The sequence below is a fragment of the Sander lucioperca genome, chromosome 19 (genome assembly GCF_008315115.2).
Source record: "Sander lucioperca isolate FBNREF2018 chromosome 19, SLUC_FBN_1.2, whole genome shotgun sequence".
NCBI classification, from domain to species: Eukaryota; Metazoa; Chordata; class Actinopteri; order Perciformes; family Percidae; genus Sander; species Sander lucioperca.
Window position 1 is genome coordinate 15,712,837 of NC_050191.1, and position 63,994 is coordinate 15,776,830.

Genomic DNA, 63,994 nt, shown 5'->3' on the forward strand with positions numbered 1-63,994 from the left:
AACAGTTTTTTCCCCTCCGCCACTAGCCTTCTAAACAAGGCTCGGAATCCATCCTGACTCTCTCCACACCCCACCTCTGGCTCCTCATGCCACTGTACCTACTCTGCTGTAGCGTCCCTTTTCACTACTGTTATTAATTTTTATTATTTAAATTTATTTTATCGTTATTAATACGTACTGTGTGTATATGTTTATACTTATATTGTTTATATCTTTTTATCCTTCTTATATTTGTATGTGTGACATGCTCCAACAACACCATGACAAATTCCTCGTATGTGCAACGTACTTGGCAATAAAGCCCTTTCTGATTCTGATTCTGATTCTGATAAAAAAAAAATAAAAAAAAATAAAAATTAGGCAGCAGTCTGTCCAATTTCTTTCTATGAGTCATATGTTTCTTTTAAACTAATATCTGATGCCTAACATATTGAGTAGCTTACTTATTCTGAGCTTCCCACTGCCACTGGGTGCTACCCATTGGCGTCAGTTTGGTTTGAAATGTGCTGGGGACAGAGACGCATTCAGAAGTGCATTTTCAGAAGTGATGGGTACAATGACGCATTCATTTTTTTTTCCTCTTTCGCGCAGATTTTGTTTGGAAAGACGCTGTCTTGTAGCTTACTAATTTAAATGAATAAAAATGTATACAAAAATGTGATGATGTCCGACACGTTAATATTTTGATTTAATTCCCAGTACAATTGACCATATCTACACACAACACAACTTCTGCAAGTTCTGCATTACAAATTTCGCCAAGATTGAAAAAGCTAAAATATGTGTCGCACAGATGAAAGCTATATCACACCATGAGCTGACTGCTCTCAATTCACAACCATATGCATCCATCCAATCTACATCAGGCATTCTGACCAAAACTTGAAAGCATGCAATCCCCATCATCATCATCACATCATCACAATCAAAATTCAGCAATAGATTCAAGCAATAATTAAACAAGATACTGACTACTCCACGATCATCTCCACTATACCAGTGCTTGCTGTACGAACGCACACCGTAACTAAGTAAGTTGGTGGCTAAGGCTAACATTAATTACAAGAGAAGAGTTAAAACAGCCGATCACTTGTTGTGAACAGAGAAGCGTGTAGCCAGCACAGCAGCAGAACCACTGTGTCTGTGCCTGCTCTGTGGGGAGAGATTTTTGTGGATTTGTTGGAATCTGTCGCTCAAGAATTATGTGTTATGAACTGTATTTTTTTTAACTAAATTGAGCTCAAGGTTTTAAAAAACAAAAGTGGTGGGTACAAAATGACTCATGATGAAATCTGATAGGTATGCGTACCCACCGACCCCACCGAAATCAGTGCCTATGGTGCTACCCTGCTCTTTTTTCTATTCCTTTACTGTTAGCCATTAGCATTCAAGTCACTAAAATTAAGTTTGTTGACCATTCAGTGTTTCACTCCCATCATAAAATAAGCAAGTTTTTTCCAGGGAGGGTCAGGCATTTCAAAGTAATTATATTATTTGATTTAGGCGTTATGGGCTTTCCTCATCTTGTGTCAGTTTAACAATTCCAAAATCTGTAGGCATGGTTCACCAGTGCTGATCGGCATTTCCTCCAGCAAGAGTACTGGGTTCCAGTCAATTTGTATTTATGCTTAAGAGTTTTAAATATTGGATTCACAAAAATTCCCTCTATTTCAGTGAATTTGTAGAAGTGTACTGAGTTTCCTAGGCTTGTTAATCTAGGTTTTAATTAAAGTTTACAGAGTGAGAGTGGTACAGCACAGATAGGGGCTCATATTCTACATGTCTGAAAATGTTAACTCTGTATTGACTCTGTGATATTATGAGATAAATATGGCCCTCAGTGGACAGTACCGATGATCGACCATTACTTAAGCTTCACAATTGCCACATCAATGGTGTCTTGGCATGAAATGCCTGGTGTCATAATTGTTTGTATTCACCGTAGTGCACAAGCTGGTGTCCTCTTATTAAAATGGGAGAGATGTGGTGCGTCTACTGCCAATAGGGCTGTCTATTATTCAGCAGTATCTAACATCAATTCCTGGAACATATTCAGAATGTTCACTGATTTCCTTCCTGGAAACCATGCAATATGATTTCCCATGTCTATTTTTTCTCTGCCACCCTGGTCGCTGCAGAACATGATTGAATATTTAAGGAGTCTGGGGATAAACAACAGGCTTCACAAAGACATTAGAAATATGCATTTCTGCAGAAGTCTGACTGATAGGATGCACCAACGGGGGAGATTTGTCGAGGATCCCAAGATTAGGACAGGGTCCCAAAACATTTTTTTTTCATATCATTTAATGGATTGTAAATTTTAAAATTCTGAAACAATGAAGTCCAATGCAAATTTTAACATTTAAACAGTGCATCTACTTACTTATCTTTTGGTCTTTGAAGGCCAATGCAAGACTTCCATCGGACACTGCATAACGTGTTGTTAATTTTGAGTTCAAATTGTCTGAAGGATTTTGGACTAAGAATTCTTAGCAATTTCTTTGTTTTTTCACAAAGTAGTACTTCACTTCTTTCCTAAAGACTTTATCTGAATATCTCTGACTCTGACTCAAATGTCATCCTCCATTCACAGTCAATCATGAGCTATGGCTATGACTTCGTCAAAGGTGTGGACCAGATTGAAAAAAAAGACAGCTTTGTGTGTTGTGGTATTTTTCTCTTTGTCATTACCAAGAGAGCTTTGTTTTTCTCCAATCTCGTTTTTTTCTCTCATTTTCTACAATATTTAATTGAATATCCTTTTTGGATTCACATAGCAGCTTAGGAGTTTATGGGGTTGTTGGGTTGCTTTTGACCTGTGTAGCACTTATACGAGCCAACTTTAACAAGTAACAGCAGAGAGGAAATAAAGTTTCGATTCTTAACAAAACAGTCAATGCTAGCACTATCCAACGGGCCTATATATGTGTTTCTTAATGAAAATCCCCAACTCTGATGACTGCTTGTGTGTGTATGTGTGTAATTAGGAAGCACCCAACTTTAAGCAGCTAGGTGTAATGATTTTTTTAAATCCAAAGCCAATTGTGTGTGTGTCAATCAGAAAGAGAGAGGAAGAGAAGTTGAGTATTATATATATATATATATATTATATATCATATTCTTGCTTAAACAAAAACACACAACAAACAATCACACGCTGTATCCATCTCCATCTGAGCGTGTGTAGTACTATGCTGATGACCTTCCTTGAACCGAACAGAGAAGGTGAAGAATTATAGAATGGATTTATACTTTACCACTGCACTTTCTCCTGGTTTGAAAACACTTGGTTTGGAATTATTATAACAAGCATTGCCCAAAACAAACAATATTTTAAATCTCAGAATATTCTGAAAGTTTTATATACAGTATTGATTAAACAGTGTGTTTATATGAAGTACAAAACAACAACAATTCCCTGTTCTCTCCTTTCTGTCAAGTCTTTTATTCCAATGTATAGTTTTATTACTGCATTATTAGTTTAATTATGCAAATCAGCTGATGGAATTTCATTTAGGGGGTCTCAACAGACCACCCTCTTTTTTTCTGTACTTACTTTTTGAAGTAATTTGCTCTGACAGTGAAAGTAAGTGGGATATGCATGTTTAACAATCGTGCTATTTAGTGGCAGACAAATTGTGCAGTATTTAAAAAAAATGGGGATCTTAGTTTACATACACAACTCATTAAGCAATAAGTAATCGTAATATGGCACATATACACACACACACACACACACACACACATATACGCTTATACACATGCACACAAACAAGCAGTCATCAGAGTTGGGGATTTTCATTAAGAAACACATATAGGCCTGTTGGATAGTGCTAGCATTGACTGTTTTGTTAAGAATCGTTCCAACTTTATTTATTTTATTTCTCTGCTGTTACTTGTTAAAGTTGGCTCGTATAAGTGCTACATAGGTCAAAAGCAACCCAACAACCCCATAAACTCCTAAGCTGCTATGTGAGTCCAAAAAGGATATTCGGTCGGTTCTCATAAAAACAGAGCTATACATTCTGTGTGTATGTATTCTGCTTGCACTCAGGTTCGTCGATTTGTGGTAGTTCATCAAGATTTCATTTTGGATTGATGTTTTCCATCCCAGAGAGAGACCATTAATTACCAGTAACCATTCTGGGAAAACACACACACACACACACACACACACACACACACACACACTCTGCTACATGCTCTGGGGACTTCCCAGATATGCCACTGCTGTAGCAGGAACAAGCTACAATAGAACTGGTAGACCATGGAGGGAGTATTGAAAATTGGCTTTAGGCTGCACTGAGAGAATGAACAACCTCAGTCTGGACTGTAGCTATTTTCTTATATATCAGTAGTGTGGACCTGCAGGCAGGTAATCTTTATTTGAAAACACTGTGATATAGTAGTAATATACATCATTTTATTTCATACTACACTGTTTGTTCCAGCTGTTTATTATGTTATTTTATTGTTTGTAATTGTGAGTTATTGAGACTTAAGATAAAACCAACACCAATAAATATAACACCGCTTGCATGCTAAAAAGGAAAAAAAAACAATCTTCTAAAGTCATCTATCACTCCAAATATTTCATTAAGCACAATTTCCTTTTGTCCACACTAAAAGGCTTTATTTGGTTCTTGTCAGGATCATAAGCTGCTGAAGCCTAACAACCAAATTTCAGGCCATTTATCGCTTGATGAACACATTATCAGGAAGAACATTTTACTATTGCTGCTCACGCTTGCTCTGATGTATCCCCTCTAAAAGGCATAATCCTCTAGCAGACATCATGAAGCATACTTTCAGCTAATTAGTCACTCCATAGTCTGAGTAAGACACTTCTTTATGTTTTAAAGTTTCTTTTTTTTTTTTTTTTTTTAATCTTTTTTCTATATCCCAGCATGCATTGGGCAGACACCTTGGACATAGGGCTAACAGCAGTAGACAGACAATCACACTCACAATGTAAAGTCCAATATTTCTGACTTAAATGTCTTTGGATGGTAGAAGGAAACAAAGCAGCTGTTCTTGCAACTAATTAATACAGTCAGGTCCTGAACAACAGCAACTACAATGTTAACCTCAGCAGCAGATTGTTAGCAGCATTATGTAGGCATCGTATTACATTAGCATGCGTCATTCTGTGAAATGTTGACATATTGAATTCTTTGAGCGTGTGTGCAATGTGCTGCGTTAGTTACGGGAACTGTGTGCTGATATATTGGTGGCAAATGGGGCAGATGCTTCCTTTCTCAGAGCATTCAATATCCTCCTTCTCTCACTCATTTTGTTCTGTCCATAAAAACAACCACCAGACAGATATTAAAACCTGATGCAATCACAGAGAGCCTCGGCCATCGCACCCTCAGAGAGCTGAAAACAGAATGAGACAGATGGAAAGGATAATAAAATACTGGCAAAAAGAGCAACATAACAGCTGTGCAGTTGTTACTTATGAATCTTATTGGCATTAGCTTGCTTGTCAATGAAAGAGACTCATTGAAGTAGGCCTCCTCTGGCGGTGCATCGTATCTAATTGCATGTGGGCAATGTGGGACCCACATCCCCATCATATCAAGTCAGTTTGTTTATTTATTACCTAGTTTCAAAAATTGTATTTACTTAAAAAAAAAAAAACAATAAAAAGAAGAATGAAAGATAATTTCTCCAGTTTCTGATAAATCAGCCTTTTTGTGATACAAGCACAGTGATCTGCCTTATCATGTCCCATATTGATGCTCATTTCTAGAAAAAAAACTACAGTGAAGTGAACACTTTACACCCATTTGGAAAAACAAACATGAAGGCTAATTTTGTGACTAAATAACTTGTGTTATTTAAAAGTAACAATTCACCAGTTCAACAGGAATTTGTTATCAAATATCAGACTTCAGAATTCCTCTACTGGCAATAAAATGTGGTATTTAAATATGTCTTTTTCATAGTAAAATCTTGCCAGTTTTGTTGACTCTTATATGCTAAACAAGAAGTATTTTGTTTATAGTGAGCAGAAATCATGAAAAAAACTGGTTAGTGCACTGAATGTGTTTATAGTTTTGCATCATTTAAAGTGCACCAGACTATTGTTGCAAATTCTGACCTTCTGTTCATTGTGCCAAGGTACACATGGTGGTTGAACAAGTGTAACTATAACAAACAACTCAAGCACACAGCATTGGTGTCATATGTGGTACAGATTGTAAAGCCCTCTGAGAAATATATGACTAAAACTGACTTGACATTAACACAGTGGCACACAAAAAGCTGCGTCAGCATGCCAAATGGTCTTTTTCATGGCACATATGAAAGTTTGTTTAACAGATCACTTAAGTCAGTTTGAATAGCACTGCCATTGCATTCAATGGTTTCTTCTGAGTAGTTTCTAACTCCCTCTGTCATCATGTCCTCACTCGTAGCCTTTGCTACCCAAATTTATTTTCCTTTTTTCATTTTAAAACTTCTGCTCATCAGTCAGTCATTAGTAATCTTCGCTTAGATGAAATTGGCCGACAGCCCCGGGACCGAACCCAATCACTTGTACAAAATCAGCCCTTGTTTTTCTGTCTCTTCACTTCCTCCCCTCGCTCTTTTGTCTCCTACCTCCTGGCAATCAGAGCCTAACATCGTCTCTGCCCCCAAATTACAGAACTCAATCAGGGGCACTTTTCTGTTGAACTCCTGGATGGATCTCTTTTCAAGCACCATGCAAATGGATGAAACACTTCACACTCATCACCAAAGTACAACGTTGTTGATTCTCCATTTCATCCATGTAGTGACTGTGATATCCTAATCACTCTTTGAAGTGCATTGTGTCCATGAAATATGCCTGATAGTTGTCCCTCTCTGAGATCATCCAGCCCAGTTTGCCTCTTGTTTTTTTTCTCTTCTCAGGTCATTCATGCCAAAGTTGGGGTTCATGAATGTTGATGATTGATTTACGAATCTAGATTTACATCAATTTTTGCCCAATTTCCTCTGCAGAAAGATTACATTTTCCAGTCTCTTCATTTTATGTAGTCATGATTTTTCTTTAATCACTCTGAAGTACTTTCAGAGTTTGAGTTCCCATTCTGTTAGTCAGTAAAGAATATGTGTGCAATTTTCCTGTGGCAACTGTTTTCTCCACACCCTCAAATAATTAGCATTACTTAACCATTAATCACCTCGTTCAAATTAAACTCCAGTAGGGACTCAAAAATAGCAGAGTCCAAAAAGGGCTGTTGTTCTTTAAATGCATTCTCAACTGAAACCTACAGTTATTTATGGTGACAAAAGAAAATATCCAACTAAAAAAATCGGGTTTATGTTCTTAGGTAAAGTGAGATGTTTTTCACAGTAGCAAACATGCAAAACGTATGAATAGTTGGACAACAGCATCCTCTATGCAACAGGGAGCAAAAGAGGTTATTGAAATGCACGTCCTATTTTGTTCTAACACCAGCAATATCCATAACACAGAAATGGGGGAACCAATCAGATCTTGTAAACCCTCCTCCCATTGCAACTACAGAGATGACTCGAGATTGTGTGAATTAATTTAGATTCATCGAACATCTTATTATCCATTCCAACATGTTTGATATTCAGTCTTGTTTTTATTTTCCTTAAAGTGCCAAAGGATGTTCAGTTGTGATTAATGACCACCCTCATTACCCAAAACAGCTCTCTGTTGTTCTTTAAGGAATACAAGAACTACATCTACTTAGGGAAAATTCAGTCTATTAAGTACTATATTGCCTGCAGGATATTTTCAGCGCTGCCACACAAGACGATTTATGAAAAGAAGCACAGGGCTGTTGAGAATTGTTACATTAACGGCTTGTAGCTTTGGAGCTGTTGTTGAAACTGTGATCAAATACAGCATCTCATAGTGGTGTAAGTGTGACATTGCCCTGCAAATGCATCTCACTTTTGCTGCCTCCTGGTTCTCACCAAGGGGGTAAGCAAGCGTCTACAAAGTGTAGCTCCTATGGAGCCATTTTGTTGCTATCAAGCCATCACCCACCGTTAGCATCCTATTGACTGCCATTCATTTTGGTGCCACTTTGACAGCGAATAACTTTACATCTGAAGCGTTTAAATACTCTATTTGAGAGAGAAACACGACAATGTATAAAAGGCTCCATTACCTTGTATCTCACGTTATGCCTCCGTAGCAGATGTTTTTGTAAAAATAGGCTAACGATTGTGTCATAACCACGCGACTTACTGTCGCATAGTAGAGGAATTACCGTATAGTACAGGAGAAGCTCGCAGGCAGTTTCGACTTACATTAGCTGTTTAAGTTTAATTACTAATGTTAACTAGCATTTTAGTTAGCAATAATTAACCTGTGCCTATATTATCTCCTAACATATACCTACGCTCTCTGTCTCTGCAAGATTGGGAATGATTGAGATTTCTCTTGGCACAGCTACCAGAAGACTTACAACTTTCAGACAGGTTGCTCACGTCACATCTACGTAGTCAAGCTCAGTTTGAGGCTGTGCAGTAACGCTCAGCCATCACCGGAAAAGTGCTTCTAATTCACTTCACTGGTCTCCGCAGAAAACAACCGCGTCACTTTGTCCACTTCTTTAACTGTCTATGGTTATCCCAACTGACAGCAGGGAATTGAACAGGACTGCAGTGCATTGCAGTGGGTGGACATGTCAGAACAGCATGACTGCTGAAGTAGCAACGCCACCATTCACAGTGGGCCAAGGAAATGGCTGTTAGTGAGAGTGAGTGCCCGGGCCAAGTGTCCAGACAGCTCAGTGCATGGGCTGGAGTTTATAGTGGGCTTTTAAAGTGGACCCACCGAACAAGATCCCCTGGAGTTTATCAGCACTGGTAGTTGTATAGAATTCTCACCTGTTCTGTTTTTTAAAGAGGGATACATCATAAAAATAAGGCTGAGGATGTTTTATTTATTGTGTGCAAATGAAAGAGTGTACGTGAATACAACTGTTGAAAGACAAGCGCTTTGGGAGGATGTTTTGTTTTATGCCTCGAAAGTTGGAAATACAGTATACCATAGTAGTGCGTGACAAATCTTCTGAGACAAGACAACCATGCCTAAAATAAATACTGTGTATTTGTTTTTTCTTGTCAAAGAGTATTAAAATGATGTGGTTGGTTTCCAAAACACAGGCCAGGGTTTTGTTGAGAGAAGTAAAATGTAACCATAAATCTGGTATTCACTCACTCAGAGTGATTTGCTGTGTGATTTTTTTTCTGACTCCATTGTGTATTGATACTGTAGTATAGGGGGGAAATATGTAGTATATGACCATTCTATAACTTTCTATAAACTTTGCTTAAAGGTTTTTTATAAGGGAATCCTATGAACTTTACTCTACATTCACTGAGAACATCTGGAAATTGTTAACATGAGTAGGGGTTCCCCCAAGACAGAAGATACCTTTTTTGGAGTTGTGCCAGATAACAGGCATCGATTGGTCAGTTACCCATCCAATGGTATACTTACAAAATTACGTCCTATGTTGATACAATGCATAGGATATATATGTTGCTCACACAAAGAAAAGTCGGAACGACTTTTTGGAAGAATTTGGGTTGGACGTTCTCCAAGCTCTCTACAGGAGTTTGTAAAATTGATGCTGAATCTTTGTTTGTAATAAACCTTTTTATAATCAAGAACAGTGTCGGCGGATTCCTCTTCATACAGCATCACAGCATTACTATTTAAGACACCACAATTTCATATTTCAACACACACTGGAATGCTTATTTTTAGTCCCACAAATGTAAACTGTACTGCATTTGCCTTTCTCATTCTTTTTTTTAGCATGGGAATACCCTTGTAAGTTTAAGCCATTTTTTTTAAGGCATTTAACCTAGACCTAATAATATATTCGTTTTGGCTCAAACTTGATCATTTTCTTCTTAACACCAGTAAGCAAGTGAAAAACATTTCCGATTTTCTGGCAAAATGAAATTGTGAATGCCATGGCTACCTTCATGCCAAAGAATAAAATGTTTGAATGTTGTGTGCAAATAATCGTTTGTGTGTTAGATAGTGGTAGGGGTTTAAGGAAGGGGTGGTGAGGTTCATGTTAGGGCTGGGTCTTTTAACCCTGAGAGACCTGCAGGGCCGCTGGTCATCTCGGCCAACACTATTGTCTTAGAGGCTGTAGCTGGCTTCGTTTTAAAGTTCCTTGTATAATTTAAAGCATTAGTTCTCTGAGAATCTCTTTCATATCCACGCACAATTGGTATTGTAACTGAAATATCCCTAATCTAATTGATATTGAATCGGATATCTTATCAAATCACCTTGTGAATCAGAATTGAATCGATAGGGGAAAACATTGGTGATACCCATCCCTAGTTCATGTTGACCGCATCTGCTTGTGTGTGAGGATGCATTATTTATTGTGTCCACTTAAGCACAGACACAACGTTTTTCCAATTTTCTACCCGGGAAGACGCCAAACTAAATTAACAGCAGACACAAAACAATGAGACAGTGTTGTTAGCCCTGGCAGTCAATGAAGCACCCACTAGTCTTGTATCTTGAGTCTTACTGTCTTCTCACTAATAGACATTATAATTAAAAATACAGCTTTTTAAAGGACATGTTATCAGCAAGGCAATGCAGTGGTATGATGTCTACTAAAAATAAAAGAAAACAAGAGGGAAAACATGAGACGTGTGAGGAAAAAAGTGTATATACAGGATGAGGGAAAAGAATGATGAGACTTAAAAATGTAATATAGTAATGTCAGAGTAGGGGGGTAAAGGTGCAGGGTGAGAGGGAATGTGAGGGTTGTAGAATAGAGAATGAGGTTCATTGTCAGGCAGTAGAGGGCCCAGATTAGATCACAAACTCTACTGTTTTACGAGTGCAAGACCAAAGAAAGAGACTGAGAACAAGAAAAGGGAGCAGGGTGTATACAGTAGGTGGATGGTGGAAACTAAAAATAAGTTTTGTGCAGAGACCAAAGGGCAAGACAGGAGTTGAGAAAATGGTTAAGGAGGATGCAACCTCGTTTCCTACGATTTACATTTATATGCAGCTATTTTATTTTATTTTTCTGTGTGTGGTTTCTTATTTCATCCAGCACTGAATAATGTAAAACATCTGCTGCTGCTCTAATGAAACAGAAACATATTAGGCATACTCCATAATAAATTTCTCATTTGGGCGTGTTACTTTTATACATATTGAGTTGCAATTGGTTTAATAGGCAACAAAGGAAATTATTACAGCGTAAGTGGGCCTATGGCTGGGCATCGTTCAAAATCTTTCGATCCGGTGCCAATTTCGATATTTCAGTTTTCGATGCCGGTTCCTTAACGATACTTTTTTCGATACCATATGTTTTAAAATCCATTTTAACATCAACAAAAATACATTAAACATAAAACTTTTTATTTTCCACCTTAATTGTGAATCAAAACAGTTATTAATTAAAAGAATTCTGGTAACACTGCTCATAACATTAATAAAACTGGTTGTGCTTTTGGATAGGGATGTGCCAGTCAGATACTCAGTATTGGTATCAATCCAAACTTGGCCAAAATTAACAAAAAAATGGAAACCTTTTTGTCACAACATGAACATATTATGAATAATAAATAAATAAAGAAATTACATTGTGTACAGGCTAATATTGAACTAACTAAAATGCAAAGGAATGTAAACAACAAAGACTTTTTAGGAATTTTATGTTCTAGGAACTGCAAAAATCCCTCCGGTCGGAAAGCGGCTATTGAACTAATGGAGAACTAACTTAAAGGAGAGTTCCGGCCAATTTTTACGTTAATCTTGATCGCTATAAATATGCGTGTACTTTCGATTGAAAAAACCCGACCCGAATCGGTGCAGGCAACACGGAGTAGCTGCAGCTACGTGTACAAGCTTCCACTGAGCTAAAACGGCAGTTGTCGGGGCAAGTTTTAGAGTGCCTTTGTGCCTCTTAACAGACACAAAATGCAATTAATATGTCTTTGCTACATGAACAGGGCCCTTACGTGACAACAAGATAAGTTTTCAACTCAGACATTGTTTAAAATCACCTACCCTGGTCCCTGTCTCGATCCTGCCGGTAGCTGCTAGCTGCTAGCTGCCGTCCGATGACTGTGTTCAGCCATTCTTCTGTGATAATCATCCCGACAACAATCCACGGAGCGGTGGTGGTCTGGCTATTTTTTTTCGGTGCCATAAAAGTATCGATGTTCGGTGCCCAGCCCTAAGTGGGCCCATTTCCTTATTTTTGAAATGGTGTACTGAGTGCAGGTAATATGTATATATTTGTCTGGAGGCTGATGGCTCTGTGGTGAGCTGAAATTATTTTATGGATCTCAAATAAAGTGATATTAAACTTTGATAAGGTTCATGATATCAGCAGCTGAGATGGCTGGCTTTGCACATAGCACCACTGCTCTTTCTGCAAGCACATACCACTGTCCACCACAGCTTCGGAACTACTCCTTGCTTTGGTTGGGGCTGTGAGTTGATTGATAATGTACTGGCTTTAGTGTTGTATGCTCTATGTATGGGTTCAATTTGGCTAAAAATCAATAATGACCAAATTCATCCAAAATTGACCCATAATCCAAAGTGAACTGATATAGATTGGAGATTGTTTTTGCCTAATATTGTTAGCAGCACATGTAACAGATTTCACCGAAATGCGCATTAGAAGTTGTGGTTAACTTCTTCTCTTGTGTTTTTTACACACAGGCACACATTGTACCTTTGACTTGTTTTAATTAGAGAACCAGAATTTTTTTTATTGATTGTTCATCTTTTGTACTGATCATTCAACAATGAATGTCCATCTAAGCCTCAGTGGTGGTCCAACTGTCAGTCAGCAAACATTGTCTATTCACAAAATGAACAGGGCTTTTACTTTGAAACAACAACATCACCACAAAAAAACCTAACCCTGACCCCATTTGCAACTATATGCATGCATGCAGTTGATTGACATAAAAAACAATACATCAAAAAAAGAGTTTTAAGAGCAATATTGACAGCAAATGCTTCACTTGACAGAAGTGACAGAAAAAAAGAGTTGACAGAGTTAACATTTTATTTTGTCTTGAGGAAACAAGTGCAAGAATGAGTGTGTTGTCTACGTTATTTATGCTACTCACATGGTAATGTATTATTAGCGGAGGCAATGAGACTAGCAAGCCAATAATGCCAATATTCAGAAAAAACAAGCCATTTCTACATGCCTATGGAAATTTATAAATTGAAAAAAAATGCAAATATCTCTAAGAACTAATACATAGAACCATTTCTGTATATGTGAGGAAATGTAGAATATTTTAAGAGAGGGTACGCTATGGCTTTGCCTTTTCTGTCACTGTGAGCTGTAGGCTATTATATGGCCAAAGAGACATCAGTCTGTTAGAAATGTGACATGAAATTACCCACAATCCCTTTCTGCCCTCCCATCAACTTGTCAGTTTCACACCCCCCCAGAGTTGCAGGGTAATTTAGGTGGGGATTTTGTGTGTGTGTGTGTGTGTGTGTGTGTGTGTGTGTGTGTGAGAATGTGAATGAGAAAGAGATAAGTCGTATACTCAGGTTGAAAGATTGACAATGAATGCAATGGAACTTTCTTTCTGAAGATAAAGACAGATTGGTGGAGTCCAACAGCACAAACTTCTTGCTGTTACTTCTTCATTTGCAAAGTCATTACAGACTAGTCTTAGTGCAAGTGATTTGACAATGAAGGTAAACTCCTCAAGTGCCTCATTAACTACTATATGGATTTCACCAACATTCCTCACTTAATATGACAGCTTTTTAACAATAAATGACAACTTGTGGTATAATATTAGCCTGCTTTGAAAGACTAATTTGCCTTGGAATATTGCCTCAAGGCTCTGCAATCAAATTTGGGCTTACCAACCAGACACTGAAGCCTCTAAGGCTCTGCCAAAGGCCCTTACTAATGTCTTTCGGGACTTGATCGTACTAATAAATTCCTGAAGTAAGTTTTGAACACCTGGCTTAGTCCCTAGACTAAAGACAGGCCTCATCTACTTTCCATCTGTTTGGCTGTGGTGGGTTCCAGATGTGCTGACTAGGAACAGTAACGAAGGCAAGGTAGAGAGAGCAGACAAATACATAGTGCTATACAAGCTAAACCTTTTCATAGCTACTGTATATTTAGAAAAGAAAAAAATAACATTTTGAGTTTGAAGTTTTAGTTCATAGTTATTTATACTTATTCATACATGGGCAGTGGCCCATGTAGTTCATGTTGAACACAAAATCTCTTCCTAATATACATTCTACCATCACTTCACAGAACTGATATAGAGATAGGCAAACCAATCTTCTCTGATAGGCCTGCATTCATTATCTGTTGTCACTTGTGATTTATGAGTCTGGCGGTCCGGGGTACTGGCAACCATATGTCTGCTCCTCCCTGCACACACAGGACCCGTTCTAGTAATGATGTACGGATTTATCATCCAAAGACACAAAAAACACACCAAATTAACTTTTAATGGTATTGACAGCACCAGAGTTTTTCCTCTTTTCAACTCCCAGCTCTTCTAAACAAACAGAACGACTTTGATTTGGGTAAAGAAAAAGCTCTGTTAAACAATTTTGGTTTCCAGTGGGTGTTGTTGCTAAACAGGGACAAAAATACCCTATTCCAATTGTCAATCAGTCAGCTTGATGTCCATTAGCTGGTGGCTAATCTAAATTTGCTTTCCATTGTGTTGAGTGAGTCATTATCTGGTTAGCGCCCTAATACCATGTAAATGATAAGATGTACATCATCAGCTTTCAGCACATTGAATACCCCAGCTATTTGTAATACATTTGCATAAAACATACCAATGCTACCTTTTAAATGCTTATCTTGATGGTCTGGTCAGTTGAGAGTCCTTTTCTTAAATAATTAGAGAAGACTAATTAAGCTGTGTGTGTGTGTGTGTGTGTGTGTGTGTGTGTGTGTGTGTGTGTGTGTGTGTGTGTGTGTGTGTGTGTGTGTGTGTGTGTGTGTGTGTGTGTGTGTGTGTGTGTGCGTGCGTGCTGCTCTGTAGTAAATGTTATCTGTTCTGGCAGGGAGTCCATGTCAAATGGTGTGAGGGTGACGAAGCGGGTAAGGGTCACGCTCTATCCCTTGTCAACCCACTTCAGGTCTTCCTCCATCCCCCAGTGGCCTGCTGGGTCTCTGTGATCATGTACATCAAATGGGATCAGGGCAGCCATGTTGGATTTGTCTTCCTGTGGAAGGGTTAGAGTTAGGGGTTAGCAGCTCCTTGTGGGATTAGTAATTGGACAAGGACATTCAGGAACATGGTTTTGTGAGAGCTGTCATCTCACAGTTTTTTTTTCAAAGAAGTGTACACCGAAATGAAGTTGATTGTATTCCAAAAATAAAGAGTAATGATCTTGCTGTCCTTGTACAAACTGTAGTACTATCATATTGTAATGATACAACAACAAAAGTTAGGGAAGATGTGAGCGAAGTATAAATACCATGACAAATCTCTGTGCATGTACTGTATGAACAAACGTAATCATTCTGGTTTGTATTCGTATTGCTAGAGCATAATTTATCTTTATACAGGAGCGATTCGATTCTCAGCCAAAGGATAGTGTTTTATAAATAAATAAAAGGTAAAGGTCCAATATGTAATATATTTACTAAATCAATGTTATGTAATAAATCCAAAAATTACCCCAATGCGTCATCAGATATTAAGGAAACATGCTAAGTTGAAATGCTATCTTTTCTGACAACAATGCTAATGCCAGTATTTGCTCCTTTTGAAATTGGCATGTGTGTTGTTATCAACTGCCCAGTTTGACAGCCAGGCCGGGTTGCCAGAAATACCTGTAAAAACATAAACCCAGCACGCTACAGCTGTAACGTTAGTACAGCCATGAAAGCAGAAAACAAACTAACAGGATCAACGGAGATAGATTCTACCTGACCTAAAAAGAACGGCATGTTTCTAACAGTTGCGTGACCAGAGATGTAACAAACCCCGAGTAAATATTAGAGATGTATTTGAAAGATGGAGACAGCTTAGAGCCCAAAAGGAGCCTGTCGCGATAGTCAATAAATAAATTAATTGCATGATAAAAAAAATTAGCTCGATAATAGTGTGTCAGAGTTGCGCCAGTGTTTTTGTGTGTGTGTGTGTGTGTGTGTGTGTGTGTGTCGGCTCGCCCCCGCGAAGCTCCGACTTGCAGACCACAGAGGAGCAAAAGAAAGTAGCTGCACCTTCGCCAAAATGAAGACTGAAAAACAGAACTATTTTGGTACACACATTTACTCGCCATGTGGCAGATAGCCACATAGATATAGATATAATTTATTAATTATATATTATTTAAATTTAATATTTAGTGTTTAATAAATAATTGTTAAATGTAGTACAGAGTCTGTATTCTATCGCACAAACACTCGAGGAATTCTGCAAACATTTGACAGCCAGTACGAATTGCCTGGGAGAACATACTTGTCACAAACAGCAATTCCACAACTGTACAACAGCGTGAAAGACGACATACTAAAGGAGATCAAAGACATATTGTGGATATTTAACATGTCTTCCAGTTCCAGTGTTAAATATTCTTTACAAATAAAAGTGTATTGATCTTTGAAAAGGTGTACCTGCATTTTTACGCCATTATCATCATATTAGATGAAAATGGTCTCGGAACGACAATATTATCTTTCATCGCAATAATTTCTTGGACAATTTATTGTCCAGCAAAATTTATTATTGTGACAGGCCTAACGCCGAGTTGGCTAATTACCTCCTGAACAGGTAAGCATTAGCTTCAGGCTAATTCATCACTGCTACAAGGGACGGGCATTTAATGTAATTTCAACATTGGTGTACTCACATTGAATTATATAGCTAGAGTACCCGAGTTGGTTACTCACAAACACAATTGGGACACAGCCAGTAAAGTGATCCTGACTTAAGGTGACCAGATTTCTGAGACAAAATCTGGGGACATTTTCAGCTCAGAAGCGTAAATACCTCCAAAACAGGTACGGTTTTTATCTTTGTAAAACTTAAAACGGGGACACTGCCCCAGGGGCATCACTAGACCTAGAGCTGCACTGGGGCACAAGCCCCCCTAGGGTGATCCATGGGCAAGCTCCACTGTAAGAATATTTTGTCTATTTTAACGTTTAAATGCATCAATCTGGTGCACTTTGAAAAAAATTAGGTTAGACTAGATTCTTATTTGTGATAAGAAATATTTGTGCTGTAGCCTGAACTGTTTTGCACTTCAGAATTTTAACCATGCACACACAGGTGGAATAGTTTTTTCTTCATATTTTTGCATTAATGTCACTAGGAAGCATACCAGTAGAAATATATTCATATTTTTAAGTGGGATATATATAAGTAAGTGGGATTGTCTGGAATCTGGCAATATAATAACCATTATGGTGGGATACAGTGGCTAAGCAATTTACAAAAATGTCTGAATACATTATAATTTTGGCCCAAAGTTGGAGACCATGTAGAAATTTTGTTGCAATTTCAAAACCGGATTACCCGGGAACCGCTTGTTGTACCGATGCATATGTTGAGTGAAGAGTTTGTGAGATGTTTCACAGAGAGTAATGGTGTGCAGAGATTTATGCAGAATGCAAATATGATAACATTTCATATAAGTTCAATGCTAATTTTCTTGCAAACCATTTGTCACAGCAACTGCCGCTAATATCATTGGAAAGGTTAGATTCTGGTTGAGGTGGTGGTGCCAGACTCACGCCTTTGGCTGAGTCTCTATCTGTCAGAGGGAGAGCAGGAGTGCAGTTGTGAAGAAGTTGGTAATAATTTCATGGCGCAGATTAACACTTTTGCATGCACTATATCCGTGTCACATTCTCATTAGGGTCTGACCCTAGAATCTCCCCTGCTGCTACTTCATTAGGGCTGAAACGATTCCTCGAATAACTTGAATAATTTGATTACAAAAAATCCTCGAAGCAAAACTCTTTGCCTCGAAGCTTCGTTAAATCAATGTAATTAAGGTTGTACGGCTCACTGTGTTTCCGCACGGAGGATAATTACTAGCGCACACAACAGGTTGACGCTTCTGTGGACACAAGACCGTTTATATGCTGTCTATGCACGAGACTGACGGCCCAGATTACAAATGAACGAAGACGAAAATAGCGAGGGTCTAGAAGAGACAGGCGAGAGAAAACGACAGAAAGTTTGGGATCATTTTAAGCTGCAAACATGCTACTACATTATCTTTGTAGAAAACATCTAGTCTACTCATCCATTCCACGGAGCGAACCCGACACAAGGTAGCTAACTACCGTCTGCTGCTATCGTCCACCGCACTGTTTCACACAACTAGCTAGCCTACAGCATGCTACTCTGCAAATAGCGAAGTTTTACCAACAAGCTAAAACAATAGCTGTCGGTTTGTAGTCTAACTGTTTATTAGTTTGCTACTAATCTTTGGAAACTTAGCTGCTGCCGGAGACAAAACGGCTCCTCCCCCCAGTATGGCCACTTAGTATGTACGTGAATGACGTCATCATGCCGGTGATGTCTGCATTCTTTATTCTTTCTCCTCACTGTGTATTAGCCTTCTTAAAATGTGTCCCCCAGAACAGTGTAGTTGAATAGCCCTGCTGTAAGCTTTGTACAGTCACATTTACCTGGGCTTAGTGAACAGCTCTTTTGCATATCCAGTGCAAAGAGCCAGAGGCAAGAAGGGAAAGGGCGTGAAAAATATTAACATTTGGGCCACCAAAAATGTACTTGGAATTTGGCAATAAAAAATGTTGCTTTTTCAAAAAAAAAGTTTCCTTTTTTTTATTACACAGCAATAATACATATTTACTATGGCTGTTTACTAAGTATTTCTTACTAAGTATTTCTTAACCAATTACTCGATTAATCGATGGAATAATCGGTAGAATACTCGATTACTAAAATAATCGATAGCTGCAGCCCTATACTTCATACTTGTACTCCACTACACCTCAGAGGGAAATGTTGTAATGTTTACTGCACTACATTTATCTGACAGCTTTGCTTATTGCTTCACGCTGGGCTTGTTTCTGCAACAGCTCATTGAGTATCGGATACAATTAAAACTATTGAGGAAATATTTCCTTTGACATTGGTCCAGTATTAAACAAGATCGCTGCAGTCGGCAACGGCGAAACAAGCTACAATGTAAGTTAATAGGACAATTGTCCAGCTTGTATTTACGTTCATAAAAGTGCTCGTTTTGCCACTGACAGGCTCAGATTAATATTCTAACATTATGGAAAGGATTTCTAAGGAGGTCGACCTTTCTGTTAAAGAGTAAGATCCTTTTTTTAAAAATAAAAAAGTCAGCGAAATTGCGTTCGCTAAACCCACCAGACTCCATGTAAATAAACAGTAATTTTAGCATCGTAAAATGGGCATTCTAAAACATCTCTGAGCTCTGAGCAGTGTTTGCTCTGGCTGTCTTGAGCCTGCGTGTGTAGGGTGCACGACTATACTTTTGGTCAATGTTTTCTTTTTTTCATTCCAATTTCGGGTCAGTCACAATGAAAACCGGGGACATTTCCGGGGACAGCTCCAGCTGGGGACGGGTCACCGAAACCGGGGACGTCTGGTCACCCTATCCTGACTGGTCCTGGCTAACGCCGCCATGCTAACCCTGCTAACTGCTAACGTTACTGGAGGGCCAGGCAAGCGGGCCACGGCTGTTAACAATGTGTAGCCTGTTCAGCACCATAGCCGACAGTTATTTTAAGCCAAGAGAGGGGGGGCTCTAAATCGGGAAGAGAGGACCGTGAGTTTGCAGCGTGTTTAGCAATTGTTGCCGTAATTCTAAGCCAATAAAGTGTGTTCAGTCGGGTGGAGAGGACGGCAAGATACTGTTATTTTTAGCGGTTCCTACTGTAATGTTAATTCTAAGCCGAGGAAGTGTGTCTGTCTGTCGGGTAGAGAGCTCCGCTTGAGCGTTGGCTTTTATGACTGTCAATATAGCCAGCATCTAATGTTAGCTACGCCGTTGTGCTGTGAAGTAATGTCTGGCTATGTGAGACAAGCGTCTAGCAACATTGTTGTGGATGCTGCGGTCTCAGCCTGGCAACCTCCGTGAACTTTGAGTCTGGGGAGGAGGGGGCAGGGGAGACGACTCTCTCCAGTATTTTGAATTTGTACTGCAGTAACTATTTCAAACACTAGCTGTCAGTATTACATATTGCACCTTTAATGTTAAAAGATTTAGAGTAAACCACTAATACATATCACATGGCAGCCTTTTCCCTGAAGACTCACGCTGAAATGATGGACGTGTCTTTCATTGGATCATTTAGTGCTCATTGATCTCATGATTACCATGTTAACTGAGCTGTCAGCTTTGGCATCTGGCATCACTGATTCAGGCAGGGGGAAAGAAACTAGGGAGGCAGGCCCACTTATCATGCATGGCCACACAATCTCTATTGTCTTCCTCTGTAGGCTAGCTGGCTTAATTACTCACTAAAAACATCTTTCACAAAGTAATGTATATCTGTCCAGTCTTGTTTAGTTTAAGCAGGATTACCATTGATTCATTAGTTGATCAGGAGACAATTTACAAAAATGAACTGTAAGAAAAAAGCATTAGACATGATTTGAAGAGCATACTGATTGTTTTGTAAAACATCCCTATTCTCCACCCGAATCAAATGAAGTGAGAAACTGTTCTGAATGTGACCACCAACAAAAGTTTAATTATACTATTTTAGGCACTCTAAGGCTCACATTTATTATGCTGTAAATCTGCAGCGCAACACAGAGAAAAAAGCTCCTGATCCTTCTTGCTCACGCACAAGGAGCTTGCATCATAAATCACTTATGCAAAAATATTTTCAGGGGTCCCAATTTTTAATAATATACTAATCAAAAGCCTTTTAGTTTGATTAGAACACAAACAAACAATGCAGGTACAATATTGATAAAACAAATCATAACTTAAACCCATTCAATTTAAGGAATTATATTTGGATTTTGCGGCAAACTAACTTGATTTTCGCCCCCAATAATACATAACATTATAAAGCCATCAAAATGTTTGCTGTCATGGGCAGCAAGAAGAAGTTTGTAGTTAAAGGTCCCATGGCATGAAAACTTCACTTTATGAGGTTTTTTAACATTAATGTGAGTTCCCCTAGCCTGCCTATGGTCCCCCAGTGGCTAGAAATGGTGATAGGTGTAAACCAAGCTATGGGTATCCTGCTCTGCCTTTGAGAAAATGAAAGCTCAGATGGGCCGATCTGGAATCTCCTCCTTATGATTCATAAGGAGCAAGGTTACATCATGGCTTAAAAACAAGCAAAGCATGGCAGTTGGTCAAGGCCACACCCCCACCCTCCACCTTGCCCCCCCCTCTCTCCTCATCAATAGCATTTAAAGCTACAGACACAGAAATGGCACATCCTAAGTAAAGCTCAGTGTGGAACTGGCTCTAGTGGCTGTAATTCTGCACCAAGGCAAGAATTTCGGGAAAGAGACTTCAGATACAGTATTAGGGGACCACTAAAGCCTATATAAAAGCATCCAAAAGCAGCATGTCATAGGACCTTTAATGGGCCAAAACGTACAAAACCACTGTTTTGGTTCTTTAATAATGCCTAATTTGTCTTTGTAAAAACAGGGGCTATTAAACCTTTGTTTAGAATTCAATAGATCAGCTTTTTGTTGGGAACTAATAATGTTCACAAATATAGATTTATTTATGTATACTAGATTATAGTCAATTAGTGATTATAGTTTTCAGCTAACAATCAGTGACAGATCTTAACTAACCAAAAATAAGTCGTACAGCTGTTTCCTTCAACATCAATGTGACTGTGAAGATATTTGCTTAATTTCCAATGTGAGAAATGAGATATAGAAGGAGATTAAACTACAGAGCCCAGACAGGACGGTGGGCACAGACCCAGAACAGAGCCCCAGGTAACAGATGGAATTTATTGATTTGGGATATATCTCTATTAGCCAAGTCCATGGTCACTGAACCAAGTGTCCACCTGTGAAGGGTTGTCAGTCTGTGCTGAGCATGATAAATGATGTTCTATCTATATAGACCTGCAGAACTTGATACATTGTAGTAACATTCAGTATACATAAAGATATTCAATATTTTGATCAGGGATTGTACACAACACACCCTTACACCTATATGTTACACTCTTGTTATTCGCTATGGCTCAACAGCTTTGTATCCCCCTCCCTTGTTCTTATCAGAATCTGTCCCGCTGACATTGATCAATGGCAGTGCCAACGTGAATGATTGAGAGAACAACTGAGGTATTGACAGCAAGAAAGGATTTTACAGAAAGCCAGTCAGTACAGTCACACAGTGAATAGCTGTGGTGGGGGCTTGTCAAAGCAAATGACTTACTTCATCCATTTCTCATTTTCTCTCACCCACCACTCTTCCTTTCTCTGTGATGAACAGTAATGTGCTGAAATTGAGTGCAGTGATTCAGTATCATAAATGGAGAAAGGCATTGCAACCACCAACAATCATCTATATTGCATGCAGATGTGTCTTGAAATTAAACATCTCTTTGCAGTCCAGCAACAGTGAACAACACTCTGGTGCAATTACTTCAAATAACTTCAGACATACATGTAATGAGAGTATGAGCAATATTTTCATGAAAAAGATTAGGCTTGTGAAAACTCACACACAAGATTTACAGATGTTGTCTTTTGGCTATACATTTATCAGCCAGCGCTTTTTTTAAATCTAGCTAAGCAAACCATCCAATCACTGATACATGAAGTTCAGATACAACTACACTTCATCCACAATATATTTTTAAGATCAATTTCTGGCATTAGAGGAAATCTGGAAGAGACTGACAAAGTTGATTGAAAACTAGACCATTGAAGAAACTGTTAAGTTGACTACTATTACATTTTTATTTGGATAAGACGACTATTCACAATCTGACAAACACAGGATATGTATATACAGTAGGATAAATAACATTTTAAAGCAATGACAAAAACAAAATCAAACATAAGAAAATGACAGTAATTTCCATTTTTTCATGTTGTGTTTGTTTTGGTGCTAGAAACTCAGACACCTGTTATACAGTATGCCTATGCTAACTAGATCACTGATGTAAAATGTCCAAAAAGATAAGATAAGATGAATATGAATAGGCATTGTGTGAGAATTGCACCTGTTTTGCATTTGATCAGACAAGGATTGTGGAATAATATACCTGTACAAAAAGTATAATAATAATAATACGTGAAATCTCAGTAAGGTTCTTGATAAAAAGGAAATAAAGTGCACCCTGAGTAAAGGCAAAAGCCCACCAATGGATTAGGAAATTAATTAGGTGCATACGTTATGTGTTAAAGCAATAAACAATTTTCAGATTGTATTCACACAGTCTACATGAGAAATATCAAGTCTGCATATATCAGCCCAGTCATTGTTATGGTTCCCCAGGGACAAAGGCTGGGTATTATTGAATATCAGTAGGGCACTGCCACTAGCTGCTTTAGGAATGACTCAGACTGCAAATAATGCATTAAAGTTCAGTTCTCCCTGATCAACACTTGGGCTCATTAATGGTATTCCATAAGTAATGGCTGGATTTCCACAGACCAGTATATCAGATGTTGGCTGCTTGGATAATCCCCCCTACTGGCTCTGGTGAATGTTTTGACGGCTCCTTCTCTGTGACTCTGTACTTGAGTTACTGCTTTCAAATCCTTATAATTTAACACAGAATGCTTGCAAGTTTATGATGAAAAACTGCAAGAAATTTGATTGAGGTATCTTATTACTTAAAATTACTTTACTCACAACATTTTCACCAGACGTTTTGAAGGTTGCTACTACCACATGGGCTCAGCTTGGACCACATTGATACAATTAAGTTGCTGCTTGGCAGTTCAACAACCTCACTGTATCTATTTTTTCCATAAAATGGCTTCTGCAAGAGAGCATTTTTCTTGACTGCTACAGTGAAGGTGAAGTGTGGAGAATGGTCAGCATTTTCCAACGATCAAAACCGGTTGGAAAAAGCTGCTGTCAGTGTCTACACAGAATTCATATCTATCAAGTCTTGTATGCGGTGTGTCTGAAGAAACACATGCCATATTCTGGCATGGCAAACACATAAAAAATGCTTTTCAGCCTCACACAGTCAGTCTATGTCTTGCAATCTCAGATGTATTTATTATTCAACAATGTTATACTGCATCCATCCATCCATCGTCGTCCGCATGCTGCAGCCTCTCAGATTTATTGATATAGCTTTTACTGTATTTTTAACTGTCTGACATTACTCATGCTTAGTCATATTTAACAGAATGCCTCATAGTCTGATGTTATTGAACAGCATAGATAAACCTCCCTCCTGTCCTCCGACAAGATGGGCTGCTGGTGCAAGCTACATACATAAACAAACATACTGTACATGGTAGAATAAGCCTGTAAATTTTGAGCTTTTTGGTCAAGCCACATCTCTTGACTAATCTTTCTACAGGCAGTACCTGCCAGGGTGTTTGGAGTTTTGCCCGGGAGCAAAGTCAAGAGCAATGACTTCATTGCTGGATTTTTCTTAAGCACACAATGAGCCTCCACCATGCAAATTGTATGGCTGGACTTGAAATATATTAAGTAAATTGACCAAGGGTGCCCAGACTAACGTGATGAATATAAATAATTTGTGTCCCTTTGTATGTGACTCGCGGGACTGTGCAGGTAAAAAAGCTTTACCTCTCTATGATGAATAAATGCCCAATGCAGACTGGTTTAGCTAATAGAAGTGCATGGACGATGGATGGTAAACGTTTCAAAGGGTGGAGTTCATCGTTTAAAATCATTAGAAGGCAAGTTGTATGTTTTATATGTTGTTAAAAAAAAATAATTGTTAATCACAAAAAAGAGTAAATATAGCCACAGAATATAAATAAGTATATTATGTAGAGTGATATACTACTGTACACAGTTTTGAGTTGTGTTGTCTACTTGCACTCTGTACTATACTACTATGGGATTTTTAATTCTGATAAGGGTTTCTGTTACACAATTGTATGTTAATATTGGTATCCATGATATTGGTAAATATGAGATGTGGTGGAGCACCACCTGTTCAGGAGATTGATTCGGTAACACAGGTACATGATGTATCACCCACGTCACCATGTTCAGTTCAGGAGTAACTAATGAGGTGTTTTTGCATAACTCATAGTTCATAAGCAAATGTAACAAGGATCCAGTACCTTATTGCAAATATATGTTGCACCCACTCAGCTTGCTTGAGTCTCTCTAATAGGTATGTGGTTATTGCTTTTGCTGTCTGAGTGTAACTATACTACATGGTTATGTGGCTGAATTATGCAGAATTTGATTGGCAGCAATGTATTTTTTACCAGAATAAAATGTGTCTGCACTGCACAAGTGATTCTTTTTTTCAATTATGTGCAAGCATGACATGGGAGCAGGCTATGACTTTATAGATAGAGAAGTTGACCTAAGTATAGTTATCACACATTCTTATGATGAAATGGACCCATTCTTTTCCCAAGTGATTTTAATGCCCAGTAGAGGCCTGACTCAGGTTAATGTAACAATCAGTGAATCAGCCTACAGTCTATAGCATCATCCTGGTTGCCTGTACAGCTCAGGTGGATCTTTTCTAACATTCTACACCTGTGTGTCACGGCAGCTGTCTAAAGTGCAGATCCAGAGGCCACCAGGGATACAGGCGCTGTCCAGGGTACTTGCTGTCTTTGATACACTGACGGGCATTATTCCCACGGCTAACAATGATGATACAAATTTCACAGCTTCTTAGATTTGCCATTTCAGACATTCTGTAGATGCACAGCTCTGGTATTTTGTTTTGATCTTGGCTGGTGTCTCTCAGCTGATATTGGGCTGTGGCACTGTCATGAACTTGTAGTGGCATAGCATGTATGGAAAATCAATATTGCCTGTTATAAGACACTAAATATAATGGGTCTAATTAGTTTTAATATAAGCCCACCTGTCTCCCACCCTTGCTCTTGCTGCATTGGTATCCTTCTCTAACCTGACCCATCCTTTTGATTAATATCCCCAACTTGACTGAAGCCGTTTTAATGGCTGAAATTATGAAGTTATTATATCTTTAATCTCAATTCAGCAGGTCAAACTATGTTGTTGGTTTCTAATATTGTATATACAATAAATGCAAATTGACAAGGAATGCAAGGATCCGGGGAAATCGGTGTAGGTGATTGTCAGATCCTGGAAATCATGTTGACTACAAATACTTTATAACATCAATCACTGGCAATAACCCAGTGGAATAAATAAAACATTACATGGGCATCCATTAAGTGACAAACCCCTGCACTCATTCACATACAGTACTGTACACACAGACATACTATTCCTCAAACCAGTAAGAACAAAGCATGTTACTCATTTCATATTCAGATTTTATGTTAATATTTTTAAACATTTTAAAAATCCACAATGATTTGCTTCCGCTAACATGTGCATTGTTCGATCTACCCACCCATCTCCACTGACACCCTCATAAAGTGCTGTGTTCTGAAGGGACTCACTGAAAGGTAATTAAAATATGACTTGTGCTTGAGAAGTAAAGTATTTCCTCCTCTCTAATCCACTAATTATCTTAAATCAGGGACATGATATAGCAAAACACTATCTTAAAAAAGCAATATATCCTTAACAGAAATCGAGGCAGACATTCACAATTAACAACAAACACTATTCCAATAATCGTCTTAGGTATGCATTAAAATGGTCTGGCAGGGATGTTGTTTTTGTTATTTGGGAGATGGGTCGGAATAGCATCTGTCGTATAAATAAATAAAGATGAAATGCTATCAAGCCCTCTGAGAGAGATGGGGCGGAGCTGTATTCTTCAATGTCTGGGAGCTGAATACCTCTCTGACAGAGGGAGAGAGGCATTGTTGTTATTTTGGTTTTAAGAATTGATTTGTTGCTTTGGCAAGGAGTGTTATTTTCATGCAGCATTAAGAGCTCTTTCCAAAAGAAGAAAGGAATTTTTTTTTCCTTCTAAAAAAAGCTAACACCTATCACAGTAGGATTAATTGCTTGGAACATCTATGCTGTCAGCCAGAGGAACTCTCTCCAGATACTTGGGGCTCAACCAGATTTCAAAAGCCACTCAGCTGAAATGGGTCATTTACTTACATTAGATTTAAGTAGAAAGAAGTTAATTTGCTTGCCACAGCTTATTTCACCTTCTGGCACCTCTCACACTGACTATACAGTATTTTTTTTTTTTCACACATTGTCACGAATCATTGTAGTTTAAAGGAGTCCAGTCCAGTAAAGCTTTCCATAACTGTATGACTTCATTATTAGGACACTCAATGTCTCATGTCTCTGGATAAGAGATGGATGATCGGAGTTGTCCAAACTTCTGAATGAAGTCTGCCTGAGCCTGGACTAAAGCCTCCTCATCTATGTACACTGCCGGCCTTCTGGCTGCAACAAAGTACTGCACCTTCCTCAGGCTCCAGCCAAGGACGTACATAAGCAGGCCACACACAGCTGCTGTCGACCTGCCTACTCCAGCGTTACAGTGAACATAGACAGTGTGACCATTCTCCAAGAGACCATGAAGCAAGAATACAGCTTGGGGAAGCATCCGGATCCGACCTGCAGATGAAGACAATAACACACAATACACTTAAAGGAGAAGGCTTGCGATATTCTATATTTTTCTTATCTCAATAAATTCCATTAAAAGACAAAAACCAACAATGCATTTGTTCATCTCAAGATTTTGCGTACGCTTATTTGTGTACTCAATAAGTGGCGTATGTATGACACGCCAATTCATATGCCATTTTGGCATGTTATCAAGACGCATAATCGCTTTTTAGCGTGTTTATCAACGCTGTTTGGCCTCTATTGTCTTACATTATCTTGTGATTGCGTGTCAATTTATGCTGTAGCGAGTAGTATGAAAGGCCGAAAATCCATGTAGGGAGGTTGGTTGGGGTGGTGGATGGGTCAAACAACACCGGACTTTCACCCAGGAGACCGGGGATCGTTTCCCGCGTGTCACGTTTCCTAAACCCAACCGTGGCTTTCTTCTTTTCCTAAACCCAACCCCGTTATTGTTTTCCTAAACCCAACCGTCCCGTTCTTCTTTTCCTAAACCCAACCCCGTTATTGTTTTCCTAAACCCAACCGTCCGAAAAGCGATTATGTGTCTTGATAACACGCCAAAATGGCATATGATTTGGTGTGTCATACATACGCCACTTATTAAGATCAGTCTGCAACCCGTCCGCTGTATACGGCATAGACATACGTGCCGATAGCTCAAAATGCAACGTGCTGTACACGGCGTGCTGTATACGGCGTAGACATACACGTGGATAGCTGAAAATGCGTACAGATAATACGCCACTTTGCTTTAGAAAGTGGCGTGTATGTTTATGCAAAGTCATGATGTCACGTTGTCCAGGCCCATTAATTCCTACTGAAAACAGCTCACAAGTGTATTTTTTTTAAAGGCTCAGTTATTAACTAGGCACTGTAGTAACAAACATTACTCAAACAGAAATAATTAGTGTATATGTTGGGAACTATTTTTTAGCTGTGGATTAATACAAATTTGTGTTCTAGTGAGTATTTACTGAACAAGAAAGGAGTATCTGGGTTTGACTTAGGATAAAGAAACATGCCACTTAATGCAATGGTGTGGCTCATTGATGTGTTTAATAATTTTTGGTCAACAATGGAGGTCTATGGCACAGAGGAAAAAAGATCAAATCAGGCTTTGGATAGTCTCGCTTTACCAGACCATCCTCCACAGCGTTGCAAAGGAGGGTCTGGCTAGTCCACACAGCATTCCAGGATGGGAGAAAAACGTGCTGGGATTTATTGCCATGTCTTTAAACCAATCACAATCGTCATGCTAAGCACCGGCAGCAGGCCCTGTGTCGCTGCAAAATAGCCTCAGGAAGGAACTTGTTTTGGCAGAACGTGTACGTTCAAAGGTTGTTTTAGTCGTGCAACAGAAAATCTCAGATTGGACAGATAGTCTAGCTAAGTCTCGATTTACCCTGCAGAGATCTGAGGAGCAGTTAACCATAGTCCTCATAAATCAACCAGAGTTTAAAATTCCAACACAAAGAAAGCGGAAGGAGAAAAGAGTGAAATTCGGCGGAATTTCCAGCGGCAACAGAGCAATCCAGGATGTGGAACGTCGTGGATATAGACTAGTCTTTGGATACACAGACAATGTTTATTAGTTGGATAAATTAATTTTTTTATGGAATTGGTTTAATGAAATAAGAAAATTAGAATATCATATTTATGATTTAACATACTGTATGAACTCGGTTACCACTTTGCATCACCTTTGGAAGAGAAACATAAATATATGTGGCATGTCGTTTGCCTGAAGGCACCCCATGCATACTTAAAATGTACATTTATCACAATCCTTGGGCAGGTTGCTGGATTCTAGAGCAAAATAATAAGTAATAAATCACAAGTATCGACAGGTACACATGTAGTAGAGTCTCTATCTCGGGTAATTTTGTTTGCACTTTGGTTTACCAAAGGAATTATTTATTTGCTTTAATTCACTGTGGAAGCATAAATAGCACTTCTTTTGTGACTGACATAATATACCATAGATACTGTATGATAAATTATTAACATTCTGGTTAAAGGAAACCTTGGAAGGTGATTAGTGGTCATAGTTGGCTATAATTCTATTAATCACAGACTTCTTGCTGATCTTTTTACCTTTAGATATTTGAATGGAACCTTCAGTTAGCTTTTCTTTTCTTTATTGAGTAAGTTTAAGGCTTTTCAGCTGTAGGATCCAGACTCATGACTGCAATATATTGTATATCCACTGCCAAGTGGCTATGAGGGAGATGTTGAGTCCCAAACAGCTACAAGCTGCGTCTGTCCCCTCACTCTGACTTGATCAAATACTATTATTACCTCCATCAAGGAGGTTATGTTTTCGGCTTGGTATGTCTGTCTTGTTGTTACGTTGTTTGTCAGCGAAAAAAACTACTTGCACGATTATCATGACACTTAGTGGAAAGGGTGTAGCATCCGTCAAGGAAGAACCCATTACATTTTGGAGCAGATCCAAATCATGGGACAGATACACAAATCATTTTTCACTTTCGTTAACACTACAAGATAGGGCATTTATGCTGCCTTCATGTGGTGTCGGAATAATCTGAAAAATGAGTTCCCAACCATATTTCATGGGTCACTTGATCCGTTTCCTTTGCTCTTTGTTGTCGCGCAAATACTGAAAACAGCTATCAACGTGTTGTTTAAAGCAATAAAATACGACACATTTTCTTTGTCGCATCCATGTTGTTTCAACATTACGACTTAAAGCTTACGAACACAGCAAAGTCTGAAGAATGATTTTCTGAGAAACTCGAAATGGGACCAATCGAGGAGCATGTGAATGCACCACTGGCCTTGTCGCCAGTCTGCGCTCTCAGAGCGCCAATCTAGTTATTACTGTATTTATTCTTATATGTCCACAGAATTCTCCTTACCATCAGTGCTCATGTCAGGTGTGGGTATCCACACATACACAAGGCCACAGTCTTTGTACAAATGCATCATGGTCTCCGGGGTCATGGCTTCCCTAGGGTTGCGCCTGCAGCCATTGGAGTTGTTCACCACATCCCACTCTGTCTGGAAGTTCATCACTGCAGTAATCCCCAATTCATGCTTCATCTTTATAGTCACATGTTCCACCTGTCGAGGGCAGCTGCCCAGCCAAATACGTGGCAGCACCCTGGGGGCAATAAACAGGGACGCATTAATCATTACTGTGTATGCAAGTCAATATTGAATGATATACATGCTGAACTTGTGAGGTTCATGAAATGACTGACTAACCACTAAGCAATTATGAACAGATAAATGATGTACAGGTGAATATTATCAGATAACACAGGATCAGAATGGATCTGCTTTTCAAGAGCAGTGTTTAAATGAAGTAACAAAGGATGAAAAGTAAAGATACAGAATAAATGATAACATTGTTAAATGGGTTTGAAGAGAGCATCAGACACTGAAAGAAAAAAAACAAATGTGTAGAGAGAGAGAGACTGCATGTTGAATGCAAGTTACTAAAATGGAAAATATTTCATCTCACTGTTTCTTTCTCCTATCTTCCTCCCTCTTTCCCTCATAGCAGTGATGTTTTATTGACCTCTTGTCCTTCCTCCTCCTGACCACTATGGTCTGAGGCAGGCTCCATTTAGTGCTCATTAGCATGCATTAAGTCAACAACCAGAGGAGGTGAAATGTAAAAGGAAGGAAGGACACCGTCAATCCGTGATGTCCTAGAGTCACACTGCAGTGAAAGTCCCTGGTCTTGACTTGCTGTTATCAGATGACCTCTCCTTTTAAAAAAAGCAGCTTTGATGTAGGTGAAACTGTCCTTTTTTGCTACTAAAGAATTATACACGTGTTTGTTCTTACTATCACACACTATCAATATATAACAATTGGACTAAAAAAACTGAAAAACTGTTGTAAAAGTTGTGTCAAAACAAATTTCATATTATTCATCCGGTAAGACAGTTACTACTTATCTTTTATGGTAAAATGAAAATATGGGAATTCTTGGAAGATTCTGGTAGTTCCACTAGTTACGTTTTCACTTAACCTTACAATGTAGGAATAACAAAGTATGTGTTATTTGTCCCAACAGTTCAATTGTTCCAAGTTGATTTTTATAAATTGACTCTTGTTCAGTTCAACAGTTATAAAAACTCGTAACAAAAATCTCTATATATCCTTAAGGCCTCCTCTCCCCTGAATACCAGCATGAGAGACGAGGCACCGGCTACACAGCGAGTTAAAGTCTCTCTTAATCATATGATGAGTTATTGCAGAGGTGAGTGTGTATGATACTTGGGGCTACACGGATACCAAGTCTGAGGGACTAATTTGAAAAAGCTATTATTAGGAAAGATACAAGGGCACAGTGATTCCTACTGAACACAGGTCCTTGACATAAGCCTTGTAAGGTCTTCGGACACAAATTAAAACATGTCACCAGCCAAGCCTGCTCATTCTTATGCAAGTTATGTACTCACTGCCTCAGGGGTCCTGGGCTCATTTCTGCTGTGCCTGGTATACCATGGCACTGAGTGTGTGCCTTACAAAAGGAAGGCATGCATGGGTAGGTTGATAGAGTATATGCTTGGTGTTGTGCATGTAACTATTTACTCATCAATTTAAGCCCAATTTACAGATTTCATTGAAATATGAACATGCATCCTCCAAACCATCAATATGAATTGCTGTTGTTGCAACTGACTCCTCAACAGACATTGCCATTCCATAAGCCAAATACCATAGCTGATAATGCAACTGCTTGTGGTCTACTTTTTGAAAGGACATCAATTTTCAAGTGACCGATAGCATTTATAACTAAATGGGAGAGAGCAAGGTTAAAAAGCAATGGAGTGAGCAGGCCTAAGAGGGTGATTGCGGCTTTGGCTGCCCTGTAAGAGAGGAACAACTTTCATCAAGAAAGGGCAGTGTGACATGACTGCCCTGCCCTCTTTGCAGGACACTGTACTGATAATAGACTTCAGATGATCAAGGCGAATTGAGCACTCTGCCCTCTGCATACAGGGGGAGGAGGTAGTGAGGGTGGAGAGATTCAAATTCCTGGGAGCCTATATCACGGCAGATCTCGCATGGTCTGTAAACATCTCTCACCAGGCCCAGCAGAGACTATACTTCCTTAGGAAGTTAAAAAGGTCCCACCCCCAACAGCAGCTGCTGGTAAACCTTTACGGTGCCACTATCGAGAGCCTCCTGGGCTACTGCTGCACAGTGTGGTACTGTCATCGGGACTAAAACGCCTCCTCTGAAGGACTTTTGCACTGGCCAACTACAAAAGAAAACCAGACCCATCCCACCCTGGACACGCACACACACATTTTTTGGTTGTGGTTGTAATTACCGTATTTGTTTTTTTCCCCTATTGATTGATTCATTTAAATAACCTTTCTTTGTGTGTGTGGAAAGAGGAGACATACATGTGAAGCTTTTTGTCAGTCAACATGTTTGAGAAAATAACAGAGTAGCCCTCTGCAGTACACACACACACACACACACACACACACACACACACACACACACACACACCTTATCCAACATTGTACTTACTTTATCTTGTTTTTATCGCCTGTCTTTGTATTATTCTTAAATCTTTTAGCTGAAACTGTAACTTTGAACTTTATGAAATTTAGACATTCGCATAATTCCCATACAACATCACGCTGATGGCTTTGGCTTTGTACTGTATTACCTGGAGAAATGAATGGCCTTCTGACCAGCCACACTAAAGTAAAAGTTGGTGGTGTGTTTCATCTCATCTGTGTGTCCTGTTTCCTCTATCCAGTGACCAATCGGATGGAAGTACACTCCATCCACCATGTTCCTCTCATCATATGAACAACATCTGTCATGGCTTGGACCGCTGCCTGGTGACAAAGAAGACACCCTTTCTGCAGGTTAGTGACCAAATACCCATTTAAGGATGTTTTGGGACATTGAGTACTCATAAATATGTTTTTTATATGAAGATTTATTTCCTAAACAAATACAGGCAGATGTTGTCTATATTTTTCTTTGAGGGACAAATGTACAACGTTGCGTTCAATAGAAAAACAAAGGGAGAAAATGGGTTTCTTCTGATCATAACAACTAGTGGTGGAGAGTAGGATTGGGCATTGAGAACCAGTTCCAACTTGGAATTGTTTAAAAAATTACAATTCCAATGAAATCTTTATTAGAAACGTTTGAAATCGTTTTGAATCTGATCATTGGTTCCAAATTTAACACGCATGTTTTGGTTTCCGTGGCGGCCACCGTACTTCCAGGCGCTTGTTGTGTTGCAGCAATGGAGCACAGTAAGCGGCACTCCAAAGTGTGGTTTTATTTTACGTTGAAAAGCCTGGTAAAACTGTAAATCACCATTGAATTAAAATAAAATGGTCCTCTTATCTGTGAAATAAGCATGTGACCCATTTCAGCTCCACCCCTCAAATAATCAGACTCGAGAATCGGTAAGAACCGGAATCAAAAGTAAGAATTGGAATAGTTAAAATCAAAACGATGCCCAATCCTAGTGGAAAGTAACAAAGTACATTTATTTTTGAGGTACTTTCTGCTACTGAATACTTTCATTTCACAAAGATTTAGAGGGAAATATAGTTTTCACCTCACAACAGTACATTCATCGGACAGGTACCTAGGTAATTTGCAGATCATAGACTATATCATAGACAGACTATGTATATACATATTTATATTACAAACAACCCAAGCCTATATAGATTAAAATAATTAGCTCTACTTCAACCAGTTACTACATTAAAATACTGCTTACATGTTAATGCTTCAACAATAATAATCCAGTTAACACTCTGAATGGGGCCATTTTGCATTCTTCATTTACTGTCTTTACTGTATCTGATTGCAGATAACATAAAACTGTTATAAATACATTGTACTAAAGTATAACTTTGAATGCAGGACTTTTAATTGTAATGATGTATTGTGACACTGGATTTGCTGCTTACCGACAAGTCTCAGTAAAAACGCATTTCTTTAGGTAAGGCATGTGTGCACTGAAATCCATAAACCGCCGAGCATTAAGTTAAAACCAAGTGCTACTTTACCGCCATCATGTGGCGTTAAGGATACATTACACACAATGAACCAAACATGGCGGAGTTATAGTCGTATTTTGCTATGGTATTTTGCCTGAAACGTCGACGACATTAAATCAGTGTCACGTCTCAAAAACAATACGTTTGTACGCGGCTGAATCGGATGCACAGTATTGATGCATACCTTCCCAGATATAAGTGCCTCGGACTCTTTTGACGAACTTGAACCACAGTGTGTCTTTGAACGGCTCTGCCAGCTGCACGTCGCCGATCCACAGACACGGTTCATGTGTTGACAGGAGCTTCTGGGAGGCTCTCATCTCAACCGCTCCGCTCGGATCCCAGTTGCCCATTTCCGTACGCGAACCCAAAACAAAGACCTCTACATCCGAAGACTCTGGAGTGAGAATGATACCGAATTTGAATAACATTGTCGAAGCCTTAACTAAATATGTCCTCAATCGTTTATTATGGCGGGTTTTGGTTAATATTATGAGGTCCGCGTCGCCCATTAACTGAATAGTGTTGTCTAAAAATAATCGGCTCGTGTTTTGGACAGTGTAGTTTGCAGCAAAGAGGTGGTAGACAAATATGAAGTCCCACTCTGGCCGAATTAAAGCGCACCATTCCTCAGCCACACCAGGGAAAACTCTACATGGAGTAATTCGAAATACTCAAAATACTTTAATTTACAAAAGTATTGTACTCAAGTACAATGTAAGTAGTATTTCCATTTCCCGCGAGTTGGACTGCAGAGTAAAAGAAAATCAGCCATCAAGTGCTCAGCATATAGGAACTCCTTCAATGTCCTACTGTTGGAATAGCATTCCAGGTGACTACCTCTTAGCTGGATGAACACTTATTTTGCTTACTACCATCTTACTACATATTCCTATGTGTTACTTCATTGTTTTCATATAGTTTCAGTATTAATCTACGAATAATAAAAATAACTGTTTACAATCCTCATAGAGCTGTATGTTTAGCCTACATGCAGGTGCTGGTCATATAATTAGAATATGAAAAAGTTGATTTATTTCAGTAATTCCATTCAAAAAGTGAAACTTGTATAATGTATACATTCATTCCACACAGACTGATATATTTCAAGTGTTTATTTCTTTTAATTTTGATGATTATAACTGACAACTAATGAAAACCCCAAATTCAGTATCTCAGAAAATTAGAATATTGTGAAAAGGTTCAATATTGAAGACACCTGGTGCCACACTCTAATCAGCTAATTAACTCAAAACACCTGCAAAGGCCTTTAAATGGTCTCTCAGTCTAGTTCTGTAGGCTACACAATCATGGGGAAGACTGCTGACTTGACAGCTGTCCAAAAGACAACCATTGACACCTTGCACAAGGAGGGCAAGACACAAAAGGTCATTGCTAAAGAGGCTGGCTGTTCACAGAGCTCTGTGTCCAAGCACATTAATAGAGAGGCGAAGGGAAGGAAAAGATGTGGTAGAAAAAAGTGTACAAGCAATAGGGATAACCGCACCCTGGAGAGGATTGTGAAACAAAACCCATTCAAAAATGTGGGGGAGATTCACAAAGAGTGGACTGCAGCTGGAGTCAGTGCTTCAAAAACCACCACGCACAGACGTATGCAAGACATGGGTTTCAGCTGTCGCATTCCTTGTGTCAAGCCACTCCTGAACAAGACACAGCGTCAGAAGCGTCTCGCCTGGGCTAAAGACAAAAAGGACTGGACTGCTGCTGAGTGGTCCAAAGTTATGTTCTCTGATGGAAGTAAATTTTGTATTTCCTTTGGAAATCAAGGTCCCAGAGTCTGGAGGAAGAGGAGAGGCACAGAATCCATGTTGCTTGAAGTCCAGTGTAAAGTTTCCACAGTCAGTGATGGTTTGGGGTGCCATGTCATCTGCTGGTGTTGGTCCACTGTGTTTTCTGAGGTCCAAGGTCAACGCAGCTGTCTACCAGCAAATTTTAGAGCACTTCATGCTTCCTGCTACTGACCAACTTTATGGAGATGCAGATTTCATTTTCCAACAGGACTTGGCACCTGCACACAGTGCCAAAGTTACCAGTACCTGGTTTAAGGACCATGGTATCCCTGTTCTTAATTGGCCAGCAAACTTGCCTGAAATTTCACCCTATAGAAAATCTATGGGGTATTGTGAAGAGGAAGATGCGATAAGCCAGACCCAACAATGCAGAAGAGCTGAAGGCCACTATCAGAGCAACCTGGGCTCTCATAACACCTGAGCAGCGCCACAGACTGATCGACTCCAAGCCACGCCGCATTGCTGCAGTAATTCAGGCAAAAGGAGCCCCAACTACGTATTGAGTGCTGTACGTGCTCATACTTTTCATGTTCATACTTCTCAGTTGGCCAACATTTCTAAAAATCCTTTTTTGTATTGGTCTTAAGTAATATTCTAATTTTCTGAGATACTGAATTTGGGGTTTTCATTAGTTGTCAGTTATAATCATCAAAATTAAAAGAAATACACACTTGAAATATATCAGTCTGTGTGGAATGAATGTATACATTATACAAGTTTCACTTTTTGAATGGAATTACTGGAATAAATCAACTTTTTCATGATATTCTAATTTAAGAAAGCCTAAAAAAGTCATGGAGTAAAACTATATGGAGGTTGCCGATCTGAACAACTGAAGAACTTTACTAGATTTGAAGTAGGAGACAGGCCACATGAAGGTCATTAATTAACATAAGACCACCTTTATTTTGATTACAACAATCACATAAAAAAAATGACAAATGTATGGATACTATATCGTTTTTATTTATTTCATCGCTGTCCTTATGCTCATGTGTTACAGAAAAGAAACAGTACAGATAGAAACCCGGAGTTATATTGCTGTTTTTGATTGCTGATACAGAACTTGAGTGTTCCTGCTTTCATGATTGATATATGAATGTTATGCACTTGTAGAAGTCTGAAACAACAACATCAAAAGCAGAAATGTACACAAATGCAAAAAACTTTAAATATAAACCATTCACTTTCGCAATTATTTAGGTGTTTTGGGCAACAGCCTAATTGGTAACTAGTGGCCTGTGTTAATCAGTTAAGTTTCTGCTCAACATAGTACTGTAGGTCTATATGTCACCATTATATGGGCCCACTCATCGTGACACAACCAAAATATAGTCCTCTTGTCCCAGCATGTAACACCTCACTAAACTGTCTCTACCACCTATTGTATCAGTAAATGCAAAGTATAACACACCTCCCAGCCTGCAAGACAGGTGTTAAGAAATGCATGGATACAATCATCTCATGCAGAATGGCTCAGACTCTCCTAAATAGCTACACTGTTCTCTATCTCAGCAGGGTTCAGATATGTGTAGGGTACTTCAAGCTGTGAGTTTCTTGTTGTAATTTCTTCACTGAGGTAAGACAACTCTGCTTGAAATTCCTTAATCATCTGCTTAGGGGCAGGCTCATCGAATCGTTCTTCGGGGTATATACCCATCGGAACCTGCCACATTGACAAAAACAAGACAGAAAATAAGACATGAAGCATGTTCAAATGTGGCCATGGTAGACCATAATTAACTTACTGTAAGTATTTATTAACACCATACTTACAACATCTGTGTATGTCTCTGAAAGCAGACGAGTCATTCCGACAAAGCTGACTGTCTCTCCGACATCTGGGAGGGTCTCCAAAATGGTGTTCATGTTTGACTGACCCTTAGTGGTTGGAGGAGATTTGTGCAGCAGGAGCGAGCCATTGGGCACCCAGGAGTAGTAGTCAAACTAAAATGAAAGAACTTTCAATATGTATCAACTTTGATGGGAAACTAATTCATTAAACTAATTCTAATGTTAAACATTAGAAAAAGGGGATGTACATTTATCTAGGAAATGCAACATTTGCACCATTGTAATGCTCAACTAATGCCCTGCTAAAGGGGAAAAAGCAGATTGCATATCTGCCAAATGTTTAATACATTTGATTATTTGTTAAAACAAACTCAACACTTGATCAAACATCAATACGCATTTCTTTGTCCCAACTATTTACCTGCCCACTGTTTACTGCAGCATGTTGAGCCGTCACTGTGAAGATCACCATGGTGATGAACTTGATTACTTCCTCAACGGTATGAAAGCCTGCTGGAAACCCTGTTGGCAGCACAGTCCGTCATTGACATTAAAAACTTCAAAATACTACAGGCTACTATTAAGTTATAAATGTAAATATATATATATATATATATATATATATATATATATATATATAGATGTGTGTGTTTACAAATGACTTCAGAACATGGTTCTTGGTAATTACCTGAGGCTTTGTTTCCTAAGAAGCCATGTGTGAATATCTCACTGATCCATTCTTGCAGCTCAGTGTCCTTATACACCTCACTGTCTGAGGCATAATAGTACTCCACTACTGCCTTCACAAAGCTGGTAAACACAAAAACAAATGTATTTAAAATTTTCATTTGGTAAATAGTTGAATTTGAATTAGGCTTGGGCCTGTGTAAACATTTTTAAGCCAGTTTTTATCAAGCCAAACACCAGACCGAACAACAACCGACCGAGTTTTAATACTAGGTGCCACACTTGACTCAGCCACTCCCGAGTGATACCGATTAGAAGGCCCATGAGAGTAGTGACTCCAGTCCACTAGTAATACAAGTACTTTACTACATCAGAGCTATTATTTTATACATCCATGTACAGGACATACAGCAGTCTTACATCAGACCGCAACAGAAAGCTCTGCTGCGCTCGAGCTTCAGAAATGTAGCTTGTGTGGGCCCTACCGCACTAATTGATCAATAAGAGAGCTAAGCTACTAAAAATCTATTTGATTCAGAAAACAGCGAGGCAATTAAAAAGTAGTTAAACTGGTAACGCTACTGCCCAGCACTGCCTGCAATACAAGTTGGACTTAGTGTTGTGAAACAGTCAGCACAGGTGGCTACAAATGCCAATTCAACTAGTTTGCACAGATTGCTACAAATGCAGATTTAACTGGTTTGCACAGATTGCTACAAATGCAGATTTAACTGGTTTGCACAGATTGCTGCAAATGCAGATTTAACTGGTTTGCATACAATCAAACCGGTTTAACGTTAGCTTGGTACACCGGACCGGGAAAACCGGAAATCGACCCAACTCTAATATGTATAGGAAAAGAGACAGAAAAACAGTGCTCAAGGAAAGACACCAGAAGTATTTAACCAAAAACCTGTTGGTTGTAAAATAAATAAACCTGTTGACGATGTTCCACAGCTTCAGGCCATCATCTCTGTAGTAGAAGTTGGGGATAGACTCCAGTCCTCGTCCTCTGATGTTCTCTGGCAGACAGAGGGAGCTGTAAGTCGTTTTAGAGAGAGCCCTTCTCATGAGCTCTTTCAGTCCATCATATCCAAGTGAACTCTACAAATTAATAATACACAAATATTTATTATCAGGCAGGTTTTGTAAAGTAAAACATAAAAGTACATTGTAAACAAAAATATCAAATGCTATCAAATGCATGCAATATCAAATGCATAATTGGAATAGTTTGAATATTCAGAAATGTATATTTTAAAAAGACATACTTTACTAAAAGCCCCATCAGGCCCAATTAGAGATTTGCGGCCTACAGTGTTTATGTGGAGAGTGTACCGGAAGTGTGGAAACAGCATCTGTACAGACAGAGGGAAGAATTTAAAAGTCAAAGTAAGATGCTTATTTGAACAAACAACAGGAAGCACATCCTGAGTGTTTCAATCATGAAAAGAAGCCATTAGGGGTGCATGATATATCGACTCAATATCGTTATCGCAATATCACATTGTGCAATATTATATTGAAAGTGTTGCAATAAGTATGCAATATTTTGTTTATTTTGTTGAGCGCTCCGTCCCGTCCGTTGGCTGTGTGGTTTAGTTGTGTACGATTTAGAGCCCGCTTGAAATGCTATAATGATCATTTCAGTTGCCAGTTACCGTGCCACTTGCACATGTTAGTACACGTCAGCGCACGGGTCCACTACATGACAAACCCTATGGAGCGTACCACGTGTGTGCATATTTCGACAGAGTGACAGTGTAAGTGAAGAAATAGATAGAGACAACAAAACGAATCAGAGAAGCGAAAGAAAAGTTGTCCTGTTATCTTTATTTATTTATTTTATACTGTCCAACCAGTACAACATGTCCTGTTCTGTAGACATGGTCCTTATTTATTCATGTTGTACCAGTCCAATATGACTGTCAGTTGAAATAAACCTGTGTTGTAAGAAAACTTGTTTAATTTTTTATGAATCTATTTTGATGCATTTTCCCGTAATTTTTGTAATTTTACATATGTTTAAAAAAATATCGAAATTAATATCGATACCGCAATATTCATAATCGATATAGCAATATCACATTTTGTCAATATCGTGCTACCCTAGAAGCCATGAGCAAACAAAACTGTGAGAAGTTGTGGGAATGAGATGGAGCAAAAAACATACAGTAGGCGCTAAGGTTCAGCATATCCAAACTCATAAAGATGTGGAGCCTTGTGCTGGTCTTCCACTACATGTGCATATAACCCACACCACCTTGTTTTTTATACTTTGTTCATCATATTTATGTATTAATTATGTATTTATTATTAACAATATGTTAAAGTGTGACTATGGTGAGATCAACATAAAATATAACTGTAGCTACAAAGTTATGTGGTGCCCTGGTGGCCTAGAGGTTAAGGGTGCTGAACATGCAATTCCAACATCCCTGTTTAGAGTTTGACATTTATTGCATGGCATGCATTCCTCATCTCTCTTTCCCCTCATTTCCTGTCTCTGCTCTGTCGACTCTGTAATGAAGACATACTGTAAAGCGCCCCAAGAAATACCTGAAAAATCATCAGTTCAGATCAAGGGAATAGAAAAAAAGTGCACCAGTACTACTATGACCTCTGCTGCGTAATTATACCTTGTAGAGGGGATGAATCACAGGGAAGCTGCGGAGAGCGGCAACAGTATAGACCTCTGCCAGGAAGTGAGTGTTCATGAGGTGATGGACTGCTTGATGATCCATGGAATCTGCATTTTTGATAAACATCTTGGCTAGCAGCCAGTCAGTCTCTGGGTCACTGGGCAGAAAGATGGGGTTCTGCTCAGAAGGTTGTTGATGCAACTGGAATGTGATAAATACATATTTAGTTTTTATATGATAAAGTCCAACAGGGCTTCTGAAAGCATGCTGATGTACTGTGGCATGTAATATGATTATGTGATTAGAACAATGCTTTTACTTAAGTTTATACAGTAAATGCTGTCACGGATTTGCTTCATCAGTTAAATACCTGTATTGCAATTGGCATCAGTTTGTTTTCTGGGTTCCTGTAGAACAGACAGAGACCAGCAGTCACGGTCAGAGGTTCACCATTATAGGCTCTAGGGGGTATTCCATCCATCTTCTTCTGGTCATAGAGGAATATATTGCCTTTCTGTTTGGGAAGAAAAGATCGAAGAAAGAAGGGTTTAAGACCTCAAGAGGTATCACAGATTTGTCATCAATCGAGACAATAGGATTCACAAACTTTTCACTTATGCACAAATCATCTCAAAGCAAGGATTACCACCCATTTTAAAGCCCCTCTTATATGTATACCTCCATTTCCTTCTGCAGAGAACTTCCCTCTTCCAGGAACAGCTTTACCATCTCCTCTGTGACTGGAAAGTTTGGGGGAAGCTCTGAGCAGCGCTTGATCACATTGGGGTTGACTGCGTTCAGAAACTGGGATCCATAAAAGTCATCTTCCTTCCAGTGCTTTGCAACATACTCTGGAAGAATAGCAATTGAAATGTCTAAAATGTTTTTAAACAGGTTTGAAACAACATGATGATCATGGTAATTTAACTAACAACAAGACTGTTGGTTTGTTCCAAAAAAGGCTTTTACTTTGTAGAAAAACAAATCATTTCAGGAACAACAATTAGTCTAATGTGATTTGACATTGTTAGATCGTTTTCATAGTTTACATTGCGTCATTGATATTTGAGAAACCGCAGATTGCAATCAGAACCAACAAAAGAGATGTTGGAATGGTGCTATCACACTGGGCTTGTGTTGTTTTTTTTTAATTAAATTATTGAACCTTTTTAAACAGAACATATTTCAAGTAAAATGCATAATCATAGTTATACAAGGAATGTTTAACCAAATATATAATTGTTGAACTTAATCTATTATTAGAAATGTTTCTTGGGTTAGATCATCCCATATTGAGAAATGTTAAGCCCACAAGAGTTGTTGTGCACACGTTTCGAGAAAACTAAAGGTGAAAATAATTCTAAACAATTTGCACTGGACAGAATATGTGGTTTCCCCCTATTTGTTAAAAATAAAATTAAAAAATGAAATCCATTATGGATTACAAAGATCTTATTGCCAAATCAATCTAATTAATTTTGAATGCAGTTTTATCAAAGTGCGTTCTTATTAACACTTAAATCCTTATATGCACTTACTTGTTATGAAACTATGAAAATGACGTTGTGGTGAGTTATGCTGCTTAACTGAAAAATGGAAAATAAAAATCTACCTGACATTGCTGTCTTTTTCCAACAGAAGATCTTTTTCATGTCTTCAATCCTTTCCCATTTTTCAGTAGATCCAATCAGCCCCTTCAGCTTAAGTTCAATACCACTGAAGTAAGACAGGGTAGAAAAGAGAAACACAATACAGGCTTAAACAAAATATTGATATTAATGCTTCAAATTTACTTTTTGCCTGAAAACATAGAGAATATGACTATTTTGGAATCCGGTTGTGTTCATCATATATGTAGACCCACATTCTCCTTTTTGTGTCATCTATTTCAGTTGTTTTGGTCTTGGAGAAGCGGATTTCAGCTGGGAGCTCAGATGCATTATCACAATGGTTGATGTGAGGTAGTCCTTCAGCCATAATCCTCCATCTAAAGAAACAGAGAAAGTTACTGAAAAGCACTTAAACATTTCTCCAGGTAAACTTTTGAGACCTTAAGAGCAGCTCTAGCTACACATTATTCTGCACACACGAAAACGTACTGGTAAGAGCTCTTGTTAAGTATCAACTCTTTTTTCCGGTGGTCAATCAACAGGGGATGATCCTCCTCAAAAACCTTCATGGCTGGGACATAAAAAGAACAGTTAAATGTTAATTGATAAAAATAACAATTGCCAAAACAAGTGATATCAATAAAGCTTAATATTAATGATCATAATCAACTATTTGGGGAATTTAAAGCAGACCTTTCCCTCCTCTCAGCGCCACCAGTTCTCCTCTGGAGATCCATCTGTAACAGGGAAAAAGAATGGCATCTCCTTCTGGAGTCGTCACCACTATTTTGGAGAAGTACCACTCATCGTCTTGGCTGAACAAAAACGGATCTTTCTCCACCTTCACAAGCAGGAGCTTCCCCAAAGACAAACTGGTTTTCAAGGTGTAGGTCCCTGTCTGGAAATAGGGATTAATGTAAATATAAACAAAGTAAGCAAAAAGTGTTGAAAGAGGTTGTTTTCAAACCACAAATGAAATGCTAAAAAACTCCCAAATAAAATATAGTACAGTTAAACATGTATGTTATGGTGTACACATTTAACTCAAAATATTTATATTTAATAAATAATATATTTAGTAGAACATGATAAAGGCAACATCTAAAGAGTGCCTATGTCAGCCAAGACTGGACAGTCTTCTAAAAATTGTATTATATAAAATATTAATTTTATAAATGACATTTTCTTTTAGAAAGATTAACTGAATTAAAGTAAACTGTCCAAAAGACTGTGTCCAAAAGATTAGTTTTTAACAAACTGTAAATTTGCTCCTGTGCCTCTCAGCCCTAGAATTAGGAACTAAAACTTGAAGTGCTCACTAGATTGCCACATGCTGGTGCTATTTGTTCTGTATAATTAAGTGTAGTAATAAATTAAGGTACATGTAATGTACTCTAGTTATTAGATAGACAAATTCTACCCCAAAATAAATGTACAGTATGCACAAACAAAAGCCATTCCGTTGTCCCAGATCTAATTTGACAATCACTATATGATCAAAGTTCGACATGATTCAACTTACTGTCCCAGTTGTAAAGTCGGGGCCAAAGTTGTCCAACTCCGTTCTCTCACTCTGCCCTTCAGTTCCAAATAAGGTGACATATATGTGGTCCCATGTTCCTGCATATTGCATGTCCCCTGTTGTTACCTCTAGATTGTACTCAGCCATGGTCACTCCGTGGAAACTATCTAGATAAAAGAAACAAAATAAAATCTCTAAATTGCGGCGTGAATGCTCCAAAACTCTGCATAAGAAAACTTTAAATTTGCAAATATTTAATTTACTATAAGCTTTTATATTTTTTTTCTAGACTAAAAATTTTAATCCACAGGCACCAAAAAAAGCGTGTTAATGCTTAACTTTATCTAGTATTATTTTGCATAGACTGTTACATGGACAGTGTTTTGATCAAATGTCATGAGAAAGTTCCTACTTACACCTTCAGATGGAGGCTGTGTTACTACCTCTTTGCCTTTTATGTAGCTGCAGGTCCAGGTTTTCCCTCTCTGTGGTCTGTGTTCTTGCCCTCAGTCGCTTTACGTAGCAAGCCCTCCACCCTAACTTTAATCTTTTAGAAACTACCTCCCCTGGTGTGTGCTTTAACATAACAGGTCACGTAACTCTAAACAATGGGTTTCTGGTTTTTATGTATATACAAGTGGCTGTAGAGGGTGAGGGGTATGAGCAGCACCACCCATTTTAGCCCCAGAGCAAAACTAACCTGGTTTCTGAGGGGGGAAAAAAAAACTTTAGTAAATATAAATGTTTAATATTTATGATGAATCAGTCACTTGGTATGTTATACAATAACTCTGCATTCATGAAGATTAACTGGTCACTTTAAAGCAACACCAAAGATTCTTTTGTACCTTAAAATAATGTTTCCAAAATCGTTTCAGTGGTTCATCAACTCATAACAGGGTGAACAGCACTTCTGCATTCGCTTTGCAGCCCTCTAATCGGCTATAACCGCACTATGCAAGTTTGCCAGATCGGGTAGCGGATCTGTAGTTCAAATGAGACATAATGGACACAATTCTGCTCCCAAACTGTAGGGGGACCGAAGAGAAAAAGTGCTTTGGTGTTGTTTTAAAACACATCGTGGACTGTAGTGCTGTTGTGCTTTGTACACCTACAGTAAATATGACCCTAATGCTCATTGTTAGAACTTCCATTGTTATCTGTAATCGTTCATGTTTATTGTACAATTTACACATTCAAGCCCAAAATAACTGATAGAAAATTTCACCTCAATACTAATTTAAACCAAAAAAAGCATGCCTCTGCCAAGAGTGCACAGTCCCTTAATGGTGTTATGTTACTTTGATAACCGGTCCAGCGGCAATACTAGACCCCCACCCTTAATGTTCTAAAGATTCCTCACTTGCTTTTCTTGCCTAACCCACCTGACGTAGTGATATTCTGTTTGGTTGCACAGCAAATGTCAAAGAAAAGCTTTTTTTAAAACAGCATAATTTCTTATATACATATTATACTAGTGATTTGAAGACCACCCTAGCTGCTCTGTCAGGCATTGTGATACTTTGAAAACATTTTTTAAATATTTGTATGTCTGTGTTTATCATGTTAGCCATTTTAGCATTACCAACGGTTTACTGCAAACTATTGTACTTCGGACCAGTCCTGTATATAACTTAACACACCTAATGGAACAAAGTACATCATCCATATAAATGTGAATCTTTACTTTCAGGATACGCTTACAGTGTCAGTTGCAGTACATGAATCATGGCTCAATGTTTGCAGTACCTTGGACAACAAAGCTATGACAACTTGTTTACTACAGTTGAAAAAAATCTTGGTCAAATAGTGACACTGTTTTCTATTTCTTTAGGGTTCAAGTAAGTATAAGGCAGCTCAAGCTCAGAGTTCCTCTTGTTAATAGCCACACTGAGGGAGGACAGCTCTGCTTGAAAATCCTCGATCATCTGTAAGGCTGCAGGCTCTTCAAAGCGTTGCTCAGGATAAGTACCCAGAGGTACCTGACAAAGACAAAACCAAAATATCATGTTAGGGAATAGCAATCTATGAAAGGGAGAATTACTAGTCCAACATCTGTGTCCGCTTTGATTAAGAAAACACGTCAAACTTACAAAATCACTATACTTCCTGCTGAGCTGCCACACATTGGACATAACAACTCCTACAAATGATTTATTTGGTAGAGTCGCCAAGATGGCCTCCATACTTGACTGTCCCTTTGTTGTTGGAGGAGCTTGGAACAACAACAGTGGAGCATTGGGAGTCCAACCTAGAAAATCAAACTTTAGAAGACATACAACAGCCATTAAAACAAGCACTATTGACATTAAGCTGTACAATTAGGGGATAGCTTGACATTGATCAATTATTCTAATCTACTGTATCTAATGGCATTTGTTTTCTTGCTGGGAGTTGGATCACATGATTGATACCACGCTCATTTCTGTATGCTAAATACCTATGTAGCTGGCAGTGTTGAGCAAGTTACTTGAAAAATTGAATTATTTCTCATGACGTTACTCTTAATTCATTTCTCAGCAGAAAAAAGTAAAGTTTCTTTACTCAGCCCAGCAACAACTCCAAGCCCATATATTTCATCTTCTGTATTTAGCATGTGTAGAAATGGTATACAAGACATTGTGGTTTAACAAGCAGTCAGCTTATGTTTAAAACTTTGCTTGTCCTTATCCCCAGACACTGCACAGGTCCAGTTCACACCATCCAACTCAAAACTAGCCTAGCCTGAAGGCTTACCAGTGAATAATGTTAGCTGTCTTGATAAGATCACACCACATGTAATTAAGATAAATTAAGAGTCTTGATTATATGCCGTCTGTCCACTGAGCACAGAGACCAAACTAATATCAACCATCTAACTCTCAGTAAGACAGTGGGATTAATAACTAATGTAATTAATTTTGGACAGAGCCAGGCTAACTGTTTCAGTCTTATTGCTGTGCAAGATAACCAGCTTCAGCTTTATGTTTACCATACAAACACAAGTGTTATCGTTCTTCTCATCCAACTCTGCAACAGAGCAAATAAATGCATTTCCCAAAAAGTTAACTATGACCCTTTTTAAATTTCAACTACTGTTCAAAATAAATGTCTAATAAATGTTTTAATTAAAACATGAACAGGTGTTAATTCTTAGCATTACAAAAATGTTTACCTGTGCACTGCCCACTGCAGCATGCTGAACTGATGATGTGAAGATCACCATAGTGACAAACTTGATAAGTTCCGCCACAGTTTGAAAGCTTGACGGGATTCCTGTCGGGAACGTTCATGTTAAAATAAATCCACTACTGTACAACATAACGCAAATCCCTAACAAAGCATTGTCCCCTTTTGTACAGTTTGTTATCTAAAAATATCAAGGACCATAAGTTCAATTCCCAGCCTATATCCTAATTTTACTTACCCATTTCAAGCAAGTTTTAAGTCTGTGTAGGTTTAAGTACAAGTCATGTGACATATCATTTTTGGTAAATGGGCTTCCATCTTCAATCTATCCCCTCTTGATAATTCAAGATAATTTTATAGCTAAAAATAAATGACATTAGGCCCATCTCTTGGAAAAAAGAACACATTTATGCAAGCATTTTGGAGGAGAATATAGCCGACCAATAGACACAAGTGAGATACCTGAGTCACTATTTCCCAGAAATCCATAGTAGAAGATCTCATTGATCCATTCCTGGAGCTCAGAATCTGCAGACACTTCACTGTCAGATGGATAATAATATGCCACCATTGCCTTGACAAAGCTGAGGACAACAAGAATGTTTTAAATACAGGTTGGGTTGGCCAGGTTGCTCAGTGGGTAGAGCAGGTGCACATATACTGAGAGGCTTATGCCTCGACACAGAGGTCCAGGGTTCAAGTCCGACTTGTGACGATTTCCTGCATGTCTTCCCTCTCTCACCTAGCTTAAAAAAAAAAAAAAAAAAAAAAAAATCTAAGTTGAATATGATTCACAATAGCCATTGAGGGCTTTACAACATGTTGACTATAGACCGTTTATAATAATTACAGATTTTTAAAGTGTATCTAGTTTGAGTATTTGTTTCCCCCGTTCATTTTTATCTAATGTGCCAAACATTTGATCCTCAGTTCATGAAAGCAGGTCGACTGCCACCTAGTCTATTGCGCGTTTTACAGCAGCCGCAGCCAAGCTGGCCGGATTTATAGTGTGTGAGCAGAGGTTGCGCACCACTCTTTTTTTCAAAGCGGAAACAGGAAGCATGAACGAGCTCCTGGGCAACCGGATGCCAGGACTCTCAGAGTGACTGCAAGTCTCTTGTAAAGTCACTGGGTTAAGATGAGTTCTTTTATGGTGAATGAAAGGCTTGATTTGACGAAATAGGTCATCGAATCAAATCGAAGCATTGACGTCAATGCTGCTGCCAGTTCTGCCGTTGTTTCTTTTTCTTCTAGTCCGTAGAAAGAAGAAAGTCGGTAGCATTTCCTCATTAGCGCCACCTCTGTTCAGGAGAAGACTGCAACTAGTGTCGCGACCACCAGCGCGGGTATAAATCAAGGGGGTAAGCTTCTCCTCGGACTGCAAACCTCCTATGGAGCCATTTTAATGCTACAAAGCGATCACCCCCCCGTTAGCATCCCATTGACTGCCATTCATTTTGACGTCACTTTGACAGAGAATAACTTTACATCTGAAGAGTTTAAAGACTATTTGGCCATTGTTTATTTCTAAAGAAACACGACAATGTATAAAAGGCTCCATTACCTTGTACCTCACGTTATGGCTCCGTAGTAGACGTTTTTGTAAAGATAGGCTAACGATTGGGTCATAACCACGGGACTTACTGTTGCATAGTAGAGGAATTACCGTATAGTACAGGAGAAGCTCTCAGGCAGTTTCGTCTCACATTAGCTGTTTAAGTTAATTACTAATGTTAACTAGCATTTTAGTGATCAATAATTAGCCTGTGCCTATGTCATCTCCTTACATATACCTACGCTCTCCGTCTCTGCAAGATTGGGAATGATTGAGATTTCTCTTGGCACAGCTACCAGAAGACTTCCAACTTTCAGACACGTTGCTCACGGCACATTTACGTCGTCTCTCTCAGTTGGAGGCTGCGCAGTAACGCTCAGCGCTCACCGGAAAAGTGCTTCTAACGGCCTTCACTGGTCTCCGTCCAGAGCAACGGGGATCTGTTGGTCCATTCTTATATACACAGTCTATGGTATAATAGTTACGGCGATTTCATGATGTCACATTTGCGCGCGCCAGCTGGGCTGCGGCTACTGTACAAGGGGGTAAGCTTTGCTTCAGAACTCGAACCTCCTATGGCGCCATTTTGATGCTACCAAACGATCACCCGACGTTAGCATTCCATTGACAGCGAATAACTTTACATCTGAGTTGTTTAAAGACTTTTTGGCAATTGTTTATTTCTAAAGAAACACGACAATGTATGAAAGGCTCCATTACCTTGTACCTCACGTTATGGCTCCGTAGCAGATGTTTTTGTAAAAATAGGCTAACGATTGTGTCATAACCACACGACTTACTGTCGCATAATAGAGGAATTACCGTATAGTACAGGAGAAGCTCGCAGGCAGTTTTGACTTACATTAGCTGTTTAAGTTTAATTACTAATGTTAACTAGCATTTTAGTTAGCAATAATTGGCCTGTGTCCATGTTATCTCCTTACATATACCTACGCTCTCTGTCTCTGCAAGATTCGGAATGACTGAGATTTCTCTTGGCACAGCTACCAGAAGACTTCCAACTTTCAGACAGGTTGCTCACGTCACATTTACGTCATCTCTCAGTTGGAGGCTGCGCAGTAACGCTCAGCGCTCACCGGAGAAGTGCTTCTAACGGCCTTCACTGGTCTCCGTCCAGAGCAACGGGATCTGTTGGTCCATTCTTATATACAGTCTATGCTACTGTATAACGCCCTTTAAGCCACGAAGTTCCACTTCCGGGAAATAAATGCCAATAAACCAGAGCACGTTTTTCTCCTGTCCCAGAATGCTGTGTGGACTAGCCAGACCCTCCTCTGGAGCGTGTGGAGGATGGTCTGGCAAAGCGAGACTACTAATTGCCAGCAGGCAGAAGTTTACCTGTTGGTGATGCTCCACAGCCTCAGTGCATCATCTCTGTAATAGAAGTCAGGGATTGACTCCAGTCCTCTAGCTGCAATGTTTTCAGGCAGGCAGAGTGAGGTGTAGGTCATTTCGGAGAGCCCCCTTTTCATCAGTTCCGTTACTCCGTCTGCTCCAAGTGAAGTCTGAAAAATTACAGGCAGTTTTATTTAGCTTTATACTATACCACGTTACTGGTCATGGTCATAATATTTAATTAATTTATGTCAATTGCTAAAATGCATAATGTTTTTTTTTTTAAAAGTCACATTTCCAAAAAGTCTACCAGGCCCATAAAGACGAGCACGAGCAAGGATGTTTATATGGAGGGTATATCGATGATGGGGGATCAGCAGCTGTTAAAAAAAATAAAAAAATAGAGAGAAAGGGACACTGAATATTGAGCCAAGTTAAGAAACATACAATCCTCATCTTTTCTAGCAACACTGCACTCAAGACTCTTGCGATGGGATCACTCCAGCCGCAAAGCCAAATCGGACCAGGGTGAAGTGTGTGGGGGAGGGGGAGGGGGGTGAATGGCCCCTTCCCTACTTTCTACCACTCTACTTCTGGTGCAATTGCTCAGCCCACACCAGTTTTCCAACTCAACCTTCATTTTGATCTCAACTACACACTTGCAAAGTTGTGTGACTACATGCTTTCACAGTGAAAAAATAGAAACATCTGGCAAACTGCTTCCAATTAAAGCAACACTAAAACATTTCCTGCTTCGGTCCCCCTACAGGTTGGAAGCGGAATTGTCCATTGCAATACATTGTCCAGTTCATTCTGACAAACTTGCATAATGTAATGTAATTTCGCTTCCAACCTGTAGTGGGACCGAAGCAGGAAAAGTTCTCTAGTGTTGCTTGCAAAATTAGGTCTTATACACCTACTACTGCCGTTGCCCCCTTCCCCCACACACTTTATGCCCCTGGTGTAATTTGGCGTCTTCAGGACCACATTTAGCCATGATGACACATGGTGAAAAACAATAGCAGCGTTGCTGACGCGGCGTAGATAGAAATAAAGGCCTACCTTGTGCAGGGGGTGAATCATTGGGAGGTTGCGAAGTGTCGCCATTGTAAAAACTTCGGCTAGTAGATGAGTGTTCTGCAAATGACTGATCACTTGGTTATAGAGGGTATCTGCATTCCTCACATATATTTTGGCTAGCAGCCAGTCAGACTTCAAGTCGCTAGGCAGAAAAATCGGGGTCTCCTCTGAGGGCTGCTGACCGAGCTGAGGAAGGAGGCATATTTAAGTTTGCAGAAGGTGATCAAAAGAAATGTGAGAAGTAATTAATGAGATATAAGAGAAACCTGAATTGTGATGGGCAGTAGTTTCTTTTCTGGATTTAGGTACAGCAGGCAGAGAGCAGCAGTCAGTGCTACTGGTTTACCATCAATAACTCTTGTAGGCAGACCATCCATGATCTTGTAATCATTAATGAATATATTGCCCTTCTGTAGAATAGAAATTACTATCGTTTTGGAAAAAACAATGCTTTAAAATATTTAAATCATAGAAATTGTGCTCATCATACCTTCATCTCTTCAGTCAAAGAGACTCCGTTGGCCAGAAAAGGTTTCACCATTTCCTCAGTTACAGGAAAGTTGGAGGGCAGCTTTGAGCAACGTTTGATCATAAAGGGAGTCGCTCCATTAAGGATCTGGTATCCAAAAAAGTCATCATCCTCCCAGTGCTCCGAAACATACTCTGGGACATAAAGGATCTATTTTTACAGAGGTGTTTTACAGAGAGGTAAACATGCTATTTCGAGAGCCTACCTGAGACGGGTGCCTTTTTAAACCATGAGACCACCTTCATGGCCTCAAAGCTTTCAAAGTGCTCAGTAGAATCTTTCAGACCTTTCAGTTCGAGCTCTGCCGATCTGGATAACGCAAAGTTGTTTTTGTTTATTGCACTAGTTATTTATGTTATATTGTTCAGCATTTAATGGTAGGAGTAGTATGGTTGGAGCACTTACGCTGCTTCTGATGTGTATCTATACTCAAAGGCTCTTGAGAATGAGAAGCTGATTTCTACAGGAATAGCTTTTGGATCATCAATGTTTAAGATGTACGACAATCCTTCTGCATATTTATCCCATCTGTGGAGGAAAACAGAAAATTAATACATCCAAAAGTTATGAATCGCAATCAACATTTATAGAGGTGAACCTTGTTACACTCTAAATTGATATTGATGGAAAACTCACTTGTACATTAATTTTTGTTTGACCAATTCTTTTTTCCGTTGGTCTACTAGTCGAGGATGGAGATCTTCAAAAGCTTTTGTAGCTGTGTGGATAACAGCCCAGGGATGGATAAAAATTAAATATATACATATCTAAACAAATTCAATTTTTGAGATTTCATACAAATGTGATCAAAGCAATATTGCATATTTTTAGCTTTCACATAGTCCCTGTGACACTCCAAATGATTAACATTTAAAGAACATGGTTCCTTACAAGTGGGAATATACTTCACTGACCTCTCCCCCCTCTCATCAACACAAATTCCCCTCTGGACAGCCAACTGTGACAGGGAAATAGAATTTCATCCTCCTCAGGTGTCTTCACCACTATCTTGGAGCAAAACCAATCCTTTTCTGGGGATTCATGGAAAGGATCTTTTTCCAACTTGAGGAGGAGAAGACATCCTAAAGAAAGAAGTGTAGTCACAGAATATGTTCCCACCTGTGGTTGGAGAGGTTGATGCAAGCAGGAATATTAGCATATACCAAATGCCTCAATATTAAATATATGGGCATATATTAAGCTTTTTCCCCAAAACCAAACCAAACTGTTCCCACACTTAAGTTTTTGTTCTGATTTCACATCAAGCGCAAAAAAACTACTAATTAATGATTGATCTTTTAAAAATAGAAGGGAAAAAGGCAAATTTCCACCAGAGTTCACTTAAAAAAAAAAATCAAGTCTTAAAATTAAGGTTACATAATAAATGAACGCAAATCTGAACAACTGCAATTATTACAGTTTTACAACTTACCTTTCCAGTTTTCTCATCCAATCCAAAACTGGTCAGCTGAGTGCGCTCAGATTGCCTCTCAGTGCCGATCAGGGTAACATACAAGTTATCAAATGTGCCTGCTTGCAACATGCTTCCTGTTGTCACTTCCAGAGTGTACTCAGCCATAATGCCTGACTAGCTACAACAACTGAGACAAACAATAGCAAAAACAAAACACAACACTGATTACATACAGTAAACAGGTTTTCTCCACCCTCAAACTGGCAAATATGTTGGCATCAAAAATGCACAAACATTAAGTTTCTATTCTTGGTAAACAGATGAAGCTCAGTGAAGACAGAACACATTTGAACCACTAATCATGTCTAGCAGGAATCCCAGCACCACTTGAGCAATTTAACAGAAATCACAGGTGTTGGACATTCCCTAATTACAAGAGTATTGAGACCTCAGAGTGTTTCTCATCTAGGAGGTGATCAGTCCATCAGAAGGTAAGATGTGGACTTAACCCTTGTGTTGTCTTCCCTTCAACCTTTTTTTTTTCGACGTTTTTGACGCCTTTTTTTCACAGTTTGTTTTTGCTTTTTCCAACGTTTTAAATTTTAAAATATTTCTTCTACACATTTTCAGCGCTTATTTCTATGTCCCATATTTTCTGATATAAAACAAAAATTTAAAACGGGTCAATGTGACCTGAAGTCAACACAAATGTTAAACATGTCAAAACAGTAATAATTTAATGTTGCTCTTATTCGCACAATTAAAAGTATGTGCCATTCACAAATGTTCCTGAATGTTAAGCTGGTCTCAGCCCCCACATTATTTAAGAGAGCTCCAGGGGTTTCCTAAATCATTTGGGAGGGGCCAGCAGAGGCAGCAGCTGAACTTGCCATATCTTGAAAATGATTAATAAAATAATTGAAAAATGATACAAGATCTATTTCAATACCCACACTCCTATACAACATTAAAATGTTATAATGATGGTTTGAGCAAAATTACAATCAAATGTTCACACATTTGTTTGATTCTTCCTAATGTTCACATTATTTCCAAATTGTATATATTTTTAAATATTGCTAGTGTATTATTCTATTATTATTTCATGTATATTTTTTCCTGTTATTTAATGTTTACTCTGTACGTGTGCTGTGTGTCTGAAATTTTGCTGCTGCAACAATGTTATTTCCCATTTTTTTTGGGATCAATAAAAAATCTATCTATCTATCTATCTATATGTATATTGATTATGAGGCTTTTTTTTAATAATGAAAAGATCAGCATTGTATTTTCAGAGAATAGTTCACATTAAAGAACAATGGGCTGATGATATATGGACTAAAGCAAAATGCTATTGTTTAAGATGATAATGTATGAATATGGTGGTCCGTGTACTTTTTCGTTCATTCGATTTTCATTTCATAAACAGGTATTAAAAAACAAAAAACGAATGGTTATTTGATTTTCGTTTTAAAATACAAAATTTGAAATTGAAATACAAGGCATTTTTTCCTTTTCATGGTCAAAATGGGATGGGAGAAATTTAAAAAATACTTTGATTTTCATTTTCTATTTCACATAACAAAAAATAAAATCACTCGAAAATAGAAAAGAAAAAAGGCTTGTTTTTTCATATTCAGAGACGGATGTTGTCATTTCCACGGCAACAGCGCCAGTGTAGCCTACCATTGGTAGTGCTTTCAGCCAGGCTAAAATTACTTTCGAAACCCTAATGCATATGTTTATATGTATTGCCTCATTTATGTATTTCATGAAATGAAAATCGAATGACCAAAACATGCACTACCATATTTGCTTTAACTCAGGCTGCAGGGGACATTCTAAAACGCTTAACATGAAAAAAAAAAAAACACTTAACCATCACCATATTTCTCATGGCCATATCTTGTCATGAACACTAGCCTGTCAAAAAAACTAAACTGAAATTCAACGATTATAGAAGTTCTCTCACGTTAACGTTTTCTTCTTCATTGGCGCCTATGGCGAGGAAGAAGCTTAACGTGGTTTAATGTACCTAAACAATGATCAATGATTACCAAATTTCTATCTCATATTGCTCCTCATAACCACTGAAAACTGTCAAAAAATCTAACCCAAAGTCCAATTATTATGGACATTATCTGACTGATAACTGACTGATATCTGATTGATCATTGTTTAGGTAGATTAAACCATGTTAAGCTTTTTCAGAATTAAATGTCCCGGCTGCAGTTGAGGGAAACTGTAGCCTATAACTTCCTGAGCGACATCCATTTTTTGCCCCCCTTTACATAAATATACATAAATATGGCTATGAAATAGATCATGAAATACATAAATGAGGCATATGAACAGGGTTCAAAATTAACTTTTTCGTCCACCAGCCAAATGGCTAGTGAATGTTCAAATTCTACCAGCCACTCAAAAGATTGCCATTGTTTTTTGGCTGGTGAGTGAAGCAAATCTACCAGCCAATTGCATATTTTACCAGCATTTGGCTGGTAAATGGTGTTAATTTTGAACCCTGCATATGAACATACGCATTAGTCATTATAGTTCAATAGCCTAAATACATATGTTTTACTTTTATTTATTTCAGGGGACTTTTATTTATTCCGTCTATTTATATGCACGTTATATTCAAAGGAAGTTTTGTTATCTCACAGACTTCGACTAAAAGCGACTAGCAAGCCTGCCTGACATCAGTGCATCATAGCATATCACTATCTGCAAACAAAAGAAAATATGACTAAAACACGAGCGCGGCAGATTCCCAGCTCAGCTAGAGCGGGTAACGCCAGCTCTGCAGACGGACCAGAGTCAGTCAGCACCGGGGAGCGAACCGCAGGGACTGAGGTCACAGGGCTGGAGGCTAGCTGCTAGCTAGCTGCAGCAGCTAATATTAGAATATAACCCAGCACCGGAGGTCTGATCCCCATGATCTGATCCCGAACCCCCAGTGACTCTCTGCCAGATCAGCAAGCAACAGAAAGTTTGCTGGGATTGGTAATGGTGGCGTAACGGTAACGTTACAGCCGTGAACTGAAATTCTATTTCCTCAGCTGGTTCGACTCTCTTGGGGCGAAGTTGTAGCTTTGAAGAAGGTAGCTTCTACAGAACTTAATACTACTAACGTTACACCAAAAGACGTGAAGGTTGTTAGATGGAAGGATCTACAGCAGGAAATTACCATCAAGGTGGCTCCACAGCAGGCTTCTGCTACACCCGAACGTGTATCACTACAAGCGAATACACCTTCAGGTGCTGCACAGCAGGTTTGTGAGGCCAGCGACCTGACAACGGGCCCTGTCCTGAGAAAAACCTTTTGGAATGCAACACAACCTCACCGTACGCCTAAGCAAAAACACTTGGCTAGGGTTTGGGCTGGTATAGTTGAAGCCAATGATTATAAACGGGGCCCAGTTCAACAGAAAAAACTTTGGACACCAACCTCTCCAAAAGAACACTCCGGGAGGGTTGGTGATTATCGGAAACCTCACTGGACAGCACCACAGTTCCGCCAACTTTCAGAAGCACTTTCGAGTGAAACTAAGGCAAGTGGGGATGAAGCCAGTGAGCTGTCTTATGCAGCTGAAAAAAATACACACCACTCAGGCCTGTGATGAGGTGGAGGCTTCCTCCCACACTACACACTAAAAGAGCAGAACCAAGCCTTAAGATCTTCCCTCCAGCAGGCAATCTGGGAAAAGATGGAGGAGACAAATAAACTAAAGCAAGAGAACCAAGCCTTAAGATCTCCCCTCCAGCAGGCAAGCTGCGACAAGGACAACAAAAAACTAAAAGAGGAAAACAAAGCTTTGAGAGCTGAAGTGAAGGAGCTAAATAAAGGGCTGGAAGTGACTGTGGAAAAGGTGGAAAAGATCAGAGACCTGGTGGTCCAGATTATGTCTAAGAGGGTCTCTGAAGCCGAGACTCGCCGTAACTTGGAGCAGAAGGAGGAGGCTCTTCATAGACAAAAGGAAATGGAAGTATCCCTGGCCCAGCAGAGAGAGAAGACCAACGAGCTGAAGGCTCAACTGGCCCAGACACTTAGCAACCTGGAGAATCAGCAGCTGCAGTGGCAGGAGGAGAGAACTCGTCTCCTCCAGTCGCTCAGCATTCAAAACACCCTGCAGGAGAAAACAGGCAGCGATGTGATAGACGAGGTTGACGACCAAGAGGAGCCAACAGCAAGGCAACAAAAAGGCAACACTAGGCCGAAAAAAAACGTCTCTCCGGAAAAGATTCCTCCGGATGTTCACATAAACTATCCCACCAACTCTCAACTCTCCATCATTATCTGTATTTCTATTAGTCTGTAGACATCTGTAGAGATGTGATATCGCTACATATTGCTACTGCTAATACCCCATCCGTCCATTATTCTCCCAACCATCTGAGAGGTGATCTCTCCCCAGATTTCTTCTTCCCGTGTGGGGAGTTCTTCCTTATCTTCTTAGAGTTTGCATGTTCTCCCCGTGTTAGTTTGGGTTTTCTCCGGGTGTCTCCGGTTCTCCCACAGTCCCACATCCGATCCGGCATGCAATCAATAAGAAGTATGATTTACTATCAATAAAAAAACAATTAAATCAATCTAAATCTGAATCTAAATGCATTTTATCCATATATAAGTTTATGTTATTAAGTTAAGTTTCTAAGCATGACACAATGTTGGAGAAAAGGAATAAAATAAGTATTTTATGTTATGTGGGGGAAACATTTTAGAGAGATTTTTAACTGTGTTGAGATTGTTGATATCTTATCTCTATATTGTTAGATTATTGGTGATGTCATTAATAATTGTTGTGGTCATTAGACCTGTTATTGAGAAATTGGCAGTGAACAAAGTGTGTGGTCTTGACCAAATAACAGCTGAACACCTGAAGTATGCAAGCCATAGAATCTCAGTGTTACTTGCTATATATTTCCCTCCCATTCCATAGACAGCCTCCTGGAGGAACTGCCAAGCAGAGAAACACTGCTTTGGGAAATTGATATTGAACACATAAAAACTTTTGAAACAAACATGTACAGCTTGGACAACGCTGTGCTGCTCCAGGGCCGGCCCACTGAGAACGGTGAATGCCTGTGAGCAGCACTCCTCGCCTCCCAACACAAGGGTGTAGGGGTACGGCCTGGTCTGGTGTCTGTCGGTCCATGTCTGTTCCGACCTGCAAATAATAATTTTCCACAAATCAAGTATTTGAATGACAAAGACTCTGACCAGCTGACAGCTAATGTTTTCTAACAGATTTTACAATTACAAGACCTGCATCACTAGATCTAAGGGGCTGTGTGAGTCTAGGAATACTCACAGGCTTAAGATCGATGAAGGCCTTCATGGCTTCAGACACTGTAGTCCTCACGGTCTTTCAGGCCCATCCTGAAGACTGCAGGTGGCATCAGGCTTGGCAGAACCATCAGGGCAATGTAGTCTTTGGAGCCTGTAAAGAAAGAAAATGGTTTGACTTAAGTATTATCATAGTTTATCAGATGAGTAGCTTATGGCTCAAAAAATGCACAAATCCAAATATTCAAATCTTAGGGTTATGTTTATGTTATATGTTATACTTTGTGACAAATACTGTGTCTGTAACTGAGATAAGATCCATATCAATGCAAATTAAACCAGCTATTAGGCTAACTGAAATAAAACCATGCCAATCTCTAGGTATAGTGAAGGGTATGTGATGATGGGGGGCTATTTTAATTCCAAAGGCCAAGGGAACTTTATCAGGATGCATAGTATCCTGGATCCATGAAATAACTGGCCTTTAAAAATAAAAATCTGCCTGCCTCTATGGGAATTTAACATAGGGGTATGTATAATTATGGCCCCTGTATTTTAAGGAAGAACATTTATTTATTTACAATACATTATTCATTCAGAAAAAAAATTGGTGTCCTTAAAAGGTTGGATTTTTCCTCATTTTTTTTAATTAAGGCATTAAGATCAATTTCCAAAAGATGATTTTTTTATTCCTCTTTTTAGTCAACTTTAGCATGGGTATGAATACTTATGAGCAGCACTGTACATAATACAGGGTTAAACAGCCTCGACCCAGTGGTTGGGTTAATAAAATAACCCAGTATTTTTAGTGTGTGTGTGTGTGTGTGCTAAGATTTGACTGAGCTATGCCTCCATAAGACAAAGTGTGATTTTTGACGCAAAGGGTTTTAAAGAACCTTTAGATATGATGTGTGACCTGCTGTCCTCTCTCTCTCGGCCCCCTGCAGGTTCGACTGCAGCCATGAGTCGCCGGCGGATCTCGGTCAAAGATCTGGGGGTGTTGGACTGTCAGGGCTGGCTTCTCCGCAGGAAGGGGGGCCGCAGGTTCCTGGGAAGTAAATGGAAGAGATACTGGTTTGTCCTGAAGAAGAGTTCTCTGTACTGGTACACCAACGAGATGGTGAGTCACAGCAAGACTTGTTTTTCCATAGCAGCCCACACACTGGAGGTCGTTACAGCTTTAGTGCGTAGCTTTTTGATATTAAAGTGCTCATATTATGCTTTTTGGCTTTTTCCCTTTTCTTTATTGTGTTATATGTCTTTTTTGTGCACGTTATAGGTTTACAAAGTGAAAAAGCCCAAAGTCCACCCCAAAGGGACTTACCATCTCCAACAGAAAACACTGTTCACAAACTGCTCCAAACAGCTCTATTGTAGTCCAGCCTTTACTTCAGAGACAAACGTGGTCACTTTGGAACACACGTTATAATGCTCGCCTAGCTGCTAGCATGGCACACCCTCACACTCTGCTTCTGACTGGCTAGTAGTCCTTACCTAGCTACTGTCAGGGCACGCCCTCATACTCTGCTTCTGACTGGCTAGTAGTCCTTACCTAGGTACTGTCAGGAAACGCCCTCATACTCTGTTTCTGACTGGCTAGTAGTCCTTACCTAGCTACTGTCAGGGCACGCCCTCATACTCTGCTTCTGACTGGCTAGTAGTCCTTACCTAGCTACTGTCAGGACATGCCCTCATACTTTGCTTCTGACTGGCTAGTAGTCCTTACCTAGCTACTGTCAGGACATGCCCTCATACTCTGCTTCTGACTGGCTAGTAGTCCTTACCTAGGTACTGTCAGGAAACGCCCTCATACTCTGTTTCTGACTGGCTAGTAGTCCTTACCTAGCTACTGTCAGGGCACGCCCTCATACTCTGCTTCTGACTGGCTAGTAGTCCTTACCTAGCTACTGTCAGGACATGCCCTCATACTTTGCTTCTGACTGGCTAGTAGTCCTTACCTAGCTACTGTCAGGACACGCCCTCATACTCTGCTTCTGACTGGCTAGTAGTCCTTACCTAGCTACTGTCAGGGCACGCCCTCATACTCTGCTTCTGACTGGCTAGTAGTCCTTACCTAGCTACTGTCAGGACACGCCCTCATACTCTGCTTCTGACTGGCTAGTAGTCCTTACCTAGGTACTGTCAGGCCACGCCCTCATACTCTGCTTCTGACTGGCTAGTAGTCCTTACCTAGCTACTGTCAGGACACGCCCTCATACTTTGCTTCTGACTGGCTAGTAGTCCTTACCTAGCTACTGTCAGGACACGCCCTTATACTCTGCTTCTGACTGGCTAGTAGTCCTTACCTAGCTACTGTCAGGGCACGCCCTCATACTCTGCTTCTGACTGGCTAGTAGTCCTTACCTAGGTACTGTCAGGAAACGCCCTCATACTCTGTTTCTGACTGGCTAGTAGTCCTTACCTAGCTACTGTCAGGGCACGCCCTCATACTCTGCTTCTGACTGGCTAGTAGTCCTTACCTAGCTACTGTCAGGACATGCCCTCATACTTTGCTTCTGACTGGCTAGTAGTCCTTACCTAGCTACTGTCAGGACATGCCCTCATACTCTGCTTCTGACTGGCTAGTAGTCCTTACCTAGGTACTGTCGGGAAACGCCCTCATACTCTGTTTCTGACTGGCTAGTAGTCCTTACCTAGCTACTGTCAGGGCACGCCCTCATACTCTGCTTCTGACTGGCTAGTAGTCCTTACCTAGCTACTGTCAGGACATGCCCTCATACTTTGCTTCTGACTGGCTAGTAGTCCTTACCTAGCTACTGTCAGGACACGCCCTCATACTCTGCTTCTGACTGGCTAGTAGTCCTTACCTAGCTACTGTCAGGGCACGCCCTCATACTCTGCTTCTGACTGGCTAGTAGTCCTTACCTAGCTACTGTCAGGACACGCCCTCATACTCTGCTTCTGACTGGCTAGTAGTCCTTACCTAGGTACTGTCAGGCCACGCCCTCATACTCTGCTTCTGACTGGCTAGTAGTCCTTACCTAGCTACTGTCAGGACACGCCCTCATACTTTGCTTCTGACTGGCTAGTAGTCCTTACCTAGCTACTGTCAGGACACGCCCTCATACTCTGCTTCTGACTGGCTAGTAGTCCTTACCTAGCTACTGTCAGGGCACGCCCTCATACTCTGCTTCTGACTGGCTAGTAGTCCTTACCTAGCTACTGTCAGGCCACGCCCTCATACTCTGCTTCTGACTGGCTAGTAGTCCTTACCTAGGTACTGCACATGTGCGACTCCCAACAAAGATGGAACAGAAGTGAGATGCCTCATTCTGTAGCTAAAACAGAGAGCTCAACACACAGGGTTGAACGAAAAAGTACACGGACCTATGGTACTGATGTTGAATCATATCTTTATGTGCCCAGCTGAGATTACCAGTTGATGCTGAAACTAAACAGTATGTCAGTCTGGAAGAAGAAAAGTGGATTTGTTCAATGTGCTTTAATTATATGGAATTTTTTTCAGTAGTCCCTTTTAATGAGAACTGTTTTTCTTTTTTAGCAAGATAAAAACAAATTGATTTTGTACATATAGATGCTGCACAAGGCTGGGTTGGCTGTTCACATATATGCGTTTTAACTTTTTTTTTCCACTGAGAGCTATGCACATTTGTTATGGTGACAGGACTCATTTCAAACCTGGCTTTCAACAGAGACTTGCTCACTGGCTTTGTGATGGGATTTTTTATGGAAGATCCTCCTGTAATGGTTATTATTTACATATCTAAACTCTAATCTGCAAAATTGTTTTGCATAACTGGATCTGGGCCACCATGAACTCCAGTGAAGTCATAGTTCAACAACTATCCATCAATCAGTCAGAATTGCAAGGCTGTAAAAAACTGTCTCTTACTTATGTTTAAGTATGAAGTACGAGTATAAATATTTTTTGTTTTTGAAAATATTCTGTTCAATGTCTACATTGGATAGCCAATATCCCATTTTCTCTATCTTAATTGTATATGATGCTTTCTAACTATTATAATTATTAAATAAAATATACAAGTGAACAACAAAGTCTACAGCCATGCTAGCACCTCCATGAGGCTGTACTCTACTGTCTATGGTACTAAGGTAAAGAGTTGGTTTGAGCTAAATGTAATGTCAGCATGCTAACATGCTCCCTATGACAATGCTAACATGCTGATGTGTAAGCTGGTATAATGTTTACTTTGTTCACCATCTAGCAAGCTGGTTAGCAAGCTAACATTGGGTCATACGCCCTTAACACAAAGCACAGCTGAGGCTGATGGTAATGCCATTAGTTTTAAATGTAGAGTGTTTGGTCATAAACCAAAGTACTGGACAAATTAAAATTTGGACCTAAAACTAGAGGAATGGTCAGGGGATCACCAAAGTGTTTAATACACTTGTGGAACATGAATGTATGTACCAAATTTCCTGGCAAAACATCTAATAGTATTTTAAATGTTACGTTAAATCAAAATGGTCCACCTCATGTTGGCACTAAACTCAGTGCTCGCCAAAGTCATTAAGGGGCTTGAACGTCATGGCAAATCCCTTCCAACCACTTACAATGACTCAGGGTGGCTTAGGAGTTAAGGTGCTGAACATGAACTGCAATATTGCTGATTGGAATCCATCTGTCTATCTACAATTGATCTCGAGCTTTGCAGAATGTCTTGAGTAAACATTTATCTGTGCTGTCAGGTTGCCAGAAAAATGTAGTTGCCATGTACAGTATATCTCTACAGTCTGGAAGGTATGCTTTGCATGTGTAAATGTATCATGATTTGCAAATGTATTATTGAATGTTGGGCTACTTAACATAATCTTCAGTGCTTTGATAACAGTGTATG

General features: G+C 39.3%; 3 protein-coding genes and 1 long non-coding RNA gene across 7 annotated transcripts; 1 reads left to right on the top strand and 3 right to left on the bottom strand.

Moving 5' to 3' along the window:
• The first annotated feature begins 15,202 nt into the window (after window positions 1-15,202).
• Window positions 15,203-34,140, top strand: LOC116066244. The gene is made up of 3 exons (XR_004108920.2): window positions 15,203-15,214; window positions 16,919-16,922; window positions 33,742-34,140. It is a non-coding gene; the product is annotated as an uncharacterized LOC116066244 (long non-coding RNA).
• Window positions 26,108-35,344, bottom strand: epm2a (EPM2A glucan phosphatase, laforin). 2 transcript variants are annotated; one of them, XM_035995409.1, is made up of 4 exons: window positions 34,880-35,344; window positions 33,330-33,524; window positions 30,547-30,791; window positions 26,108-27,652 (listed from the first exon to the last, which is right to left on the bottom strand). In XM_035995409.1, the coding sequence occupies exons 2-4, from the start codon at window positions 33,455-33,457 to the stop codon at window positions 27,369-27,371; spliced, it is 657 nt and encodes a 218-aa protein (XP_035851302.1). In that variant the 5' UTR covers window positions 33,458-33,524; window positions 34,880-35,344; the 3' UTR covers window positions 26,108-27,368. The 2 variants fall into 2 exon arrangements, with proteins under 2 accessions (XP_035851302.1, XP_031178039.1); XM_031322179.2 differs by having other exon boundaries at window positions 33,330-33,504; window positions 34,880-35,343.
• A 2,119-nt stretch (window positions 35,345-37,463) lies between these two features.
• On the bottom strand, window positions 37,464-60,572 carry LOC116066135 (hydroperoxide isomerase ALOXE3-like). Of its 2 annotated transcripts, none has more exons than XM_035995411.1 (15): window positions 45,205-45,340; window positions 44,762-44,928; window positions 43,933-44,137; window positions 43,729-43,810; window positions 43,494-43,616; window positions 43,242-43,345; window positions 42,308-42,480; window positions 42,000-42,143; window positions 41,627-41,830; window positions 40,259-40,345; window positions 39,925-40,091; window positions 38,989-39,110; window positions 38,722-38,822; window positions 38,283-38,453; window positions 37,464-38,172 (listed from the first exon to the last, which is right to left on the bottom strand). In XM_035995411.1, exons 2-15 carry the CDS (start codon window positions 44,906-44,908, stop codon window positions 37,993-37,995), a joined length of 2,010 nt encoding a protein of 669 aa, XP_035851304.1. In that variant the 5' UTR covers window positions 44,909-44,928; window positions 45,205-45,340; the 3' UTR covers window positions 37,464-37,992. The 2 variants fall into 2 exon arrangements, with proteins under 2 accessions (XP_035851304.1, XP_031177850.1); XM_031321990.2 differs by lacking the exon at window positions 45,205-45,340 and adding an exon at window positions 60,478-60,572 and having other exon boundaries at window positions 37,993-38,172.
• LOC116066173 (polyunsaturated fatty acid lipoxygenase ALOX15B-like) lies at window positions 46,301-54,361 on the bottom strand. Of its 2 annotated transcripts, XM_031322070.2 has the most exons (14): window positions 53,882-54,361; window positions 53,364-53,568; window positions 53,086-53,167; window positions 52,855-52,977; window positions 52,655-52,758; window positions 52,411-52,583; window positions 52,187-52,330; window positions 51,903-52,106; window positions 51,134-51,220; window positions 50,844-51,010; window positions 48,392-48,513; window positions 47,916-48,016; window positions 46,855-47,025; window positions 46,303-46,743 (listed from the first exon to the last, which is right to left on the bottom strand). In XM_031322070.2, the coding sequence occupies exons 1-14, from the start codon at window positions 54,026-54,028 to the stop codon at window positions 46,564-46,566; spliced, it is 2,010 nt and encodes a 669-aa protein (XP_031177930.1). In that variant the 5' UTR covers window positions 54,029-54,361; the 3' UTR covers window positions 46,303-46,563. The 2 variants fall into 2 exon arrangements, with proteins under 2 accessions (XP_031177932.1, XP_031177930.1); XM_031322072.2 differs by lacking the exon at window positions 51,134-51,220 and having other exon boundaries at window positions 46,301-46,743.
• Window positions 60,573-63,994: the final 3,422 nt, after the last annotated feature.

Excerpts from the sequence above, each read along its gene's own strand:
- epm2a (XM_031322179.2), bottom strand. The coding sequence starts at position 35,207 with ATGGGCGACGCGGACCTCATAATATTAACCAAAACCCGCCATAATAAA. Across the intron at positions 33,505-34,879 it reads AGGCACTTATATCTGGGAAG|GCAGCGGTCCAAGCCATGAC; the intron begins GTATGCATCAAT and ends CTTTGTCACCAG. Across the intron at positions 30,792-33,329 it reads AAGGCCATTCATTTCTCCAG|GGTGCTGCCACGTATTTGGC; the intron begins GTAATACAGTAC and ends TATTGCCCCCAG.
- LOC116066173 (XM_031322070.2), bottom strand. The coding sequence starts at position 54,028 with ATGGCTGAGTACACTCTGGAAGTGACAACAGGAAGCATGTTGCAAGCA. Across the intron at positions 53,569-53,881 it reads TGGATGAGAAAACTGGAAAG|GTGGGAACATATTCTGTGAC; the intron begins GTAAGTTGTAAA and ends CTCCAACCACAG. Across the intron at positions 51,221-51,902 it reads TGATTCACCCCCTGCACAAG|CTGCTGATCCCCCATCATCG; the intron begins GTAGGCCTTTAT and ends TTTTTTTAACAG.
- LOC116066135 (XM_035995411.1), bottom strand. The coding sequence starts at position 44,908 with ATGGCTGAGTACAATCTAGAGGTAACAACAGGGGACATGCAATATGCA. Across the intron at positions 43,617-43,728 it reads CTTAACAAGAGCTCTTACCA|ATGGAGGATTATGGCTGAAG; the intron begins GTACGTTTTCGT and ends CTGTTTCTTTAG. Across the intron at positions 39,111-39,924 it reads CTGTGGAACATCGTCAACAG|CTTTGTGAAGGCAGTAGTGG; the intron begins GTTTATTTATTT and ends TGTGTTTACCAG.